This window comes from Budorcas taxicolor, chromosome 18 (genome assembly GCF_023091745.1).
Source record: "Budorcas taxicolor isolate Tak-1 chromosome 18, Takin1.1, whole genome shotgun sequence".
NCBI classification, from domain to species: domain Eukaryota; kingdom Metazoa; phylum Chordata; class Mammalia; order Artiodactyla; family Bovidae; genus Budorcas; species Budorcas taxicolor.
This window is the reverse complement of record NC_068927.1, coordinates 58,710,133-58,782,221: the sequence shown is the minus strand read 5'-3', so window position 1 is coordinate 58,782,221 and position 72,089 is coordinate 58,710,133. Positions and strand designations below refer to the sequence as shown.

The 72,089-nt window shown below is 42.6% G+C and overlaps 1 protein-coding gene across 1 annotated transcript; it reads right to left on the bottom strand.

The window, feature by feature from the left end:
• Window positions 1–15,727: 15,727 nt before the first annotated feature.
• Window positions 15,728–58,094, bottom strand: LOC128064014 (zinc finger protein 883-like; the record flags this gene model as incomplete). The annotated part of the gene is made up of 7 exons (XM_052656835.1): window positions 57,941–58,094; window positions 57,285–57,361; window positions 47,783–47,909; window positions 28,590–28,666; window positions 21,944–22,070; window positions 16,438–17,274; window positions 15,728–16,185 (listed from the first exon to the last, which is right to left on the bottom strand). Coding segments are annotated over exons 1-7 (1,857 nt in total), but the record flags the coding sequence as incomplete, so codon positions are not given.
• Between the last annotated feature and the right edge of the window lie 13,995 nt (window positions 58,095–72,089).

Below are 72,089 nucleotides of genomic sequence, written 5' to 3'. Positions count from 1 at the left end.
GACAGAACTGGTAAGAACCTAACAGAAGCAGAAGATATTAAGAGGAGGTGGCAAAAAAACACAGAAGAACTATCCAACAAAACCTTAATGATCAAGATAACCACCATGGTGTGATCACTCACCTAGAGCCAGATGTCCTGGAATGCGAAGTCAAGAGGGCCTTAGGAAGCATCACCATGAACAAGCTAGGGGAGATGATGCAATTCCAGCTGAGCTATTGCAAATCCTAAAAGATAATGCTGTTAAAGTCCTGCACTCAATATGCAGGGAAATTTGGAAAACTCAGCAGTGGCCACAGGACTGCGAAAGGTCAGTTTTCATTCCAATCTGAAAGAAAGGCAATGCAAAGGATGCTCAGACTACTGCACAATTGCACTCATCTTACACACCAGTAAAGTAATGTTCAAAATTCTCCAAGTGAGGCTTTAACAGTATATGAATTGAGAACTTCCAGATGTTCAAGGTGGATTTAGAAAAGGCAGAGGAACCAGAGATCAAGGAGGGGAACCCTAAAGGAAAAACAAAATAACCCTCAGGATAAAAAAATGTTACAACCAAGGTGAAAATAAGGAATTCATCCCCAAAATATGCAAACAACTCATGCTGTTCAATTAAAAAAGTGGTGGAGGGCAAAGATCTAAATGGATATTTCTCCCCAGAAGACATTTGGTGGCTATAAAGCCCATGAAAAGATGCTCACATTGCTAATTATTAAAGAAATTAAAATCAAAACTACAAGAACATCTCACCTCACCCAGCTCAGAGTGGCCTATGTCCTGAGGTTTACTAACAAAATGGCAGAGAGGACGTGAAGACATGGGAAGTCTCCTACACTGATGCTGGCAATGTAAGCTGTTAACAGTCAGGATGGACAGGGAGGAGCTTCCTTAAACAAGGGGAAAGGGAAAGAATTTACATCTTTCCCTAACTGCTTACAGAAGAAAAAATCCAAATAGCTTGAAGAGTTAAATGGACAGATTACTCTAATCCTCTTGAGGAAAATATAGGCAAGCACACTTTGAACATGAATCACAACAAGTTCTTTTTAAATCTATGCTTAGGATAATTAAAACTAAAACAAAACTTTAAAAAGATACCTCATCACCTGAAAAGCTTTTGCACTGCAAGGGCAACCTAAAGGGAAAAAAAGGCAACCCTCAGAATAGGAAAATAAAGGTTTGCAACAGATGTTTAAAACAATGAATTCATCTCTCAACATGCAAACTGCTCATGCAGCTCATGATAAAGCTGCAAAAATACCCTATCAATCCAATAGAAAAACCACAAAGATCTGAATGGATATGTCTCCAAGGAAGGCATGCAGATGACCATAAAACACATGAAAAGATGCTCAGGATCACTTTTAGAGAAATCTAATCAAAACTGCAATGAGGTATCACCTCACACCTCACAGAATATCCATCTTCCAAAAGGTCAATAAAGGAATCCTCTGTGTCCTACAAAGGTTAATTGCTGCTGAGGGTGAGGGTCACAGAGAATCCTCCTATACTGTGGGCGGGAGTGTAATTGAGTGGGTGCAGCCACAAGGAAAAGAGTATGGAAATTCCTTAAAACACTAAATATAGACATACCACATGATCTGGCAAGCCCACTCCATGCCTTAGACCCGGAGAAAATCATATTTAAAATGATAGTTGCACCTCAATTTTCAGGGCAGTGCTATTGACAATATCTTCCATCTATAGAGAAATGAAGAGTCACATGTCCATCTCAAAACTGGCATACACTCAGCCATCCAAAAGAATGAATGAATGAATGACATTTTCAGGAGCATGGGTGGACTGAGAAGTACCATACTCAGTGAAGTCAGAGATGAAAGAAGAAGTATCACTTAGAGGGGGAACCTATCAATTTATACAGATTAACTAACTATAAACAGAAACAGACTCACAGACTTAGAAACCGAACTTATGACTTAAAAAAAAAATGTAGTGGCAGGGAGACACTGAGAGGTTGCGATGAACAAAAACACTATTTATTACCATATAGATAATGCCAGTGGACCTACCAAACAGCACAGGGAAGTTGCCTGGATACGCAGAATAGATATACATCTGTGTATAACTGAATCATGCTTCTCGTAAACCTAAAACAAACACAGCAGAGATCAACTCTACTCCAGTAGAAAATAAAAATTAACCAAAAAAGAAAAAAGAGAAAGAGCGATACCAAGGGAACATTCCATGCAAAGACGGGCACAATAAAGCACAGAAACAGTATGGACCTAACAAAAGCAGAAGATAGTAAGGAGAGGTGGTGAAAATACACAGACGAGCTATACTGAGTTTCCCCTGTGGCTCAGCTGGTAAAGAATCCGCCTGCAATGCAGGAGACCTAGGTTCGAACCCTGGGTTGGGAAGATCCCATGGAGAAGGGAAAGGCTACACACTCCAGTATTCCGGCCTCGAGAATTCGACAGACTGTATAGTCCATGGGGTCACAAAGAGTTGGACACGACTATTAAGGAGAGGTGGTGAAAATACACAGATGAACTATACTAAAAAGACGTTATCACACCAGATAATCCCGATGGTGTGACCACTCACCTAGAGCCAGAAATCCTGGAGTGAGAAGTCAAGTGGGTCTTAGGAAGCATCACTATAAACAGAGCTAGTAGAGAGGATGGAATGCCAGCTGAGCTATTTTAAATTACAAAGGATGATGCTGTTAAAGTGCTTCATTCAATATGCCAGCAAATTTGGAAAACTCAGCAGTGGCTACAGGTTGGAAAAGGTCAGTTTTCATTCCAGTCCCAAAGAAGATCAATGCCAAAGAATGTTCAAACTTCTGCACAATTGCACCCATTTTACATGCCAGCAAGGTAGTGCTCAAAATCCTTCAAGCTAGGCTTCAACAGTATGTGAACTGAGAACGTCCAGATGTACAAGCTGGATTTAGAAAAGGCAGATAAATGAGAGATCAAATTGCCAACGTCCGCTGGATCACAGAAAAAGTAAGAGAATTCCACAAAACATCTACTTCTGCTTCATTGACTATGTTAAAGGCTTTCTGTGGATCACAACAAACTGTGGGGAATTCTTCAAGAGATGGGAATACCAGACCACATGACCTGCCTCCTGAGAAATCTGTATGCAGGTCAGGAGGCAACAGTTAGAACTGGACATGGAACAATGAACTGGTTCCAAACTGGGAAAGGGGTACATCAAGGCTGTATATTGTCCCCTGCTTATTTAACTTATATGCAGATAACATCATGCAAAATGCCAGATTGGATGAAGCTCAACCTGGAATCAAGATTGCCAGGAGAAATATCAATAATCTCAGATATGCAGATGACATCACCCTGATGGCAGAAAGCAAAGAGGAACTAAAGAGCCTCTTGATGAAAGTGAAAGAGGAGATTGAAAAAGCTGGCTTAATACTCAAAATTCAAAAAACTAAGGTCATGGCATCCAGTCCTGCCGGGAGCCAGCGTGAGGAATCCCACCCGTGATGAGGTCCTGCGGCAGAGGCCTGATGGGCAAGGCGAGTCAGGCCTCAGGTTTTCCCTCTGGTATTTCCTGAGCATGTGCCCCCAAAATAAGAGTCTGTCTGCCTTATTGTATTGTGCTTTTCCACTCTTCTGACACACTCTGGAAAAAGTTAACTCAGGGCTTTAGTCTTCTGCATTTGAAAGGGTGTTTCAATCCAAAACCCCTCTGCTGGCTTTCTAGCCTGCCTGCAGGACTCCTACAGCTGTGCATGTGATTGCAGCCTCCCAACCGAGGGAGGCACAGGAAGCTTAAAACATCCTAGGAATGCAGGGACTTCCAAGGAGTCAAAATCATTAGAATAGGACTGATTAAAGGTTTCATTTGTTGAGCCAATACTTGCTGCCAAATTTTCATATCTTTTAATTGAGAATATAGTCGGTATATAGAAAAAACAGGTAGTAGACCTGGCATTAGCCACATTAGATCTTTGACTTAAGTACTTTCTTTGTTATAACCCACTGCACCTTTGTTCTACAGGAATGTAACTTTATTTAGTACTTTGAGGGTGATGCATTTATCCAGGAAGAGAGACATAAAAATGTTTACAGGCCTCTTGGCCAGAAGATAATGTAACCACCTGAGACCTTTTGTATACGGGAAGGTATGCAAAAAGAAAGCCTGGGCTCAATGAGGGTCAAGACTGCTGCCCCTGCATAACTCTGCATATTCCATTCTTTCTTTATGTACAACTTGGGGTATATAAGCTGATTTTGAAAATAAAGTCTCTGGAGTCTTGCACTGATGCTGAGCTCCCCCATTTCGTTCTTTTCTTCCCTTTTTCGGCTGAATTCCCATCTGGATTGGGGAGGCTCACCATGTCTACTTACTTGCCCTGGCTTCTAAGATCCACGCGAAAGAGAGCCTAAGGCAGGGCACCCTTCGATATTCAAGTGGGCGCCAGTGGCCTAATGTAGATGGTGCAAACCTCTTGTCTCAATGTTTTATTGGTTTTCCCTATAAACCATGTTATTCAGCCTCTTTTTCTCCACCTAATTTTCCTACTATACTATTTCTTCCTAATCTAATCTTATATCTCTAAGTGAATAAGTTTTTCCTCACCAACGCCATCCCCGCTTTGAATTCCCTGGATCCACTGGGGCTGGACCCCAGCACAGTCCCATCTCTTCATGGCAAATAAAAGGGGAAACGATGGTAACAGGGAGAGACTTTATTTCCTTGGACTCCAAAATCAATTCAGAGGGTGACTGCAGCCATGAAATTAAAAGATGCTTGCTCCTTGAAAGAAAAGCAATGACAAACCTAGACAGCATGTTAAAAAGCAGAGACATTACTTTGCAACAAAGGTCCATCTAGTCAAACCTATGGTTGTTCCAGTACTTATGTATGGATGTAAGAGTTGGACAAAAAAGAAGGCTGAGTGCCAAAGAATGATGCTTTTGAACTGTGGTACTGGAGAAGACTCTTCAGAGTCCCTTGAACAGCAAGGAGATCAAACCAGTCCACCCTAAAGGAAATCAGTCCTGAATACTCACTGGGAGGACTAATGCTGAGGCTGGAACTCCAACAATTTGGCCACTTGATGTGAAGAGCCGACTCACTAGAAAAGACCCTGATGCTGGGAAAGATTGAGGAAAGGAGGAGAAGGAGGCGACAGAGGATGAGATGCTTTGTTGGCATCATCAGCTCAATGGACATGAGTTTGAGCAAGCTCTGGGAGTTGGTGATGGACAGGGAAGCCTGACATGCTGCAGTCCATGGGGTCACAAAGAGTCGGACATGACTGAGGGACTGAACAACATTGTGGACTCCTGAGAGAGGAAGGTATTGTAGAATGTGAAAAGGGTCCAGGACGTGACTTCCCAAAAACTTTATAGAAAGCACATTTACTGTAGTAGGCAATAGTTAAAACCCAGATCCTGAGATCTCCATCAGAATAACACTCAGTCAAAAATAAGAGTGGACCTCTGTCTTTATGATGGAGAACTTCCCTGGTGGTTCAGAGGTTAAAGCATCTGCCTCCAATGCGGGAGACCCGGGTTCGATCCCTGGGTCGGGAAGATCCCCTGGAGAAGGAAATGGCAATCCACTCCAGTATTCTTGCTTGGAGAATCCCATGGATGAGAAGCCTAGTAGGTTACAGTCCGTGGGGTCGCAAAGAGTTGGACACAACTGAGCGACTTCACCTTCACCTCTGTCTTTATGAGGAAGGCAGCATGATTTATACCAGTAAACTGAGAGAGTGACCTCTAGTCTAGAGCGAAGGAGGCAGAGAGCTCAAGAAACAGGAAGGTTAGAATCATGTGAGTCATCAGGAAGCTTTCTGTCTATTCTCACCAACTCCCATTTATTCCTCAAAAGCAGAGATCGTAAACTCTATTGTAGGGCACAGACGATTCCAGGAGACATTCTACAAGTGAAGGAACCAAAATCCCGAGGGTAGATAAGGGATTCCGGAAGGCAGTTGTCCTCACCGAGATGGCCAGGTTCCCATAGTTCTCTAACATCACGTACCTGTACAATTTCTGCTGACCGAGGTCCAGGTACTCTCACTCCTCTTGAAAGGTTGTTGGTGAACCACAGAAGATGCCGGGATTCTTGGCCTCTGAAGGAGAAGAATTCGATTTGTGGCCAGAGACGAGGCTCCATCATTCAGAGCTTTTGTGTAATAGAGTTTTATTAAAGTATAAAAGAGATAGAGAAAGCTTCTGATATAGACATCAGAAGGGGGCAGAAAGAATGCCCATGCACTAGTGTTAGCAAGGGAGTTATATACCTTTAATTAGTTATCCTGATGAAACAAACAAATGTCTGGAGATTGTAAAGATCTTACTAGACCCACTCCCATAATTTGCATTTTAAGATAACAGGATTAGCCAGGTTTTCTGGAAGGAGAAACTGTCCTCAAGCAGGACACATTGTTGTTGTATAATCCCTAGTACAGAGTTTAAACTGAGTTGTGTGATTGACTAAGACTAAGGAACGTAGACAAAAAGTTTGTCCTTTCCTTCTCCTTGAGAATTCCAGACCCCTCTCTCCTTGGGGACCCCCGGACTTCTTATCAACCTGCCTAGGAATTGACTCTCACTCTTGAGTGAAGTCTATGGCCACATCCCAGAATGTCACCCGTCCCTGAAATAGAAAGGACAGATGCCATGTGACTGTGGGAAGACTTCCTAATGTGACCCAAGTTGAAAACAGCAAGTACAGAGAACTAGTTTTTCAATGAGAAGAGTGTCTGATGATATACAATAATATACTTTTTTACAGAGTAATATGCTCTAGCGCATTTCTAACCTGAAGAAAACAGGAAGACAGATGATCCACAAAGCCACTTGGGCTTCCCTGGTGGCTCAGATGGTAAAGCATCTGTCTGCAATGTGGGTGACCTGGATTCAATCCCTAGGTTGGGAAGATCCCCTGGAGAAGGGAATGGCAACCCACTCCAGTATTCTTGCCTGGGGAATCTTATGGAGAGAGGGACCTGGCAGGCTATAGTCCATGGGGTCACAAAGAGTGGGACATGACTGAGTGACTAGGATTCATTCATTCATCTGGGAGAAAAATTATTAACTGTGATCAACAGAGGCATATTTAGTTTTGAGGGTTTTCCTTGTGTTGCACAGGATAAATATCAGTCAAAGCAGGAATATTTTTAAAAAGCACATTATGATTCAAGAGTTCTAGAGTGGGGGCAGCTTTTCATCTTGAACAAGCTTCAGTTCAGTTCAGTCGCTCAGTCGTGTCTGACTCTTTGCGACCCCATGAATCGCAGCACGCCAGGCCTCCCTGTCCATCACCAACTCCCGAGTTCACTCAGACTCACGTCCATCGAGTCCGTGATGCCATCCAGCCATCTCATCCTCTGTCGTTCGCTTCTCCTCCTGCCCCCAATCCCTCCTAGCATCAGAGTCTTCTCCAATGAGTCAACTCTTCGCATGAGGTGGCCAAAGTACTGGAGCTTCAGCTTTAGCATCATTCCTTCCAAAGAAATCCCAGGGTTGATCTCCTTCAGAATGGACTGGTTGGATCTCCTTGCAGTCCAAGGGACTCTCAAGAGTCTTCTCCAACACCACAGTTCAAACGCATCAATTCTTCAGCACTCAGCCTTCTTCACAGACCAACTCTCACATCCATACATGACTGCTGGAAAAACCATAGCCTTGACTAGACGGACCTTAGTTGCCAAAGTAATGTCTCTGCTTTTGAATATGCTATCTAGGTTGGTCATAAATTTTCTTCCAAGGAGTAAGCATCTTTTAATTTCATGACTGCAATCACCATGTGCAGTGATTTTGGAGCCCAAAAAATAAAGTCTGACACTGTTTCCACTGTTTCTCCATCTATTTCCCATGGAATGATGGGACCGGATGCCATGATCTTCGTTTTCTGAATGTTGAGCTGTAACCCAACTTTTTCACTCTCCTCTTTTACTTTCATCAAGAGGCCTTTTAGTTCCTCTTCACTTTCTGCCATAAGGGTGGTGTCATCTGCATATCTGAGATTATTGATATTTCTCCCAGCAATCTGGATTCCAGCTTGTGTTTCTTCCAGTCCATCATTTCTCATGATGTACACTGCATATAATTTAAATAAGCATGGTGACAATATACAGCCTTGCCGTACTCCTTTTCCTATTTGGAACCAGTCTGTTGTTCCATGTCCAGTTCTAACTGTTGCTTCTTGACCTGTATACAGATTTCTCAAGAGGCAGGTCAGGTGGTCTGGTATTCCCATCCCTTTCAGAGTTTTCCACAGTTTATTCTGATCCACACAGTCAAAGGCTTTGGCATAGTCAATCAAGCAGAAATAGATGTTTTTCTGGAACTCTCTTGATTTTTCCATGATCCAGTGGATGTTAGCAATTTGATCTCTAGTTCCTCTGCCTTTTCTAAAACCAGCTTGAACATCAGGAATTTCAGAGTTCACATATTTCTGAAGCCTGGCTTGGAGAATTCTGAGCATTACTTTACTAGCATGTGAGATGAGTGCAATTGTGTGGTAGTTTGAGCATTCTTTGGCATTGCCTTTCTTTGGGATTGGAATGAAAACGGACCTTTTCCAGTCCTGTGGCCACTGCTGAGTTTTCCAAATTTGCTGGCATATTGAGTGCAGCACTTTCACAGCATCATCTTTCAGGATTTGAAATAGGTCTACTGGAACTCCATCACCTCCACTAGCTTTGTTCGTAGTGACGCTTTCTAAGGCCCACTTGACTTCACATTCCAAGATGTCTGGCTCTAGATGAGTGGTCACACCATCGTGATTATCTGGGATGTTAAGATCTTTTTTGTACAGTTCTTCTGTGGATTCTTGCCACCTCTTCTTAATATCTTCTGCTTCTGTTAGGTCCATACCATTGCTGTCCTTTATTGAGCCCATCTTTGCATGAAATGTTCCCTTGGTATCTCTAATTTTCTTGAGGAGATCTCTAGTGTTTCCCATTCTGTTCTTTTCCTCTATTTCTTTGCATTGGTCGTTGAAGAAGGCTTTCTTATCTCTTTTTGCTATTCTTTGGAACTCTGCATTCAGATGCTTATATCTTTCCTTTTCTCCTTTGCTTTCCGCTTCTCTTCTTTTCACAGCTATTTGTAAGGCTTCCCCAGACAGTGATTTTGCTTTTTTGTGTTTCTTTTCCATGGGGATGGTCTTGATCCCTGTCTCCTGTACAATGTCACGAACCTCATTCCATAGTTCATCAGGCACTCTATCTATCAAATCTAGGCCCTTAAATCTATTTCTCACTTCCACTGTATAATCATAAGAGATGTGATTTAGGTCATACCTGAATGGTGTAGTGGTTTTCCCTACTTTCTTCAATTTCAGTCTGAATTTGGTAATAAGGTGTTCATGATCTGAGCCACAGTCAGCTCCTGGTCTTGTTTTTGTTGACTGTATAGCGCTTGTCCATTTTTGCTGCAGAGAATATAATCAATCTGATTTTAGTGTTGACCATCTGGTGATGTCCATGTGTAAAGTCTTCTCTTGTGTTGTTGGAAGAGGGTGTTTGCTATGACCAGTGCATTTTCTCGGCAAAACTCGATATTAGTCTTTGCCCTGCTTTTTTCCGTATTCCAAGGCCAAATTTGCCTGTTACTGCAGGTGTTCCTTGACTGTAGGGAACTAGGTATAAAGAAGGTTGAGAAGTGCTTGCAAAGGAGACTCTCAACCAGGGCTGAACATTCTTGCAAACGAGATGTTCAGCTAAAAATCCTGTTTGTTCCTGTGGGAAAAAAACATTTCTTGCACACAAGGATGTTTCTCTGATTCCTCAAAAGTAACAGACCCTGGGACAAAACGGATTCTAAGTTGACAAGGAAGTTCCCCAAAACAAAGTCTTAGCTGCAGTAAATAAGTCAAGGTAAAGGTCATCTTGCCCTGCGCCTGCTTGCTGTATAGTCTCTGAATCACAGTGCTTGGCAGCTTGCCCTGTAGGTTGTTGTGCGAGGGATATAAAATAAAGCAGGTGTAAGAAGCAAGGGTTAAAATACAAAGATTCAAACCAGTCTGCAGTGTTGGTGTTTCATTCCGTCGCCAACACTTGACTTCCTACTTTTGCATTCCAGTCCCCTATAATAACTAAATGGTTGATAAATGGCCATTGTGAGTAGCATGGAGGTAAAAGAGCCATGGCAAACAGCCATGGCATCCAGTCCCATCACTTCAGGGCAAATAGATGGGGGAACAATGGAAACAGTGAGACACTTTATTGTTTTGGGCTCCAAAATCACTGCAGATGCTGACTGCAGCCATGAAATTAAAAGACGCTTGCTCCTTGGAAGAAAAACTATGACAAACTTCGACAGCATATTAAAAAGCGGAGACATTACTTTGCCAACAAAGTTCCATTTGTCAAAGCTATGGTTTTTCCACTAGTCGTGTATGGATGTGAGAGCTGGACTATAAAGAAAACTGAGCACCAAAGCACTGATGGTTTTGAGCTGTGGTGTTGGAGAAAACTGTTGAGAGTGCCTTGAACTGCAAGAAGATCCAACCAGTCCATCCTAAAGGAAATCAGTCCTGAATATTCACTGGGGGGACTGATGCTGAAGCTGAAACTCCAATACTTTGGCCACCTGATGCAAAGAACTGACTCATTGGAAAAGAGCCCAATACTGGGAAAGATTGAAGGCAGGAGGAGAAGGGGACAACAAAGGTTGAGATGGTTGGATGGTGTCACAGACTCAATGGATACATGGTTGAGTAAGCTCTGGGAGTTGGTGATTGTCAGATGTGCTGCAGTCCATGGGGTCGCAAAGAGTTGGACACCACTGAGGGACTGAACTGAAATGAAAAGAGCCAGGTGCGAATTCACAGTTATTGTTAGCTAAAAGATGACCAGGACACCAAGAAGAGTGTCTAAGAGGCTTTAATAGGGAAGTGCTCCTGGCCGAGGTTCCCAGACCCGAACGAGGCAGGTCGAGGAAGTCTGCGCCTGGACTGCGTTGGAGGTGGCTTATCTGTGTTCGTTGTGAGCGATGGTCAGGTTAATGGACGGCGGTTCGGATAGGTCACCAGGCCGAGGTGTCGTGGGCTGATAGGTCCTTCTACGTGGCTGGGGTGGGGCGGCATTTAGCTGGCAAAGTGTGCTGTCATTAGTCCACGGGATCTGGGAGGCTCCTTCCGTTAGTGACTTCCCCCACCGGCCAGGGAGAAAAAGGGCGGCCCATCATGGCCCTGGGTCCGGCCTTACAGTTATGATTGAACTTCATGTGCTTTATAGATTTTACAGGTTTAATCGATTAGCAAGTGGAGAAAACAATCCTTTGGACCATTTCTGAACTATATAACTTTCTAACAGTTTTTTACTTTGTAATCTTGAATGAGCCACATAAATAATTTTAGATTAAAAAATATTGCTGTTCAAAATTGTTTGGAATATTTGATCAAATATTCAGAAAATATAGAGCTTGGGATTTACTTCAACGGATCTGAGCTCGATTTTATGTAAAAAGATTTGTCAACAAAGAGACCTGACTGAGTGACTGAATTGAACTGAACACAGAAACCACTCTAATGGATGTTTTACCAGTGGAGGTAACTGGCAAAAATATCAAAAACAGAAAAAATGTCATATACTGTTAACATTTTCATGCACACAAACATACACTAGTTGGGAGAAAAATGATTCATGTTTATAAAATCAGGAATAGATTTCTGTGCTTAAATCTTATAATTTATTTGTGGCAGTATCTGTATTTTTTAAATACACTAGGGTGCAAAAACACATAATGACAAAAATTAGAGCTCTTGATTCTGAATCTTTTATTCCTTTGAAAATCTCTATCATTTGTGTTGTGTTATATTTTAGACTTAACAGTTAAACATACATAAGTAATAACATTCTTGTTGCTGCTGCTGCGTCACTTCAGTCGTGTCCGACTCTGTGCGACCCCATAGATGGTATCCCATCAGGCACCCCCATCCCTGGGATTCTCCAGGCAAGAACACTGAAGTGGGTTGCCATTTCTTTCTCCAATGCATGAAAGTGAAAAGTGAAAGGCAAGTCGCTCAGTCGTGTCTGACTCTTCGCGACCCCATGGACTGCAGCCCAGCAGGCTCCTCCATCCATGGGATTTTCCAGGCAAGAGTACTGGAGCGGGGTGCCATTGCCTTCTCCCAACATTCTTGTAAATATTGTAGAAAATACAAAGATGTGATAAGAATTCTGTCTGGAAAATGAGTGCGGAGTATATTACTAACGGAAATGATCAGACCTGGGCTTGAGTGATAAAAACCTCCATTCCCAAAATGCAAGAATCTTACTAATCACAGGTGAGTGTTCATTTTCCAAAGCAAACAGAACTAAGAAGGCGAAGTTTGCTACATTAATTTTGGCAGCTTATCCACATCCCTCACTAAATCTTTCAAAAATCCTTATTTAAGTCAAAAAGCAGGAGCATCACACTTCACAATCACAGAAGAACCTGAACCAAGGAACGTGAGGTATAGTGGGATAAATGTTAGCAGTGATCTGAATCCTGAAAAATATCAGTTTTATACAAAATTCACTTCTTATACAACTTCCATGTTCTGTATCCTAAGACTACACATAAGAGTGAGTCCTTCCTACCAATATAGAGAAAGGTCTTTCATACTTGTCTCCTTCTATACCCCAAATTTCTTGTGGAATTCTGGACCACTGAGGTAATTCTATTCATAAGGACAATTTCTTAATCCAGTTCTAAGTGTCTCAAGTTGCATATATATTTAAATTCATCTCTAATGTCCCCTACTTCTCTAAGGTGCCAAGACTGAACCACATGCCAATGAGAATCTCAGAACCTATGCCTCCCCATGTTGATCTCTCACAAAGGGAATATTTTCACCAGTTGAACGTCACTCATTCAGGTTGAGAACTCATCATACTCTATAGAAAGCCAGGATACAGACAAGGAAGACAACGTTCTGGGACACAAGAGAGAAGTGATCGAAAGAGCCGGTCCTCACTATTTTAAGAAAAGGAAAAAATAAGAAGTTGATAACCAACTCCCCAGGCAGAAAAATTAGAAGCAGAGAACGAAAGGTTTGCAAGTTCCCTCCATTCAAGCATTTTAAGGCGGCAAAGCAGACACAGCCACAGACCCAGGACAGAACTGTCATTTCCTCCTCTTCTTCCTCCTGCTCTGTCTTCTCTGAGGATGTTATGCAGCAAATACATCACTGCATATTGAAAAAATACCTTCAAAGGCATCTGCACAGCTCTTTAACCTGCAACTACTTCACCTACAGACAGAAGGACCTTGAAAAGCTGAAAAAACCCACCTCTCCTGTCCTGTCTCAGGAGAGATTCAGGAACAACTACTTCCTACCTGGAGACCAGCCTTTGAACTTATTTCTTGATTGTTCTCTCCTCAGAGAGAGCTCCTAACCCTCTGCTCACACAGATGTGAGCTGACTGATTTCCCTGGTCCAAGTCCAGCTAGACCAACCCTGCAGCGTCTCCTCAGACTGAAGCCAGGCCTCAGCTCTCATAGATGGACCAGAAGTCACGTCCTTAACCCAGGCCTCCCCTTAGAATCCCCTGGAACACTTCCTACACACCTACACACTGATGCTCCCACAGGACCAAGACAGCACTCTGTGGGGAGGATATCGCTTAACACTCGTCAGGTAATCTTGATAGGAAACCAGGTTGAAACCACTTACAAGGTTCTTTCTGAACCATTTCAGTGAATATGAACCCCTTGAGGTCAGGTCCCCACTCTAAGAAGTTATAAATCTGCAGGTCTGAAGAGGGGCCATGAAATGACTCTTCAGGAAGTTCCCTGTTTATTTTGATGCTTCTCCACCAAGACTCACACTCAGGAGCCCTGAGCTTCAGCCCTCACACTCAGCACACCTGAGACCTCCCAGGAGAGGAGGTTCTAGGGCAGGAATTTCTTAGATCAAGGTTAGGACCAAGCAGAGAAAGCTCCAGTACTTGGGGTTCAGGCCTTTATAAGAGACCTTGGGTGAAGTGCTATGGGCTCCCCAGGCTGAGTGTGGATCGGTCCATTCAAAGCAGGAGGAACAGGAATCTGGTGAGCTCTGAGGGTGTCACTGAAGGGAGGCCTGTGCAGTAGACCCTGGGGTTCAGCAAGACTGCTGGTCTCAGGGTGGGTGGTCATCTAGTGCAGGTGTTCCCAGGACTGGCTGGTGTGAGTTCAAGGACCTGCACGCTGCCTCCTCCCCAGACAGACACCGAGGCAGCAACAGCATGGAGCAGTTCAGGTAAACTCTCAACAATACTCTGTATGATCCTTCTTAGAACCATCACAATGTCCCAGCAGTTACAGAGAGGGGGAAAAAGTACAATGGAGAAATGATGGGAAATATCCAATTAGCTGAGGCTTAAAGGCAATATGGAAACTAATTGTTACAGATATCATCCCTCTGTGCTAACAAAGAGTTTATTGTTAGGTATTTTCCCTCCAACCTTAAATCAGTACGTTGACACTTCATTACACACCAACTTCATCACGAGAAACTGTCCAGTTTTATTAACATGTCATAACACACAGTCAGAATAAAATCTTTTCCAACCCACTGTGTAGCTGAATGAAATACAGATTACAAGCATAAACAATGATATTCATTTCTCTGATACAATGATCTGAGAACTGTGATTCCTATGGTTACAAAATGGAGGTTAATTGTTTATGAAACAAGACATACACTAATTACATGACTTTTCTGTGACCGATTTCCATACATTTCTAGGGTATCAGAGATGTCTTTATTTGAAACATGTCAACTAAAATTCATGACTTCTGTTGATATTATAAAGATACATCAAGATTTCAGTGAACTGTCATTGTATTTTACTTAAAAAGCAAGTGAAATAACTATTGAAAATGTACATTTTACTTTAATATGTGGAATTACTCCCTGAACACCTACCTCATGGTGACCTATAGGGATGTTTGTCATGAATGACTAACACCTCCATTTAGATGTACATGCTACATTACCGGGTCCTTAATCTTCTAATGCAGAATAAATATAAATGATTTTTCCCTAAGATAGAAGGCCTTGTCTCATCTTTGAGATAGCAACCATCAAAAACATAACTTAGCCTACACACTAGAAATGAAGCATAACAGCATGGAGTCATTTGAGAGTTGAATCACATTGATTTTGGTTATCAAATAATCACAAATCATGTTAATATAAACAAAGATATATTGCTAATATTTGTACATTTCTAAATACCAACCTTCATCTTGTGATCCATACTAACATATCAACTTTCTATCTATTTTAACTATGGATTACTATCTACAATACTTCTCCTGAAGAGGAACTTCAAAAAACAGGATTGATGAAATGCTTTCTATTGTGTGAGCTTCCCTAATAGCTCAGTTGGTAAAGAGTCAGCCTCCCACTCCACTATTCTGGCCTGGAGAATTCCATGGACACAGTCCATGGGTTTGCAAAGAGTTGGCACCTACTGAGCAACTTTCACTTTTTCTAGTGTGCAATTTCTGATATTTGTTTAGATTTAATTTTTATTAAATACTTTTCTACATTTTCCTTTATGTCATTCCTTATCTTTCTTAAATGAATGGTGTTTTATTTTCTGAAGTGTATGTTTGGGACAATCCTCTTTCATCAGTTATTACTAGGGTTTCTCTCCAGGACGTGCTCTGTGATGTCTAATAAGGTGAGAGCTCTGATTAAAGCCTTTGCCACTTCTCCAGTATGAGTTCTCTAATGTTGAGTAAGACATGAGTGCCTGATGAAGGCTTTCCACATTCTTTACATTTTTAAGGTTTCTCTCCAGTATGAATTCGCTGGTGTCGAATAAGACTTGAGTGGTGACTGAAGGCTTTTCCGCATTCTTTACATTTATAAGATTTCTCTCCAGTATGGATTACTTGATGTTTAGTAAGACATGAGTGCTGTCTAAAAGCTTTGCCACAATCCTTACATTTATAAGGCTTCTCTCCAGTATGGATTAATTGATGTTTAGTAAGACATGAGTGCACTCTAAATGCTTTCCCACAATCCTTACATTTATAAGGTTTCTCTCCAGTATGAATTCTCTGATGGTAAGTAAGAGCTGAGTGCTTGCTAAAGGCTTTGCCACAATGCTTACATTTATAAGGCCTCTCCCCAGTATGAATTCTCTGGTGTTGAGTAAGAGTTGAGTAGTGACTGAAGGCTTTTCCGCATTCTTTACATTTATAAGGCTTCTCTCCAGTATGAATTGTCTGGTGTTGAGTAAGACCTGAGTAGTAACTGAAGGCTTTTCCGCATTCTTTACATTTATAAGATTTCTCTCCAGTATGGATTACTTGATGTTTAGTAAGACATGAGTGCCTGCTAAAGTCTTTGCCACAATCCTTACATTTATAAGGCTTCTCTCCAGTATGGATTACTTTATGTTTAGTAAGACATGAGTGCTGTTTAAAAGCTTTGCCACAATCCTTACATTTATAAGGCTTCTCTCCAGTATGAATTCTCTGATGGTCAGTAAGACCTGAGTGCTTACTAAAGTCTTTGCCACAATCCTGACATTTATAAGGCCTCTCCCCAGTATGAATTCGCTGGTGTTGAGTGAGAATTGAGTTCTGACTAAAAGATTTCCCACATTCTGTACATTTATAAGGCTTTTCTCCAGTATGAATTCTTTGATGGTAAGTAAGATCTGAGCATTTCTTAAATTCTTTGCCACAATCTTTACATTTATAAGGCTTCTCTCCAGTATGAATTCTCTGATGGTAAGTAAGACCTGCACACTGGTGAAATTCTTTGCCACAATCCTGACATATATAAGGCTTCTCTCCAGTATGAATTCGCTGGTGTTGAGTAAGAGTTGAGTTGTGACTAAAGGCTTTCCCGCATTCTTTACATTTATAAGGCTTCTCTCCAGTATGAATTCTCTGGTGTTCAGTAAGATGTGACTTCTGATTAAAGGCTTTGCCACAATTTGTACATTTATAATGCTTCTCCCCAGTGTGAATTTGCTGATGTCGACTAATGTTTGAGGAAGACCTAAATGCTTTTTCACATTCTTTACATTCATAAGGTTTCTTGCCAGTGTGGATTTGCTGATCCTGACTAAGCTCTGAATTCTGATTAGAGGTGTTGCCACACTCTGAACATTTGAAAGGTTTCCATCCTGAATGAATTTTCCTGTGTCTACTTAGACTGGATGAGTTAGTAAAGGCTTTCTCACATTGCTTACACTTGTAACTTTTCTGCGGATTCTGAATACTCTGCTGTTGAGTGAGATTTGAAGACTGATTAGAGACATCACCATATTCACAATTGTAAGTCTTCTCTCCAGTGTGTGTACTCTCATTTAGTGGAAGACCTGATGTTTGATAAAAGATATTCCTACATGTACTATTTTTAGAATCTTTGTCTGAAGATTGAGGTCCCTGATGTTTCATAGTGTTAGAGTCTTGTGTAGTTTTCCACCCAGTTTCATTGCATGAATGGCTTCTCACTCCATCGTAAGTATTCTTGTAATTATTGGGGGTAGAGCTCTTATTAAAGGGCTGACTCACATTATTACACGTGACAAGTTCTTCTGTATTAACCGTATCATGATGTGTATTGAACAATGATGGTGGGATTAACTCTCTTCCATTCTTATCAACATTACACATTTTGGAACAGAGAGAAACTGTCTGTTGGTAGAAGAATAATGACCCCTTGCTTACAGATCCCTCAAACTGATTATATTGTGAATTTTCCCCATCATTTTTAAATTTCTGGTTTTCAGACGTGCATGAATATATGTGTAATCGAAGCCTGTGTTCAAAGTGGTTTGCATGAGTATTTGCAGTAGAGACTGGATGACTTTCCAGGTTTTCCACATATCCCTTCAGAGAACGTGTATGTTTCAAAAACTGATTTAAGCCTTTGCTTGAACAGATACACTTCTCTGCATATGTTGATAATTGAAATGTGTGTGTTCTGCAGTTTGACTCACATTGCTCATTTCTCTGGGCAGTAATGTCTGCATTGTGTGAAACTGTCTTGGTTTCTTTCTGTCCATATAAACATTTTCTAGATCTTTCACATACCTCCGTATATTCCTGGTCTTTCATTAAATGTTCGTTTCCAAGGTGAGCTCTTTCATGTATTCCTAGGTTTGCTTTTTGGATTAAATTTTCTAATCTTGAATTCTTTGACATCAAACCACGGGTGTTGTGAGAAGACACAGCTGAAAGATAACAAATGAAAGTTTTCTTCTACTATTCTTATCTACTGAGACTGGTGTGAGCTCAGCTGGGACAGAAGGGGAGCCTCATTCTCTGTGGGAAGAGAACACGGCAACAGTCTGTGGCAGCAGGACAGAGTGAGACCTGTACACAGGGTACTAATCCCAACCCTGCCCACCCAGCCTGATAGGGTGTCCACTGCGTGGACAAAGGCTGGGTGCTGAAATGTGGGGTCTGGAGAGCATTGCCAGGCAGAGGACTGCTGTGGGCTGTGAGGAGACATCCTGAGGGGACAGGGGTGAGGGAGGAGCTCTATAGGCTAGAATGCTTGTGGGGGAAGCCTGAACCACCAGAGAGCAGAGCACCATTGTTGAGTGATGCCCAAAGGGAAGACCCACCACTGCAGCCCCTCTCCCCCTGTGCTGGCCCCTCCTCCCCCAGCACTAGGAAGGGCCACCACCCGGGTGGGCTCTGTTGAGCTCCAGCCACTGCCTCGCCCCATGCACCTGATCCACAATCAGCAGACTCTGGTGCTCTGGGGCAGCCTCTGGAGCAGACACCTTTGGGTGGCCCACATATATAGAAGGAGCTGAAGGCTCAGCTGAGGCCCAGGGTTAAGGAAGAAAACCTGAAGTCTCTCCTCACGGTTACACAAACCATGCTTTTATACCTGCAACTGGCTTTGTCAACTCAGCCCCTACGGAGCATCTGAATGAACAACAGGGCTCCCTCAGCCATGGGAGGTGTAGCTTTAACAGCTGTAGACTTTGTGGAGATGTATACTAGGGGGTGGGGCCAGGGTAGAGTCTGAGCTGCCCCCATAGCACCACAGCAGGTCCAGCTCCATGAATGCAATTCTGGGACCTGAGTTCACTGGACCTATGCTGGTGTTCCAGTGAAAACAACATCTGAGGAGGCAGACCTCTCTGCTTTCACAAACAGTGGATGTAAATCCCTAAAACCGAAATCTACTGGCACCAGAACAATGTGCCAGCATGCCCATGGTTGAAAGGGGGGCCAAGAGCAGTGCCAACATGGGGTCACATGAGACTCACACAGCGCATGAGCACACCCCAAGGTGAACATCCCCAGAGGAGCAATCCTTAGTGGCTTTTCTCCCAGTGGGTGTCCTCCAATCCTACCTGCCTTGACCACAGATCAGAATCAAAGTGAAGAAACGGATCTGGGGGCTCTTCTCCACCAACCAGGGAACAGACCCCACCCCTGACAGACCAGTGACAACCATAGAGCCAAGGGGAAGCTCTCCTCAATATCCAGGGGAGGCTTGAGTCACAATAACAGCAATCAAAGCCAAGATCAAGGGGGTAAGGGTACAAGCCTGTGGAACAACGTTACCCCCTAGGGGGAAGACAACAGAGCAAGAGGAGCTAGGATCCTGCAGCCTGCAGAACAGACCACAAACCCAGAAAATGTGACAAAATGAGAGGACAAAGAAGTATGATGTAGAGGAAGGAGCAAGACAAAAAGCTACAAGAACCACTAAATAAAGACGAGACAGGCAGTCTAATGATTACTCTTTGACTTCTGCTAGGTGCCCTCTAATTCTTTAACCCACTTTTTATTTTACCATGTTCTATATTATGTTTCAATATAAAAATCATAAATGATACTGACATAGATCTAATCAGAAAGTGAGGACATGTAGGACAAAGTTTGGGAAAGCTGATAACAACATTAATTAAATAAAGAAGCAGTTCTTGAGAAATTAAGAAATGAGACTTTCAAAATATGGTGTGAACACTATCAATGCTCTGTGGACATCTAATTGGGAAAAAATCTTGAAAAGAGTAGATATCTACACGTAAAATGGATTCTCTTTGCTGTACAACATTGTAAACCAGTTATACTCCAATAAGAATATTTTTAAAAGATTCTATTATCTAAACATTGTAATAGTTTGAAACCATTAAAAATATGGTGGAAAATGTTCTCAGCTCTTACGCCAAATTATTTAAAAATTCTTTGAGTTAATTGAATATATTTAAGTCTTTTAGCATTGAGGCATTGGGGCAAATACACTTAACATTTCATATGAGTTCGTATGAAGAAAACAGAAACTTTGAAGTAACCCTGAGATTGGCATTCTTTCTCTTTAGGGAGGTGTTGGTTATGCACTGAAGAAATTACTATAACTTTAAAATTTATAAGATCATATTTGTAGTTTCCAGTGTTTTACAAATTAGAAGTCAGAAAAAAAAAAAAACCCCTCTGTGCCCAGTTTTCCTAGAACTTTTGCAGTATGTCTACAATTCCACTCACACACTGCCATCTAGAGGTAGAAACTTTAATAAGAGCATCTTAGAGCAGCCAGCCAGCAGCAGAGTTTTTCAGAAATGGGCAGTTTTCCTAGTCCATCCCCGGCCCCCAACCCCCCTCCCCACCCCCCTCCCCACCCAAGAAATGCAAAAGTAACCGATTCATGCAGGTTCTCACAGGCCAAGGGAAGGATTTCAGTTCTCACTGTGACTGAGAAAACTAATCACTGGAGATGAATTCAGGAATGATTTAAAGAGACAGAATGGGACAGGTGATATCCACCTATGACAGCAACAGAAAGAAACCCAGACTTCTCTACAATCATTTCCATTGAAGCAGATCTTCCCAAACCACATCACAAAGGGTGAATTCCTCACTAATCCATGGACCTGTCCTTGACTAATCGGCTCCATCCATTCACACCTACCTGTGTATATGGCTGGTATCTCCAGTCTCTTTACATCCCATGGATTCTTCATTTGCTCCAGAAAGGTGACCAGGTCTGGCTTAGAGACCACAAGACCTGCTATCAGGAAAAGGAATATTTGTTTTGCTAGAGATTCATCAGTTTCCAATCTAATATGTATTCAAGTGAGAAGGGAAGGTACATGTGCTAAGTCCCTCCAGTCATGTCTGACTCTTTGTCACCCTATAGACTATAGCCTGCCAGGCTCCTCTGTCCATGGGAACGTCCAGGCAAAAATACTGAGTGGGTTGCCATGTCCTCCTCCAGGAGTTCTTCCCAACCCAGGGATCGAACTCACTTCTTTTACATCTCCTGCATTGGCAAGCAGGTTCTTTATCACTAGTGCCACCTGAGAAGCCCAGAGAAGGCATGGTAGAATGTTAATACAGCCTAGAACTACAGTATTTGGGGACATAATTTCCTAAGCTGTATGAACATTCCCTGGTGGCTCAGCTGGTAAAGAAGCCACCTGCACTGTGGGAGACGTGTGTTTCATGTCTGGGTTGGGAAGATCCTCTGGAAAGGGAACAGCTACCCACTACAGTATTCTGCCCTGGAGAATTCCATGGACTATTCCATAGGGTCACAAAGAGTCAGACATGACTGTAACCTTGCTCATTACATTATTACATTATTAATATTCTAGAGAAGGCATGGTTGAATTTTAATATAGCCTACAAAATTATATCCCCAAATACTTTATTGAAGCACTTTTATAACTAGAAAACACATAAAGAAAAGATCTTGAGATTCTAGTCAAGTACTACTAAGGCCAAAGTAAGTAAGTAGCAGAATTTGATTTATAAAGGAGAGTGGCACCCTTTTATACCACAGAACCTACAGAATTACCACTAACCCAGAAGAAGGAGGCAGATTCCATCAAGGAAAAGTTAGAATCATAATGAATCATCATGAAGTCTTCTTTCTCAACTCATAAATATCCATTTTCCCATAGAAAGCAGGGATCTGAAACTATTATAAGGAGCAAAAGATTCTAGGAGACATTCTAGAAATACAGGAAACAAAACCCAGTGGGTAGAGAAGGGATTCTGGAAGGCAGTTATCCTCACGCAAGCAGGCCAGGTGGCTGTAGTTCTCTAACATCACGTCCCTGTACAATTCTCGCTGACTGAGGTCCAGGCATTCCCACTCCTCTTCAGTGAAGTCTATGGCCACATCCTGGAATGTCAGCCATCCCTGAAATACAAAGTACAGGTGCCATGTGGCCATGGGAAGACTTCCTTATGTGACCCAAGAGGAAACCAGCAAGAGAAATGGTTTTGATTTCGTAGAATGTCCAGTGTTACACAACAATATAATTTTTACACAGTAATGTCTTCTACCACATTTTTAACCCCAAGAAAAGAGGATGAGATACGATCCAGCAACCACTACAGCAATTATTCTGATTTGGAAGAGACATTATATAATCAGATCAACATTGGCATAGTTATTTCTGAGTGTTGTACTCAGTTGACAGAGGATAAACTGTCTATCAAAAGAAATAGGAAATATTTTTACAAAGCACTTCCTGATCCAAATGTTCTGGAGTGGGCTCAGTGTGCCACATTTTTCACAAGTTTATTTGAACGAGTAATACTGAAAATTCTGCTCCATGAGTGACAATGTGTGAACAGCAACGTAGTAGAACAGTAAGGAAGGAATTCACATTTAACTTTGAACTTTAAGTGCTTTACAGATTTTACAGGTCTGATAGGATAGTAACCTCGGCGGCAAGAATCATTTTAACGATCTGGTATATACTACTTTCGGAGAAGGCAATGGCACCCCACTCCAGTACTCTTCCTTGGAAAATCCCATGGATGGAAGAGCATGGTGGGCTGGAGTCCATGCAGTCGCGAAGAGTTGGACACGACTGAGCTACTTCAGTTTCACTTTTCACTTTCATGCATTGGAGGAGGGAATGGCAACCCACTCCAGTTTCTTGCCTGGAGAATCCCAGGGACAGTGGAGCCTGGTGGACTGCCGTCCATGGGGTCACATAGAGTTGGACACGACTAAAGCGACTTAGCAGCAGCAGCAGCATATACTACTTTCTGACAGTTTTCAGAGACTTGAATGTATAACAGAAATAATTTAAAATCAATAATGTTGCTGTAGCATCTTTTGGCAAATATTTTAACAACCATTCTTTAAATGACAACTTAAGGGACGGGGGAGCCTGGTGGGTTGCCATCTATGGGGTCGCACAGAGTCGGACACGACTGGAGCGGCTTAGCAGCAGCAGCAACTTTTACTTCAGTTTGTGACTCTAGACTTTAATCAAACACAGACAAATGCACAGAGCTAACTCTAATGAAAGTTTATAGAAATCTCTGTATTTGTAAATAATACTAAAAACAAGAAAAGTGTTAGTCACTCAGTCGTGTCCTACTCTTTACAACCCCAGGGACTGTCACCTGCCAGGATTCTCTGTCCACGGGATTCTCGAGGCACGAATACTGGAGTGGGTAGCTATTCCCTGTTACAGGGAATCTTCAAAAAAGACAAAGGAAAAATCAGTCAATGATGTTAACATGTTCATGCATGCAGACATACACTAAAATGGGACTGTGTACTTATTAAGAGACAAATTGTTATGTCAATAAAATCAGGATAATTTTTAACTGATTGAAAATGTACATAAATATTTGAGGATGACATTGTTAGGTATTAGAATAGGGAAAAGGAGTCCAAAATGGCAGTGGCTAAAAGACAAGGAACATCAAAGGAAGGTCCGAAGACCAGGAGTGGGATGCCATTGCCTTCTTCTGAACAAACAGAACTCCTGGCTAAACCCAATTTGCATAGGGCAGGCCCAGGTGGAGGGAAAAACATATGAAAGGAGGAGCCAAAGTGCTTTCTATCTCTCTCTCTTTGTCTCCAGCGTGCATGCACTCATTCTCTTTTTCACCCTCCCCCACGCGCTCCTCCAATCTCTTGTCTTTGGGTTGAGTCTTTAGGTTGGCATGCCCTCACGCTTAAGGATGGATTCTCCTGCTAGCATCTAAATAAAATAAAGCTGTAACACTGATTTGCCTAAGAGCTATAACACTGTTTGTCCAACACCCGAGAGCTCTGATGCGCTGAGGGCTTTAATGTCCGTCGCTCCAAATCCCTGTTGTGACGAGACAAAGAACCGAGAAGCATACACTCACGTGACAATATTATTTTAACTTTTTAAAATAGACTAGGGTGCAGACATACAAAGTGATTAAAAAAATAGACAGGTTTGGTTCTGAATTTTTCAATTTCCTGAAAAATCTACCATTTGCAAGGAACTATATTTTAAAATTTAACACAGTTGAACATAGCTAAGCAGTAATATGATTCTTGTACACATTTTGGAAAATACAGAAATGTGATGAGACTCTTATCTGTGATGTGAGCATGGAATGTACTGGAAATGATCAGACCTGGGCTTGAGTGATGAAAATCCCCACTCCCAAATCCCAGCATCTCTACTAAACACACAGGAATGTTGTCAACTACAAATAGGCACTTGCCAAGAGCACTGCCAGCGACTCAACAAGACCTTTTAGAACGAACACTCAAAAAAGATGTCCTCTTCATTATAGAGGACTAGAATGCAAAAGTAGGAAGTCAAGAAACACCTGGAGTAACAGGCAAATTTGGCCTTGGAATGCGGAATGAAGCAGGGCAAAGACTTGTAGAGTTTTGCCAAGAAAATGCACCGGTCATAGCAAACACCCTCTTCCAACAACACAAGAGAAGACTACACATGGACATCATCAGATGGTCAAAACCAAAATCAGACTGATTATATTTTTTGCAGCCAAAGATGGAGAAACTCTAAACAGTGAATAAAAACGAGACCAGGAGCTGACTGTGGCTCAGATCATGGACTCCTTATTACCAAATTCAGACTGAAATTGAAGAAAGTAGGGAAAACCACTACACCATTCAGGTATGACCTAAATCAAATCCATTATGATTTTCCAGTGGAAGTGAGAAATAAATTTAAGAACCTAGATCTGATAGATAGAGTGTCTGATGAACTATGGAATGAGGTTCATGATATTGTACAAGAGACAGGGATCAAGACCATCCCCATGGAAAAGAAATGCAAAAAACCCAAAATGGCTGTCTCGAGAGGCCTTACAAATAGCTGTGAAAAGAAGAGAAGCAAAAAGCAAAGGAGAAGAGGAAAGATATAAGCATCTGAATGCAGAGTTCCAAAGAATAGCAAGAAGAGATGAGAAAGCCTTCTTCAACGATCAAGGCAAAGAAATAGAGGAAAACAACAGAATGGGAAAGACTAGAGATCACTTCAAGAAAATTAGAGATACCAAGGGAACATTTCATGCAAAGATGGGCTTGATAAAGGACAGAAATGGTATGGACCTAACAGAAGCAGAAGATATTAAGAAGAGGTGGCAAGAATACACAGAAGAAGATCTTCATGACCTGGATAATCACAAACGTGTGATCAGTCATCTAGAGCCAGACATCCTGGAATGTGAAGTCAAGTGGGCCTTAGAAAGCATCATTACGAACAAAGCTATTGGAGGTGATAGAATTCCAGTTGGGCTATTTCAAATCCTGAAAGATGATGCTGTGAAAGTGCTGCACTAGGTACGCCAGCAAATTTGGAAAGCTCAGCAGTGGCCACAGGACTGGAAAAAGTCAGTTTTCATTCCAATCCCAAAGAAAGGCAATGCCAAAGAATGCTCAAACTACCGCACAATTGCACTCATCTCACATGCTAGTAAAGTAATGCTCAAAATTCTCCAAGCCAGGCTTCAGCAATACATGAACTGTGAACTCCCTGACATTCAAGATGGTTTTAGAAAAGGCAGAGGAACCAGAGATCAAATTGCCAACATCCGCTGGATCATGGAAAAAGCAAGAGAGTTCCAGAAAAACATCTATTCCTGCTTTATTGAATATGCCAAAACCTTTCAGTGTGGGTCACAATAAACTGTGGAAAATTCTGAGACAGACGGGAATACCAGACCACCTGACCTGCCTCTTGAGAAATCAGTATGCAGGTCAGGAAGCAACAGTTAGAACTGGACATGGACCAACAGACTGGTTCCAAACAGGAAAAGGAGGACGTCAAGGCTGTATATTGTCACCTTGCTTATTTAACTTCTATGCAGAGTACGTCATGAGAAACGCTGGACTTGAAGAAACACAAGCTGGAATCAAGATTGCTGGGAGAAATATGAATAACCTCAGATATGCAGATAACACCACCTTTATGGCAGAAAGTGAAGAGGAGCTAAAAAGCCTCTTGATGAAAGTGAAAGAGGAGAGTGAAAAAGTTGGCTTAAAGCTCAACATTCAGAAAACGAAGATCATGGCATCCGGTCCGATCACTTCACGGGAAACAGTGGAAACTGTGTCAGACTTTATTTTGGAGGACTCTAAAATCACTGCAGATGGTGACTGCAGCCATGAAATTAAAAGGCGCTTACTCCTTGGAAGAAAAGTTATGACCAACCTAGATAGCTTATTCAAAAGCAGAGGCATTATTTTGCCAACAAAGGTCCATCTACTCAGTTCAGTTCAGTTCAGTCACTCAGTCGTGTCCGACTCTTTGCGACCCCATGAATCACAGCCCGCCAGGCCTCCCTGTCCATCACCATCTCCCGGAGTTCACTCAGACTCACGTCCATCAAGTTGGTGATGCCATCCAGCCATCTCATCCTGGGTCCTCCCCTTCTTCTCTTGCCCCCAATCCCTCCCAGCATCACAGTCTTTTCCAATGTGTCAACTCTTCGCATGAGGTGTCCAAAGTACTGGAGCTTCAGCTTTAGCATCATTCCTTCCAAAGAAATCCCAGGGTTGATCTCCTTCAGAATGGACTGGTTGGATCTCCTTGCAGTCCAAGGGACTCTCAAGAGTCTTCCCCAACACCACAGTTCAAACACATGAATTCTTCAGTGCTCAGCCTTCTTCACAGTCCAACTCTCACATTCATAAATGACCACAGTCTAGTCAAGGCTATGGTTTTTCCTGTGGTCACGTATGGATGTGAGTGTTGGACTGTGAAGAAGGCTGAGTGCTGAAGAATTGATGCGTTTGAACTGTGGTGTTGGGAAGACTCTTGAGTGTCTCTTGGACTGCAAGGAGATCCAACCAGTCCATTCTGAAGGAGATCAGCCCTGGGATTTCTTTGAAAGGAATGATGCTAAAGCTAAAACTCCAGTACTTTGGCCACCTCATGCAAAGAGTTGACTCATTGGAAAAGACTCTGATGCTGGGAGGGATTGGCGGCAGGAGGAGAAGGGGACGACAGAGGATGAGATGGCTGGATGGCATCGCTGACTGGATGGCGTGAGTGTAAGTGAACTCCGGGAGTTGGTGATAGACAGGGAGGCCTGGCGGGCTGCGATTCAGGGGTTCACAAAGCGTCAGACACTACTGAGCGACTGAACTGAACTGAACAAGAACAAGGACGTTTGCCATCTGCCTCTGGGGGGAATGAACCCCATGGTGCTGCAACTGACTTCAATCCCCTCGACGGAGTTCAGGGTGAATTGAGGCACTCTGCTCCGGGGAATCTGGTGGAACAGGTCTTTAGAAAGTCAGATATTTTCAGAAACTGCTTTCATGATCCCAATCCTTGCATCTCATCATATCTAGACATACACTAAACCACTGAATGATGACTGCAGTTTCTCATGCCTGGCAGGAAACCTTTTGTAAAGTAAGTGCTTGATTGCACTGATCTCCCCCATCACCAAAGTCACATACTGACCTTCCCCCACTGTCTCTTTGGAGCAGTTTCTCAGAGTTCTCTGAGATGCTGTCTCCTGGGCGGCTGTCCTCATTTTGCCCAAAATAAAACTTAATTCACATCTCTCAAACTGTGCATCTGTTTTACCTGACAGTGTTCATTTCTCAAAGCAAAGAGTAACTAAGAAGACACGGCATTTCCTCATTAACTGTGATAGGCATATCCATCACTTTTTCTTTCCAAGATCCTTGTTCAAGAAAAAAAGAAAATGAATTTCATAGCGTGGAAATCTCACAGAAGTACCTGAATCAGTGAACATCAGAGGTCACGGGGTAAGAGTACAGGGAAAAATGCACTATCCCTGCCAGGCATCTTGGCAATATTAGGAAAACCATGATCTCAATCTATCATGAAAAATGTCAGTTTTCTGCAAATTCCACCTCCTATATACCTCCCATGATCTGTAGCTTAATAGTCCATTTAAATAGTATATTTTTCTTATCGGTATAGAGGATTGTCTCTGCTACTTAAACTTCTGAAAAATTCTGGAATGTTGAGTTCATTCTATTAACAAGGATATTTTCTTACTCCTTTTCTAGAGAGCTGAATTGCATCCACATGTAAATTCATCATGGCATTTCCCTGACTTCCCTAAGATGCTAACACTGAACCACATCCCAATGCGAATCTCAGATACCAGTGCCTCCCCGTATTGATCTCTCACAAAGGGAATGTATTCAACATTGAAAGTCACTATTTCATATTGAGAATTCATCATGCTCTATAGAAAGCCAGGATACACACAATGGAGAAAAGGCTCTGGAATATGAGGGAGACGAAACCTGAAGAGCTGGTTTTCACTATTGAAAAAAAAAGGAAAAAATAAGGTGATTAATAAGCACTCCAGGCAAAAAACTTAGAAGCAGAGAACTAAAGGTTTGCAGATTCTCAGTCCAGGCATTTCAGGAGGAAATGCAGACACCGCCCCACACCCGGGACAGGACAATTACCTGAGAAGCTGCCATTTCCTCCTCTTCTTCCTCCTGCTCTGCGTCTTCTGTGGGGATATGATGTCTCAAACTCACATCTGCATGTTGAGAAAATACCTTCAATGGCATCCATACAGCCGTTTAACCTGCAACTGCTGCAGTGAAAAAAAAGAAAAGGTTTTCTTGTTTCTTTCACCCTTTTCTGAGCTCTTTTCTGACTTCCTGTGTTCCTGATCTGTAGTGGGCAATCAAGACTAACCTGATATGCAAATCACATCCTGGTGCTCCACTCTATTACATATCTTCCTGGCTAGTTCCCCTCCTTCCTTTTTACATTACAGAGAGCAGGCCTCAGAACAATTCACCTGACACAATGGACCCTACTTCTGGGCTACCTGACTCAGCATAGGAGGGTTTTGAAAAAAATGCTAGAGGAAGACCTGCATTCAGGAGCCCTGAGGGAAACCTCACATTTGGCACATCTGAGACCTCAGGAAGGGAGGTTTTAGGCCGGGAACTTCTAGAAGCAACACTCAATCTGATTCCCTGGGGAGGGGCTCTTTCTAGGATGGGTGTGTTGGTCCTTGGCCTGTGCCTGTGAGGGGAGTGTTTGGTGGGAATCAGCTGGGGGTCTTGGGTTCCTGCCAGGCTTTATTTGCAGAATTCTTCCCAAAGATTTCCCATGTCCTTAGTTTCTTTCACCCTCCTCTGCAGCCTGGGTTTTCACAAAATGATTTGCATTGTGACCACCTCTCTGCAGGTGTGGCACCTCCAACTTCAGAGACCAGGAGCCTGGAGGTGTTTCCATCACAGCTTTCTCTGAAAGTAAACCGGAAGCAGCAAGAGGCCTGCCAGCTGCAGTCACAAAGAGTAGGACAGGATTTAGCAGCTGAATTGAACTGAACTGAGCAGGACAAGCAAGGTTAACAGTGTGTGTGGGCAGAGACAAATGGCTTTGAAAATGATGCCCTAAATGCTATCTGATGACCAACCAAGGAAATAATGATCGGTGTTGTAAGTTATATTACACATGAATTAACACGTGAGAGCGTTGTTCTACTTTCTGTGTGTGTTTTTCTAGTTTTTATGAATTAACTGCTACAGTTTGTTGTGTACGCCATTTAGAGAGCGCTATTTTCTCACATCTTTAAAGTATAATGACTAAGGAAAAATTAAAGATAGAAGCATGTCCATCTTTATAATATTATATATTCTAAAAAATATTCAGTGTTCATGCACCAGTACTTACTTTGTAGAAGATTAAGTTTCACAGCAGAATTGAGAATAAGGTATACACATTTCCCATATACCTCTTGTTCCCACACGTGGACAATCTCCCTCCTTATCTTTCCCCACCAGAGTGAGCATTTGTTACCACTGATGAAGCTACAAGGGCAGTAAATACATAAACTCTTTAGTTTACCCTTGTGTTTTTCTTTTAGGAATGTGCACTCCATACCTCTGGATAAATGTATAATAATATGTGTCCATCACAACAGTTTAACACAAATTATTTCACGGTCCTGAAAGTTCTCTAGGTTTAGGATATTCATAGTCCCTCCTTTCAAAACCATGGCAACCACAGACTTTTTAATCTCTTCTACATTTCCTACTGGATTCCCAGGTGACTGGGAAGAAATCTACCTGTTTAGGCAGGACATCCTGGTGATGCAGGTTCGTTCGATCCTTGGGTCAGGAAGATCCCCTGGAGGAAGAAATGGAAACCCACTCCAGTATCCTTTCCTGGGAAATCTATGGACAGAGGAGCCTGGTGGGCTACAGCCCCTGGGGTCACAAAGACTCAGACACAACTGAGCACATATCAACATTTACCTACACCAAAGTGTCATATTGTAAAGTTCCTACTCTCTGTAGCATTTTTGAATGGGCTTCTTTCACTTCATAAAATGCATGGAATGATTGTCCATGTATTTTATGCCTTGAAAGCTTAACATCCCAAAGCTTAAGAATGACCTCTGCGCCTATATTCCTGCTCAGTAAATAGTTCATCAACACCATTTTTTTGGATTCCATATATATCTGTTAAGACAATATTTGCACAAATAAAGAGAACAGATGTGTGTGGCCATGGCAGGAGAAGAAGAGGGGGACAAACTGAAGAGCCCCACTGACACACATATACCACTGTGGCTGAAATGCTGGGGAAGACTCTTGCGAGGCCCTTGGACTGCACAGAGATCCAGCCAGCCCATCCTAAGGGAGATCAGTCCTGGGTGTTCATTGGAAGGACTGATGCTGAAGCTGAAACTCCAGCACTTTGGCCACCTCATGCGAAAAGCTGACTCATTTGAAAAGCCCCTGATGCTGGGAATGATTGAAGTGGCGAGGAGAAGGGGATGACCGAGGATGAGATGGTTGCATGGCATCACCAACTCAATGGACATGAGTTTGAGTAACTCTGCGAGTTGGTGATGGACAGAGAGCCCTGGCATGCTGCAGTCCATGGGGTTGCAAAGACTTGGACATAACTGAGCAAGTGAACTGAACTGAACTGATGGTTAAAACAGGGAGCTAGTGGGAAGCTGCTGGATAGCACAGGGAGCTCAGCTGGTGCTCTGTGCTGACCAGAGGGGTGAAATGGAGATCACGGGAGGGAGGTTCAAGAGGGAGCAGATTCATGTATACTTATGGCTGATTGATGACGTCGTACAGCAGAAACTAACACAACATTGTAAAGCAATTATATTCCAATACAAAATATATATGCATCTCAAAAGGAAAAAAAGCTAAACAGACGGGTCACCCAGTGGTGGAGAATCCATCTGAGAGTGCAGGGGACACAGGCTTGATCCCTGGTCCAGGAATACTCCACATGCTTTGGGGCAACTAAGCCTGTGTGCCACAAGGGCTGAGCCTGGGTGGGGCAACTTGCTCTTTTAGACAGGCAAGAGGCAAATGAAAGATGCTCACCAGCGCTAAACAATAAGAAATGCAAAACAAAGCTACAATGATGCGTCATCTCATGCCAGTCAGAATAACATTCGCAAAGAGCCCACTAATAATATCATAAACTCTGAAGAGGCTTGGAGATCAGGGAACCTCCTACACGGCTGAAGGGAATGAAAACTGGGGCAGTCACGGGGGGAGCACAGTGTGGAAGTTCCTTAAGAAGTGTAACCTCCTGACATTTAAGGAAATGAATTCCAGGAAAAATAGACAAAAGAGATTAATTGACAAATTGACAAGTTTTGCTGTTTTTAGTCAATCATCTGCTAGTCTAAAATGACCAGTTTTGATCTAGCATTTCTATATTCTCTAAGTTAAATGTGTATGAATACACATACACTCACATATTCCTTCTTGGCTTTCTCACTGATAACATGTATACCTTCAGGTATTTATATATTGTATTCAATGTGTGTTATATAATTTATATGATGTATATATCTTCAGATACTTATATATTGCATTCAAAGTATGCCAAGGCCATGAGAAAACAGTTCCTTTAAGCCTAGACAAGAAACTTGTGCTAAGAATTATACAGGGTAAGATTTTATAAATCTTGGTTCGGAACTTTCCCATCATGGCTTTTAATTATGCTTTTTGTGATTGTTAAACTTACATTTGTTTAAATGAGCCCCTGAAAAGTTTTAGCTAACAGAAGAACAAAGGACAATTGAAGCAGGTGAGTTTATGACTCTAGGTCCTGAGAGAATTCACAGGAAGCCTTGAAGGCCCCTAAGGAAGGTCAGACTAGACCCTGCAGGCTACCTAGACAGACTCTGAGGCAGCAACAGCACGGAGCAGTCAGGAAAGCTCTCAACAGTATTCTGTATGATCCTTCTTATTCGAACCATCACAATGTCTGAGTAGTTTCAAAATGGGAGAGGAGATACAACATAGAAATGGTGGGAAATATATGAATTTATGAGAGTTTAACATCAGTAAGGAACTAATTTCTACAGATGCCATCCCCCTGTGCTACAAATAGTTTATTATAACGTTATCTTTCCTGCAACCTTAAACAGGTGGGAGAGGTTAATGCTGGTGGTGCGTTCACCCTTCCTTCATTCCACATCAACGGTAACACTAAAATAACATTCACTTTTATTAATGAACATACATTAATTTTACACAGAGGGAATAAAACTTTTTACAACTGTTGTTTGATCCTTGATTAAAATACAGATTACAAGCTTCTAAAAACTTTCTGGATTCTCTGATGAAATGATCAGTGAATGTGTTTTATGTGGTTTACAAAATGGAGGCTAATGTAGTAAACATGGATGGACACTAATTATATTAATATGACTTTTTCAGAAAGAGTTTTCTACACTTACATCAGGTAGAAGAGAAGGTGTCCTTACTTCAAGCCTGCCAGGTAATATGCATGATTTCTCGATGTTGATGTTATAAAAAGACTTTCGATTTGAATGAACAATCCTTGTTTTATGCTTAAAACGCAATTGCCATAATTATTGAAAACTTAGAGCAAACTTCCGTTTTACTTTGAATTATTTCCTGAACACTTACGTCATGGTGACAACACAGATGTGTGACATCAGTGACAAATACCTCCATCTAGAGGTTTAGTGTGCATGTAACATGACTGTGTTCTTAATCTTGTAAATTGGAGAATAAATATAAATGCTTCCCACCTAGTATAGAAGGGCTTCTCTTACAACTGAGGTAACAACCATCAAAAATAGAGGTTCGTATATACAGTGGAAACAAATCACAGCAGAGTTACTTGAGAGTTGAATGACATGCGTTTTGGTTCCTTAATGATCTCAAATAATGTTAATATAAACAAGGATACATGACTAATAATTATACCTCTGAAAATATCCACCCCTTCATGTTGTAATCCATACCAACCTATCAATTTTGTACATGTTTTAAATATGGAATACTTGCTACAGTGTTTCTGTTTAGAGTAATTCAACAAAAGTGGTACCAATGAAATGCTTTCTAGTATGAATTCTCTGGCATTGATTTACTTCTGATGTTTGATTAAACTCTTGTCTATATTTTTGTATTTCATTCATGTATCTTTCCAAAGTAAACACTCGTTGTTTCAAAATTGTATATTTAGGACCAATCTTTTTATCACTGACTCATTTCTAGGGTTTCTCTGCAGTATGTATTCTCTGACGGGGAGTGAGGTGATGGCTGTGATGAAATCCTTTGCCACATTCCTTACATGTCTAACATTTCTCTGCAGTATGAATTCTCTGATGTTGAGAAAGACCTGAACTCTGGGGAAAGGCTTTGCCACAGTCTGTACATTTATCAAGTCTCTCCCCAGTATGGATTCGTTGATGTTGAGTAAGATGTGAACAATGGATAAAGGCTTTGCCACATTTTTTACATTTGTATGGTTTCTTCCCAGTATGAGTTCGCTGATGTACAGTAAGACTCAGATGCCAGTTAAAGGCTTTGCCACATTCTGTACATTTATAAGGTCTCTCCCCAGTATGAATCTGCTGATGTTGAGTAACATGTGAACAACAGATAAAGGCTTAGCCACATTCTGTACATTTGTATGGTTTCTCCCCTGCATGGATTCACTGATGTTCAGTTAAATATGAACTCTGATTATAGGCTTTGCCATATGCTGTACATTTGAAACGTTTCCTTCCTGTATGAATTTTCCTATGTCTACTTAGATTTGGTGAGTTACTTAAGACTTTTCCACGTGTATTACACTTGTAATGTTTCTGCTTACTCTGAATATTCTGCTGTTGAATAACTTCTGAAGACTGGTTAACAATTCTAAGTCTTCTCTCCAGTATCAATACTCATATGTATTAATTGTAAGATTTGAGCTTTGATAAAATATATTCTTATACTTATTATGTTTAGAATTGTTGTCTGAAAATTGATGTCCCTGTTGTTTCATGAGATATGAGTCTTGGTCAACATTATGCCCAGTGTCATTGCATGAAGAGCTTCTCATTCCATCATGTATACTCGTGTAATTATTGGGGGTAGAGCTCCTGCTTAAGGCATTACTCATTTTGTTACGCTTGTAAAATTGTTCCACACTAATTATACCTCCATATGTATCGAACAATGATGGTTGAATAAGGTCTCTCCCATTATTATCAACATTACAGATTTTGGACCCAGGAGAAAATAGTTGTTGGTTGAAGAACAATAAACCCTTGTTAAAGGATCCCTCAAATTGATTATATCGGGAATTTTCCCCCTCATTTTTAAGTTTCTGGTTTCCAGACATGTTTGATGTATATTTAATAGACATCTATGCTGAGAGTTGTTTGAATGAGTATTTGCAGTAGAGACTAGATGACTTTCCAGATTTTCCACATTTCCCTTCAGAGAACGTGTATGTTTCAAGAGATGATGTGGGTCTTTGCTGACAAATATACACTTATCTGCAGATGGTGATGACAGAAATTGGTCATTTGAAATTGGTTTCTCCCTGTTTGATTCACATCCTTGATTTCTTTTGGCGGTAATGTTTACATTATGGGGAACTGTACCGATTTTATTTTGTCCATCATAACATGCTCTCTGCTCTTTATATGCCCTCATATAGTCCCAGTCTTTGGTTAAATGTAAATTTCCAAGGTGAACTCTTTCATATATTCCTAGCTTTGCTGTTGGGAATAAATCTTCTAAGCCTGCCTTTTGGGTCCTCAAACCCTGGGTGTCATGAGAAGACACAGCTGAAAGATACCAAATAATAAGTTATTCTACTTACTATTCTCGGGGCATATGTTTTACAATTTACATAACATTGGCATACACTGGCTAGATTCAGCCTCAAACCAGATAGAAGGAGTCAAGACGGCAGAGGATTCGGAAGACGTGGAGTTCATCTCTCTCCACAAAAGCATCAAGAATACATCTTGAAGTGGAAAAATTCTCACAGAGCCCTGGGGAACACAGGCAGAGGAACTAGGACTCCTGAAAGGACAGGAAAGATTCCTGCTGAGCCAGGTAGGACAAAAGAATGAGGGATGAATAGCAAGAGGAAAAGAAATGGGATGGGACTCGCAAAACCCTGGGGGGATCTGAAGAGAGGAGACGTCTCCACATCCAGGGAAGCCCCTCACTGGGGGGAGCCCAGTTGGGACAGAAGGAGAGACTCATTCTCTGTGGGAAGAGAACATGGCAACCAGTGTGCAGGACAGAGTGAGACCTGTACACAGGCTGCTGACCCCAGCCTTGCCCATCCAGCCTGAGAGTGTGTCCACTGCTGCACACAAGGGCTGGGTGCTGGAATGTGGGGTTTGGAGAGCAGACCCAGGCAGAAGACTGCGGTTGGCTGTGAGGAGACATCCTGAGGCAACAGGAGGGAGGGAGGAGCTCTGCAAACAGAATGCTTGTGGAGGAAGCCTGAACCACCAGAGAAGCAGAGCAGCATTGTTGAGTGATGCCCAAAGGGAAGAACCCCATTGCAGCCTCCCTGCCCCTGTGCCTGTCCCTGCCTGTCCAGATACTAGAAATGGCTCCCACCTAGGTGGGTGATCTCAGGACCCCCACAGCTGCTTCCTCCTCCCCAGCCCCCTCCCCACCAGGGTAGACCCTTGGGCTCTAGGGGCACCTTCAGAGCACATGCCTGTGGGTGGTCCCAATGTACAGATGGTGCTGAAACCACAGCTGAGCCCCCAGGCCCTGCCACTGACAGGTTGTTATTGAATTACAATGCCGGGATTCTTGGCCCCAGGAGAAGAATTTAATCTGGGGCCAGAGACGAGGCTTGATGGCTAAGAGCTTTTGTCTAACAAAGTTTGATTTAAGTATAAAGGAGACAGAGAAAGCTTTTGACATAGGCATCAGAAGGGGGCAGAAAGAGTATCCCTCTGCTAGTCTTTAGCTGGATGTTATATAGTCACAAGCAGTCTGTTAATGAAAGAAAGGAATGTCTCAAAACTCAGAATGGCACCAGGCCCCTCACCCATAAGATGTATTTTGGGATAATCTTGGCACCAAATGGTTTATCTTGGGCCATAAAATGATTAACTTGAATCTTGAAGAAGGGCAGATCACTATACAAATAGTTTAATTTACATAGAGGAACAATATCGGAGTATAACATACTGGTTTATCAAGTAGGTTCTGAGCCAAAAGGGGGAACCGACTTGAAGACAGAGTTTGGGGTAAATGCATAGTACATTAGCATCGCTTAAGATAAACGTTTCCATAAGAAAAAGACATTAGTTAACTTCAAGTGATACCAGGTGTCACTATGGCAACACAGAATTTCAAGAGAAACCACCTTTTAAATTTGTATAGAGTAGGAAAAAATATCGCTAGTTTGTTTTCTCTCGCTGCTTAAGAGAGAGAAAAATGTCTGCCACTTGCAGGCTATTTCCTCCGTTTGGAGACCCCTGGCCTTCCTGCCTGTTACCCTCTCATTCCCCTCCCCCCCCCCTTTTTTAGGAGAATTGTGTTGTCTCGGGAAAGGGTGTCGTTTTTGTTTTATAACTGTTTTTGAGCTGAGAAGGGGCGTTGTCCCTAAATTGGGGAGGCAACATATTTTCTTAATCTTCATATTGAGGATATTTGATCTAGGGGCCCCAAATAGTAGTTGGAGGCAGCAGTAGCAGTAGCTGGAGTTTGAGCAAGTATTTGTAACGTGAAAGCTTTTATGTGGCTAGAAACAAATCTAGTTATATAGTTAGAGACGTAGGGAGCAAACAGTAGAAACAAAACAATCAGAATTATTGTAATTAAAATAGTTGTCTACCAAGGGGAACTAGTTAATGTCTCCCAGAGTGAGGCAATTGAGGCTTTAGGAGTATTTATGGCCCCAATCATCTTGTTAATGTGTTTAGTAAAATGAGTAACATTTGTGTTCAAATCAGGGATAATGTGCAGCATTGGGTATGAATAATAGCACACATTTTTCTTTGAGCAGCTATCAGAATATCTAAAGCCAATCTGTTTTGTAAAACACCTTTTAAATTTGTGTTTGTTTAGCATTAAGAGCTGAAATAGTCCTTTGAGAATCTTGAAATGTCTGTTGAGTAAAGTTAGTCAAAGCATCCATTCGTAGCATAACATCTGTAATTTCCAAAGAGGGAACAAACACTGTAGCCAAATAATCATATCAGTGAAATATAGACCTTGTCCACCGAGTTTTAAGGTGGGGTAAATTAGCAGACTTTTTTGCGAGCTCTGAAAATATAAAGCCATGAGTAAAGGCTAGACTCAGGGTGTATCTCCCTATCCAACCAGGGGAAAGCCATGTTCATAGGTAAGAGCCAGACATCTAATAAGTCTCGTTTGGAGCAAGCCAGCATGACTGAGATATCTAGTCCCAATTAGTGCCTGGCCACACAAAGGGAGGACCTGAACTGGGGTTGGAAAACACCGGAATGATTATGTTGTATATTTTTTGAGGCAAAAATCTCAATTGTTTTTAATCATTGTAATTAAGTTGTTGGCTAACTTTTGGAGATGGCTCTGCTTGTTTTCAGCATATAGGGGCAGTAGATATTAAACGTCTTTTTTAGGAGTTAGTCATATAACCTCATCTCATATTTGATAAACGTCAGGTAAAAAACCATTAGATCTAGACCTATTTGTCTTATGTGTAGTAAAATAGTCATTGAACCGAGACAATGTATAATCAAAATTAAAAGTCACATTATGTCTATAGTTAAAGTACAAAGTATTGTACCAGTCTATTTTAGGGTTGGTAGATGTCATCAGATGAAGAAGAGGTATCACATGAAATTGTTGTCGAAGGTATTTACACACTTGGAGAAAGTCTTTTTTTCTGAAGTGGAGATGTCTACCATGGGAAGCCTTTTACTGATGAAGAGGGGAGTGTTTCACAGACCCAGCAGTTAGACAGATTGTGGAATGTAGGAGTGAGCCCAGGACAGGAAGGCATTGTCTTGAGGATCAAATGGTAGAGTCAGGATATTTGGAGTTGGCAGAAGTAAGCTCACATAGGTTATCAGGCCATCTGAAAAATACAAAGTCAGAGCATAGAAAATAAAGACATAAAAAGATGTCACTTAGTTTTGGTCAGGGTGTCACCTCTTAACTCGAGTATGATGTATCCACGAATCAATTTTTGGCACTTTGACAGCTGTGGGAGAAGAAAGAATAACCTGGTAAGGGCCTTTCCAGAGGGGCTCGAGGGATGGGCCCCCAGATCTCAAAGTTTTTATGAGGACTTCAGTTCCTGGCTCAAATAGAGGCTTGTTTGACTCAGAGGCAGGGTCAGGAGTCGTCTCTCAGAGTTCTGTTAATGCCTGTTGAAAAGTTGAGAGCTGAGTTACATAACTAGTTTATTTTAAGGCTTCAGGGTCTATAACAATGTCTGTGTGTAAGAAACGCCTCCTATAAATACATTTAAAGGGGGACAGTCTCTCTTTTTGGGGGGCAGTTTGAGCCCTTATTAAAGCTATGGGTAGGACTTTAATTTACTTGTCTTGTGTCTCTTGAGTTAATTTGTGCAGATGTCTATTGATAATGTCATTAGCCTTTTTAACCTTTTGTGAGGATTGGGGTCTCCAGGAACAGTGTAAGTGATATTTTATTTCTAGAGCTTTAGAAACCCCCTGAGTTACAGCAGCTTTAAAGGCGGAGCCATTGTCACTCTGAAGGCTCCGTGGCAACCCAAACCTGGGGATAATTTTACGGATTAAAATCTTTATAACCTCTTTAGCCTGTTTACTATGACAGGGAAAAGGCTCAATCCATCCAGTAAAAGTATCTACCCAAACTTGTAAGCAAGAATATCTATTAGCTTTTGGCATATGAGTAAAATCAATTTTTCAGTCTTCTCTAGGATATTTTTCACTTTGTTGTAATCTAGATTTTGTTAGTTTTTTAGTCTTTGGGTTATTTTTTTTGACAAACCTCACACCTTTTGATAATATTTTTTAAAGTTTTTATTACATTTTTACCTTTAAACAAATGAGAAGCCATTTGGTAAGTACTCTGGGTACCCAAATGAAAACTCTGATGTAAACCCTTAAGAATTGTTTTATTGAGCATTATTAAGAATTATTAATCGTCTATCTTCTGACTGTAACCATCTTTTATCAGTAATTTTTGTTCTTCTTTTTTTATATCTTTTAAATTTTTTCTCAGTATATTGTGGTTTTTCTTGTTTCACAGGACCTGTCTAGAGCAAAGGCGTCTGCAGTGAAGGGGTTTCCTAAAGTGTCGTTTGTCTGGCTTGACAGTCAGCCAGCTGATTACCTTTAGCTACTTTACTCCCATTTCTGCTGTGCCCTTTGCAATGTGTAACAGCTACTTTTATAGGATAATATATAGCAGTTAAAAGTCTGTTGATCTCTCTGAAATGTTGAATAGGTTTTTCTGTTGTTGTTTTAAACTGTCTTTTTTTATATATTGTAGTATGAGCATGTAAAGTCAAATAAGCATACTTAGAATCAGTGTAGATATTTATCCGCTGTCCTTTGTTTAACTCTAGAGCTCGGGTCAGAGCCACAAGCTCCGCTAACTGAGCACTAGTTCTTTGGGGGAGATATTTTGTTTCTAAAGCCTGTTTAGCAGTCACCATGGCATAACCTGTTTTATGTTTTTCATCTCGAACAAAAGAACTGCCATCTGTAAATATTTTCATGTCAGGATTGTCTAATGGGGTATCCAGTAGATCTTTTCGAGCTGTATAGTTTAAAGATAGGAATTGAGAACAATTGTGATCAGGTGTTTTATTTTTTCAGGAAGGAAAGTGGCAGGATTTAAATTTTTACAAACTTTAAGCTTAGTTACTGGTCTTTTTAACAACAATGACTGATACTTGGGAAGCCTACTGTCTGTCATCTAAATATTAACCTTAGAATTTAAGATTTTACTCACATCATGAGAAGTCAGTACAGTAAGGTTTTGTCTATTAATTATTTTTAAAGTTTTAGGTGTTAATAAAGCCTCTGTCCCAATTATTCTTAGGCAGTGGGGCCACCCACATGAAATTACATCTAATTTTTTATTTAGCTAAGCAATGGGTTGTTGGTGAGACCCTCGGGGTTGCGTCAAAATTCCCAAGTCCATACTTTTTCTTTTAGTGAAGAATTAAATTTTGACCTTGTGGGCAAGCTCAGAGCTGGAGCTTGTAGGAGAGCAGTCTGAAGAACCTTAAAAGCCTTTTGAGTTTTTGGAGACCAAACCAGTTTGTCAGTTTTGGCCTGCTGAGTTTCAGCTATAAGTTTACATAAAGGCCGGGAAAGTTCTTCGTAACCCAGAATCTAAATGTGACAGTAACCTATGATTTCCAAAAATCTTTTCAATTGTCTTAAAGTCATAGGTAGGGGATGATTTAATATAGGTTTATTTTTTTTAGGGCCTATGGCCCTAGTCCCTTTTGATATGATTAGGCCCAGATATCTAACTGATTGTTGACAAAGCTGAGCCTTTTTTATTTTTTTGATGTCTTGTAACCATACCTGCCAGAAAGTTTAAGAAATCTTCTGAGGCTCACAAACAAGCTTCTTTTGTCTCAGCACAGAGCAAAATTTCATTTACATATTGTAACACCAGCGCTTCAGAGTTTTTAAAGTTTTGTAGATGTCATGACAAAGTTTGTCTAAATAAGTGAGGACTGTCACGAAATCTCTGGGGCAAAACTGTCTAGGTTAACTGATAAGCTGCCTGCACAGGGTCTTTATAGGCAAATAGAAATTGACTTTCTTCTGCCAAAGGCACTGAATAGAAGGCATCTTTTAAATAAATTACTGAGAAATATTTGGCTCGTTCAGGAATTTCAGACAATAGAGTATAAGGATTAGGCACCACGAGGTGTAAAGGAACTACAGCCTCATTTATTACAGGTAAATCTTGAACTAGTCTCTATTTACCATTTGATTTTTGTATACCCCAAATAGGAGTGCTGTAAGGACTGTTACAGGGAAGTAACAGTTTTTTTTTAAATTTTTGATGATGGGTTTTAACCCTTTTTAAACTTCAGGTTTCAGAGGATACTGTTTTTTATGTGGAAATAAGTGTGGGTCTTTGAGCATGACAACTATAGGAATAGCATTTTGTGTTCGACCCACAGATTTTTCATCAGCCCATACTCTAGGATTTAACTAGAGGGAGAGAAAGGGAGGGCTCTATATTCATAAAAACAGAGGCATGGACATTGCTCAGTATACCCCTCCCCAAAAGGGGTGAGGGAGATTCTGGCAAGATCAGAAACTCATGTGAAAATAGCACAGAATCCCAGTTGTAAGATAATGTATAACTGAAATAATACATTTTGGCTCATCCAGACAGTCTCATTATGGAAGCGGATCGGGAAGAAAGTGGACCAGGGGCTTCAGTAAGCACAGAGTAAGTTGTCCCAGTATCTAAAAGGAAATCGACGGATTGGCCCCCCACAATTATTAATACCTGGGGTTCCTCAGGTATAATTAGGACGGGAGCTTGTGTGGGGACCCCCGGGCACCTTCAGTCTTGATTGTCTCGAGAGTCTGACCCCGGAGACCTATGCCTCTGAGGGCAGTCTCTTTTCTAGTGTGGTCTTTTGTAGACCGGACATGGAGCCGGGTGTGGCTTAGATATCTGAGAGCAATCTTGTTTGAGGTGTCCCTCTTTTCCACAGTAATAGCAAGCCCATCCCTTTTCACCTGGGTCCCTCTGGGCATTTTTTCTGGCTGTTTAAGAATGTTTTTCATAGCCATTGTGAAGGCTTTTGCCTTTTTGTCTTTTTTTTTTTTTTTTTTTCATATTTTCTACCGTAATAAACCGTCTGAGCCAGTTGTAACAGAGTATCTAAAGACTGATTTGGTCTAGACGCCCGTTTTTGTAGCTTACGGCGGATATCTGGAGCCGACTGAGTGATAAATCTATCTTTTAAGATCACTTTTCCTTCTTCACTTTCGGGATCAATCTCAGTGAATCTGCGAAGAGCTTTTCTTAGTCTATCTAGGAATTTACCAGGAGCTTCCTTTTCCTCCTGTTCTATGTCTGCCAATTTGTTATAATTTAAAGGCTTAGAATGTGCCTGCCTGAATCCTTCAAGAATATATCTGGCAAAATGACTCTGATCCCATCTTCTTTTAGCTGAGTTGTAGTCCCAGTCTGGTTTTATAGTTGGGACTGCCTGATTCCCAGTGGGGAGGGCCACTATCTCGTCTTCTCTCTTCCTTCCTGACTTATTACCAAGCCATTTATCTCCATAAGCAACCGCTTTTCTCAAAACTCGAGTCTTTGAGTTGGGAGTCAGCATTTGTCCCAAGATATACATCACATATTTTCAAGTAAAGTCATAAAGCAGAGTAACACCTGTAAAAGTTCTAATATGTATATTTTTTGGTCTTCTAAATAGTCTCGCAGATCCTCTTGATTTTTTGTATTTTTTGATAAGAAAAAGGCTTATTAACTCTCATAGATTGATTATTTTTCCCGGTGGGTATTTCCTAAAGAGGCAACAGCTTGTGTGACTGTTCCTCAGTCTCTCTGGTGGCTCTGTGCATGTGATCCCAGAGATAGACTGGAGAAACCTGTTTTTTTTTTTTTTTTTTCCTTTGTCTCATGTCCTCCATCTCATCTCGTACTTTGATGGTTTAAGTTTTTACTGAAACCAGAATAATCTGAGGTCGTACTGAGACAGGAGTTGTTTGGACTGCTACATGGGAAATTTGAATCTCAGTTTGGATTTTCACTGAGACCAAAGCAGCCATTCTGAGGGGGGTTTTCTGGCTTTCAGTTTGTTCAGCTTGGAGCCCCGGGTACGGGGGCAAAGTAGGACAGGAGGGAGCTGAAGGTTTTACGCCCAAATCTATACCCTTAGGACACAAGTCTGGCATATTTTGCAGAGAGAAAAAGGGCAACACATATGCTACTTTTACCCACTTTTCTTGTTTTTTACAGAACCAGTCTAATTGTAAAACAGTATTATACTTAAGAGACCCTCCAATTGGCCACCGTTCACCGTCCTCCAATGGATACTGTGGCCACGTAATATCGCATAGGAAGACCAGGTGTGTCTTCTTTAAGCCCTGCGGATCTATCCCAGTTTTTCAGGATACAGTTCAAAGGAGTGAGGCTGGAATTGTTAGCTCTCATCTGTAAGAGAGAAAAAAAAGCGACCAGCGCCATTTTTTTTTTTTTTTTAAACCAGAGGCATCTCTCTCTGTTTTAGATGGGGGTGTAGACAGACTTTACACCAAAAGACTTTTTTTTTTTTTTTGGTCGGACTTTGTCTGTCTCTTACTGACGCAGGCGCTGCCTTCGACCCTCTTGGTTTTACCATAGAGATGGGGTATGGATGTACTAGGGGTAAACCTGATAGCATCTCTACCTGACATCTAGTTCTTCACCTTTAACCTTGTTTGTCTCTGATGCCACCCGGGGTGCAATCAGAGTAACCTTCTGGAATGCCCCCCAAGCTAAGACCGCTGGGGGAAGCATTCGTCACCTGAGTGCCTGTGCACGACCCTGAGTATATTCCTGACCACAATAAGACCGATATGAACATAAAGCTGAGATGTTCTTTTCAAGCATCACCACACCAGTATAAAAGCCTCCTCTGGTCCACTAAGAGCCAGTGTTACCAAAGGAAAAACACCCATTGCAGTCCCAATCTGAGTAACCTTTACCCTCTGAGATGTTACTGGGGCTAGAGCTCCATCTAGCTTCTGAACTTTCGATTTCTAGCAAGGCTAGGCGCTTTCTTGACTACCAATCCAAGTTTGGGACCTAAGCCACAGTACACAGTAACAGTATAGATCACAAGTTCCTTGAAAGTCTAAGATCCAATAGATTAGGTTAGTACTTCTAATTCCCAAGGAGTTATGAAATGGTCAAAGAGACTGAAAAGTTTGACCGAGAAAGGAGAGTTCGGTCCACACGCTTTGCCCATTTCTGGTCGGTTCCCAAAGGAGTCATTGGGTGTCTCTTGGCATTGGCAGGTCGGTATAACCCCCTGACAGGTTTCTGCCATAAGCCGTATGAGATCACTGTGGAACCTTAGAGCAGGGCTCTTTATTTGTTTCGTGCAGGGCATGTAATTTATGTACACAAGCACACCGTAGAGTTAGTAAAGCACAGCAGAAAACATGTTCGCTAAGAGAACAAAGAACTAGAGCTCCAAGCATCTTTACCTTGTCCTGAAGGAACACGGACGAGCCCCCAAGATGAAAGGTTGTTGTTGAATCACGCCAAGATGCTGGGATTCTTGGCCCCTAGAGGAGAAGAATTCAATCCGGGGCCAGAGACGAGGCTTGATGGCTCAGAGCTTTTGTGTAACAAAGTTTTATTAAACTATAAAGGAGATAGAGAAAGCTTCTGACATAGGCATCAGAATGGGGCAGAAAGAGTACCCCCCTGCTAGTCTTTAGCTGGATGTTATATAGTCACAAGCAGCCTGTTAATGAAAGAAAGGAATGTCTCAAAACTCAGAATGGCACCAGTCCCCTCAACCATAAGATGTATTTTGGGATAATCTTGGCACCAAATGTTTTATCTTGGGCCATAAAATGGTTAACTTAAATCTTGAAGAAGGGCAGATCACCATACAAATAGTGTCGTTTACATAGATTAGAGTATAACATACTGGTTTATCAAGTAGGTTTTCAGCCAAAAGGCGGAACTGACCTGAAGAGAGAGTTTGGGGTAAATGCATAGTACATTAGCATCGCTTCAGATAAACATTTCCATAAGAAAAAGGCATTGGTTAACTTCAGGTGATACCAGGTGTCACTATGGCAACACAGAATTTTAAGAGAAACCACCTTTTAAATTTGTATAGAGAAGGAAACAATATCCCTAGTTTGTTTTCTCCTGCCACTTAAGAGAAATAAAAATGTCTGACACTTGCCAGCTATTTCCTCCATTTGGAGACCCCTGGCCTTCCTGCCTGTTACCCTCTCACCACGAAGAAAGAAAAGCTGAGATCTCTCCTTGCAGCCGGACAACCATGGTGTTACACCCCACAACTCGCTTTGTAAACTCAGCCCCGACAGAACATCTAGATGGAAACGAGGCTCTGGCAGTCAAGACCAGTCTGGCTTTAGCAACTGTAGACTTTGTAGGCATGCACATGAGGCGGTTGGGCCAGGTCACATTCTAAATTGGTCCCATACCACTGCAGGGGGTCCGGCTCCACAATGAATGTACACCTGGGACATGACTGCAATGGATCTATGCTGGTGACCTGGTGAAAACAACATCTGAGAGACATCAGGGTTAAGTGCCATCGTGCCCATGGTTCAGGTGGGGCCAAGATCAATGCCAACACAGGGTCACATGAGAGCTCACACAACACATGAAAGATGACCCACAGAGCATGCTCCAATGTGCACATCCCCAGAGGAGCAATCCTCAGTGGCTTCTCTCCCAGTTGGTGTGCTCCAGTCCCACTAGATCAGAAGAACCACAGATCAGAAGCACAGCTAAAAAACAGATCTGGGGACTCTACTCCACTAATCAGGGAGCAGACTCCACCCCTGACAGGGCAGTGACAGCCACAGAGGAAAGACAAAGATCCCTTCAGTATTCAGGCAGGCTCTATTCACAGTAATAACAATCCACTCCCTATCAAGGGGATACGGGCATAAGTCTCTGGACCACCTTACCCACCAGTGGGCAAACACCAGAGCAAGAGGAACTGGGATCTGTAGCCTGCAGAACAGAGACCACAAACACAGAACACTGGACAAAATGAGATGACAAAGGAGTACGGTGTTGAGGAGAAGTCAAGATAGAAACCTACAGGAACAACTAAATGAAGAGCAGTTGGGCAATGTAATGATTAATTTTACCTCTAAGTAATCAAATTTACAAACAAAACATTTTCACAAATACTGCTGCCGCTGCTGCGGATAAGTTTCTTCAGTCGTGTCCGACTCTGTGTGACCCCAGAGCCCACAGCCCACCAGGCTTCCCTGTCCCTGGGATTCTCCAGCAAGAACACTGGAGTGGGGTGGCATTTCCTTCTCCACAAATACTAATGCCTACTAATTATTTAACCCACTTTTTACCACTCATGTTGTTATCTGAGCATGTTCTAATAGAATCTAAAGCAAAAGCAAATAGTAGAAATCCGGTTTGCAGAGGAGAGTGCCACTATCTTATACCACAGAACTTATACAATTACCACTCACCTAGAATGAAGGATATGCAGGTCAAGAAGCAATAGTTAGAACCATGCATGGAACAACTGACTTGTTCTGGATTGGGAAAGGAGTACATCAAGGCTGTATATTGCCACCCTGCTTATTTAACTTATATGCAGAGTACACCATGAGAAATGCTGGGCTGGATGAAGCACAAGCTGGAATCAAGATTGCCGGAAGAAATATCAATACCTCAGATATGCAGATGACACCACCCCTATGGCAGAAAGCGAAGAAAAACTAAAGAGCCTTTTGATGAAAGTGAAAGAGGAGAGTAAAAAAGTTAGTTTAACTCAACATTCAGAAAACTAAGATCATGGCATCCAGTTCCATCATTTCATAGCAAGTAGATGGGAAAACAATGGAAACAGTGACAGACTTTATTTTGGGGAGCTCCAAAATCACTGCAGATTGTGACTGCAGCCATGAAATTAAAAGATGCTTGCCCCTTGGAAGAAAAGCCATGACAAACCTAGACAGCATATTAAAAAGCAGAGACATCACTTTGCTAACAAAAGTCCATCTAGTCAAAGCTATGGTTTTTCCAGTAGTCACGTATGGATGTGATATTTGGAACACAGAGAAAGCTGAGCACCAAAGAATTGATGCCTTCGAACTGTGATGCTGGAGAAGGCTCTTGAGAGTCCCTTGGTCAGCAAGGAGATCACACCAGTCAGTCCTAAAGAAATCAACCCTGAATATTCATTGGAAGGACTAATGCTGAAGCTTCAATAATTTGGCCACCTGATGCAAAGAGCCAACTCATTGGAAAAGACCCTGATGCTGGGAAAGACTGAGGGCAGGAGGAGAAGGGGATGTCAGAGGATGAGATGATTGAATAACATTATTGACTCAATGGATATGAATTTGAGCAAACTCTGGGAGTTAACGAAGGATAGGGAAACCTGGTTTGCTGCATTCCATGGGATGGCAAAGAGTTAGACATGACTTAGCGACTGAACAACAGGAAGGCAGATTACATCAAGGAAGAAGAAGATTAGAGTTATAATGACCCATAATGAAGTCTTTCTTTCAAATGTCACAAATACCCTTTTCCACCTAGGAAGTCGGGATCTGAACCTCTATTGGACAAAGCAGAAAACTCCAGGAGACATTCTAGAATGAATGAACCAAAACCCTGAAGGTACTTAAGGGATTCTGGAAGGCAGTTATCCTCACCCAAGGAGGCCAGGTTCCCGTAGTTCTCTAAGATCACGTCCCTGTACAATTCCTGCTGACGGAGGTCCAGGCACTCCCACTCCTCTTGGGTGAAGTCTTTGGCCACATCCTCGAATGTCAGCTGTCCCTGAAATACAAAGGACATGAGCCATGTGGACATGGGAAGACTTCCTAGTGTGACCCAAGAGGAAACCAGCAAGAGAAATGGTTTTGATTTCGGAGAAGGTCTGGTGTTACACAAGAATATAATTTGTATACAGCCGTATTTTCAACTGTATTTCTAACCCAGGAAAAGAGAATGAGATATGATCCACAGATCACTATCGAAACTATTTTGATCTGGAAGAGAAATTATAAAACAGGCACATCAACACTGACTTATCTACTTTGGAGAGTTGTACTCGTGTGACACAGGATAAACTGTCTATCAAGGAAAGTATGTTAGTCACTCAGTCATGTCTGATTCTTTCTGACCCCATGGACTGTAGCACACCAGGCTTCCCTGTCCATGGGGTTTTTCAGGCAAGAATACTGGAGTGAGTTGCCATTTCCTTCTCTAGGGGAATCTTCGCCACCAAGGGATCGGACCCAGGTCTCCCACATTGCAGGCAGACTCTTCACCATCTGAGCCACCAGGGAAGGCCCCTATCAAGGAAACAGGACATATTTTTTAAAAGCATGCTCTGATCTAAGAGTTCTGGAGTGGGGCCAATGTGCCACATATTTAACAGGCTTATTTTAACTAGTAATGTTGAAAATTCTGATGCATGAATGACCATTCTGAATAGCAAAGAGGTCGACTAGTAAAGTAAGAATTTATACTTAACTTTGAATTTTAAGTGTTTTACAAAATTGATGGGTCTGATAGAATAGTACCCATAGCAGCAATAATCCTTTAACTATTTAGTATATACTATATGTCTGTCTAACAGTTTTGACAGAGTCTTGAATGCACCGCATAAATAATATAAAATCAACAACACTGTTGTTCCCCCTTTTGCAAATATTTTGTCAAACATCCATTAAATGACAGATCTTGAATTTTGCTTCAGTTTATATGAACTAAAATTTAACTAGTAAAACACAAATACACAGCGACAACACTAAAGAAAGTTCATGCAAGTTTTTACAGGGTCTTCCCTGGTAGTCCGAGCTCCCCAGTCAGGGGGCTGGCTTCAGCCCCTTGTTAGAGAACTAGATCCCACACAGCACAGCTAAAGTGTGCCTGCTGCAACAAAGCCTCCCACACGGCTCCAAGATTCTGCAGGCTACGACCAAGACACAATTGGCCAAACACAAAAATATGTGTATTTGTTAAGAACTTTATATAACTGGGGAGAATACCTAAACAAGAAAAAATTATAATTTTAACATTTTAATGCCTACAGACATATATTGAAATGAGACTATATACTTATTAAGAGTGTTAAAGAAAAGCTAACAGTCAGAAAACTAAGATCACAGCACCCAGTCCCCTCACTTCATGGCAAATAGATGGGGAAACAGTGGCTGACTTTATTTTGGGGGGCTCCAAAATCACTGCAGATGGTGATTGCAGCCATGAAATTAAAAAAATACTTACTCCTTGGAAGGAAAGTTATGACCACCCTAGACAGCATATATGAAAAAGCAGAGACATTACTTTGTCCACAAAGTCCATCTAGTCAAGGCTATGGTTTTTCCAGTGCCTTGTATCAATGTGAGAGTTGGACTATAAAGAAAGCTGAGCACAGAAGAATGGATACTTTTGAACTGTGGTACTGGAGAAGACTCTTGAGAGTCCCTTGGACTGCAAGGAGATCCAACCAGTCCATCCTAAAGGAGATCAGTCCAGGGTGTTCATTGGAAGGACTGATGCTAAAGCTGAAATTCCAATATTGTGGCCATCTGATGTGAAAAGCTGACTCGTTTGAAAAGACCCTGATGTTGGGAAAGATTGAAGGTAGGAGGAGTAGGGGACAACAGAGGATGAGATGGTTGGATGGCATCACAACTCAATGGACATGAGTTTGGGTAAACTCCAGGAGTTGGTGATGGACAGGGAGACCTGACGTGCTGTGGTTCATGGGGTTGCAAAGAGTTGGACACGACTGAGCGACTGAACTGAACTGATTCATGTCAATAAAATCAAGATTATTTCTAATGGGTTAAAATATACACATCTACTTGTGAATGGTATTTTTTGTATATTTTAAATACACTAGGGTGCAAACATATAAAACGTTATAAGACAAATTAGAGCTCTTGGTTCTGAAACTTTAATTTCCTGACAAACTGTAACATTTTGTTGAGCTGTATCTTAGAAATTAAACACAGGTGAAAACAGATTAGCACCAATATGATTATTGCAAATATTTTGGAAAAAAAATATGTGAATAAGAAGACTATGTGTGATATGAGCGTGGAATGTACTGGAAACATCACACCTGGGCTTGAGTGATGAAAATGCCCATTCCTAAAACCTAGTGTCTATCATCAACACAGTGAGCATCCATTTTCCAAAGCAAAGAGAAACCAAAAAGATACGGAATTTCTCCAAAACTGTGAGGGTTTTCATACGTTCCCCACTACATATTTCCACAGCCTTGTTTAAAGATAGAGGGAAGCAAATGAACTTCATAGCCTGATAATCTCAGAGAAATCACCAGAGCCAGTGGACATCATCTGTCATGGTGTAAATGGATCACATGGAAGATGCACTATCAGAGCCTGGGCATTTAGGAAAAAATAAGGAAATTATAACTTGAACCTAATCACTCACCTAGAGCCAGACATCCTGGAATGTGAAGTCAAGTGGGCCTTACAAAGCATCACTACGAACAAAGCTAGCAGAGGTGATGGAATTCCATTGGAGCTATTTCAAATCCTGAAAGATGATGCTGTGAAAGTGCTGCACTCAATATGCCAGAAAATTTGGAAAACTCAGCAGTGGCCACAGGACTGGAAAAGGTCAGTTTTCATTCCAATCCCAAAGAAAGGCAACGCCAAAGAATGCTCAAACTACTGCACAATTGCATTCATCTCACATGCTAGTAAAGTAATGCTCAAAATTCTCCAAGCCAGGCTTCAGCAATATGTGAACCGTAAACTTCCTGATGTTCAAGCTGGTTTTAGAAAAGGCAGAGGAACCAGAGATCAAATTGCCAACATCTGCTGGATCATGGAAAAATCAAGAGAGTTCCAGAAAAACATCAATTTCTGCTTTCTTGACTATGCCAAAGCCTTTGACTGTGTGGATCACAATAAACTGTGGAAAATTCTGAAAGAGATAGGAATACCAGACCACCTGACCTGCCTCTTGAGAAATCTGTATGCAGGTCAGGAAGCAAGAGTTAGAACTGGACATGGACCAACAGACTGGTTCCAAATAGGAAAAGGAGTGCATCAAGGCTGTATATTGTCACCTTGCTTATTTAACTTCTATGCAGAGTACATCATGAGAAACGCTGGACTGGAAGAAACACAACCTGGAATCAATATTGCCGGGAAAAATATCAATAACCTCAGATATGCAGATGACATCACCCTTATGGCAGAAAGTGAAGAAGAGCTAAAAAGCCTCTTGATGAAAGTGAAAGAGGAGAGTGAAAAAGTTGGCTTAAGGCTCAACATTCAGAAAACGAAGATCATGGCATCCAGTCCCATCACTTCATGGGAAATAGATGGGGAAACAGTAGAAACAGTGTCAGACTTTATTTTTATGGGCTCCAAAATCACTGCAGATGGTGACTGCAGCCATGAAATTAAAAGACGCTTACTCCTTGGAAGAAAAGTTATGACCAACCTAGATAGCATATTCAAAAGCAGAGACATTACTTTGCCAACTAAGGTCCGTCTAGTCAAGGCTATGATTTTTCCAGTAGTCATATATGGATGTGAGAGTCGGACTGTGAAGAAGGCTGAGCGCCGAAGAATTGATGGTTTTGAACTGTGGTGTTGGAGAAGACTCTTGAGAGTCCCTTGGACTGCAAGGAGATCCAACCAGTCCATTCTGAAGGAGATAAGCCCTGGGATTTCTTTGGAAGGAATGATGCTAAAGCTGAAACTCCAGTACTTTGGCCACCTCATGCGAAGAGTAAACTCATTGGAAAAGACTCTGATGCTGGGAGGGATTGTGGGAAGAAGGAGAAGGGGACGACAGAGGATGAGATGGCTGGATGGCATCACTGACTTGATGGACATGAGTCTAAGTGAACTCCAGGAGCTGGTGATGGTCAGGGAGGCCTGGTGTGCAGTGATTCATGGGTTCGCAAAGAGTAAGACACGACTGATTGATTGAAGTGAACTGAACTGAACAGAAAGATATCAGTTTTATGCAAAATTCATTTTATATATACTTCCTCTGTTTTGTATCCTAGCAGTGTGTGTAACTAGTAAGCCTTAGCATTACAGAGGACAGTGTCTCCTAGTTTTCTTTTTATTTCTGTGCATTTTCTGAAAAAATTCTGGATCACTGAGTTGATTCTATATATAAGGGCATTTTCTAACTCCTAAAGAGCTGAATTGTATCCACGTGTGAACTCATCATGGCATTTCCCCTACTTCCCGAAGATCCCAACACTGAACCACATCCCAGTGGGAATCTCGGATACCAGTGCCTCTCCGTGTTGATCTCTCACAAAGGGAATATGTTCACCTGCTGAAAGTCACTCATTCAGGTTGGGAACTCATCACGTTCTATACAAAGCCAGGACAGAGACAATGGAGAACAGGATCTGGGACACAAGGGAGAGGTGGTCTAAAGAGCCGGTCTTCACTATGACAAGAAGAAAAGGGAAAAATAAGAAGTGGATAACGAACACCCCAGACAGAAAAATTAGAACCAGAGAACTAAAGGTTTGCGGATTCTCAGTCTAGGCATTTCAGGAGGAAAACCAGACACAACCTGAGGCGTGGAACAGAACGTGTACCTGAGAAGCTGCCATTTCCTCTTCTTCTTCCTCCTGCTCTGTCTTCTCTGGGGATGTTTTGTAGCAAACACACCTCTGCAATCTTGAGAAAATACCTTCAAAGTCATCCGCAGGGCTCTTTAACCTGCAACTACTTCACCTACAGACAGAAGGACTTGAAAAGCTGAAAAGACCTACCTCTCCTGTCCTGTCCTGTCTCAGGAGAGATTCGGGAACAATCACCTCCTACCTGGAGACCAGCCTGTGAACTTATTTCTTGATTGTTCTCTCCCCATAGAGAGCTCCTAACCCTCTGCTCACACAGATGATGTGAGCTGACTGACTTCCCTTGTCCAAATCCAGCTAGACCAACCCTGCAGCCTCTCAGACTGAAGCTGGGCCTCAGCTCTCACAGATGGACCAGGAGCCACGTCCTTCACCCAGGCCTCCCATTACGAGTCCCCTGGAGGACTTCCTACACACCACACTGATGCCCCCACAGGACCATGAGAGAACTCTGTGGGGAAGGCACCAGGGTGGTCCTTTCCTAACACTGGTCAAGTGACCCTGATGGGAAACAATGGAAATCACTTGGCCAATGGTTCAGATTCTTTCTGAAACATTTCAGTGAATGTGAACCCCTCAAGGTCACGTCCCCACTCTAAGAAGTTATGAATCTGCAGGTCTGAAGTCGGATCATTAAATAAATCTTTAGGACGTTCTCTGTTCTGATGCTTCTTCCCCAAGACCCACACTCAGGAGCCCTGACCTTGAGCCTTCTCACTCAGCACAGCTGAGACACCTCAGAGGGGAGGGTTTAGGGTGGGAATTCCTGAGGGAGGTCAGGCTAGAACCAAGCAGAGAAAGCTCCAGTTCTTGGGGTTCAGGCCTTTCTAAGGGACCCTGGGTGAAGTGCTGTGGGCTCTGCAGGCTGAGCATGGATGGGTCCATTCAAACCAGAGGAGCAGGATTCTGGTGAGCTCTGAGGGTGTCATTGAAGGGGGGCCTGTGCAGTAGACCCTGGGCTTCAGCAAACTGCTGGTCTCAAGGTGGGTGGTCATCTAGTGGAGGTGCTCACAGGACTGGCTGGTGTGAGTTCAAGGACCTGCAGGCTGCCTGCTCCTCAGACGCTGTGGCAGCAACAGGATGGAGATGGAGTAATCCAGGTAAACTCTCAATACTCTGTATGGTCCTTCTTAGAACTATCACAATGTCCCAGCAGTTCCAGAGAGGGGGAAAAAGTACAATGGAGAAATGATGGGAAATATCCAATTAGTTGAGGCTTAAAGGCAGTATGGAAATTAATTGTTGCAGATATCATCCCTCTGTGCTAACAAAGAGTTTATTGTTAGGTATTTTCCATTCAACCTTAAATCGGTAGGTTGATAATTCATTACACACCAACTTCATCACAAGAAACCATCCAGTTTTATTAACATGTCATATCACACAGTCAGAATAAAACCTTTTCCAACCCACTGTGTACCTGAATAAAATACAGATTACAAGCATAAACAACAATATTCACTGCTCTGATACAATGATCTGAGAACTGTGATTCCTATGGTTGCAAAATGGAGGTTAATCATTTATGAAACAAGACATACACTAATTACATGACTTTTCTGTGACCGATTTCCATACATTTCTAGGGGATCAGAGATGTCTTCATTTGAAACATGTCCACTAATATTCATGACGTCTGTTGATGTTATAAACATACATCAAGATTTCAGTGAACTGTCATTGTATTTTTCTTAAAAAGCAAGTGACATAACTATTGAAAATGTACATCTTATATTAATATGTGGAATTACTCCCTGAACACTTACCTCATGGTGACCTATAGGGATGTTTGACATGAATGACTAACACCTCCAGTTAGATGTACATGCTACATTACTAGGTCTTTAATCTTCTAATGGAGAATAAATATAAATGATTTCTCCCTAGGATAGAAGACCTTGTCTCATCTTTGAGACAGCAACCATCAAAAACAGAACTTTGTATACACCCTAGAAATGAAGCATAACAGCATGGAGTAATGTGAGAGTTGAATCACATTTGTTTTGGTTTTCAAATAATCACAAATCATGTCAATATAAACAAAAACATATTGGTAAAAATTGTACATTTCTAAACACCAACCTTCATCTTGTGATCCATACTAACATATCAATTTTTTAATCTGTTTTAACTATGGATTACTATCACCAGATGGTCAACCCCGAAATCAGATTGATTATATGCTTTGCAGCCAAAGATGGAGAAGCTCTATACATTCAACAAAAACAAGACCAGGAGCTGACTGTGGCCAGATCATGAATTCCTTATTACCAAATTCAGACTTAAATTGAAGAAAAGTAGGAAAACCACTAGATCATTCAGGTATGACCTAAATCAAATCCCTTATGATTATACAGTGGAAGTCAGAAATAGATTTAAGGGCCTAGATCTGATAGATAGAGTGACTGATGAACTATGGAATGAGGTTCGTGACATTATACAGGAGACAGGGATCAAGACCATCCCCAAGGAAAAGAAATGCAAAAAAGCAAAATGGCTGTCTGGGGAGGCCTTACAAATAGCTGTGAAAAGAAGAGAAGCAAAAAGCAAAGGGGAAAAGGAAAGATATAAGCATCTGAATGCAGAGTTCCAAAGAATAGCAAGAAGAGATAAGAAAGCCTTCTTCAGCGATCAATGCAAAGGAATAGAGGAAAAGAACAGAATGGGAAAGACTAGAGATCTCTTCAAGAAAATTAAAGATACCAAGAAATATTTCATGCAAAATGGGCTCGACAAAAGACAGAAATAATATGGACCTAAGAGATGCAGAATATATGAAGAAGAGGTGGCAAGAATCCACAAAAGAACTGTACTGAAAAGATCTTTATGACCTGGATAATCACGATGGTGTGATCACTCATCCAGAGCCAGACATCCTGGAATGTGAAGTCAAGTGGGCTTTACAAAGCATCACTACGAACAAAGCTAGTAGAGGTGATGGAATTCCATTGGAGCTATTTCAAATCCTGAAAGATGATGCTGTGAAAGTGCTGCACTCAATATGCCAGCAAATTTGGAAAACTCAGCAGTGGCCACAGGACTGGAAAAGGTCAGTTTTTATTCCAATCCCAAAGAAAGGCAACGCCAAAGAATGCTCAAACTACCGCACAATTGGACTGATCTCATATGCTAGTAAAGTAATGCTCAAAAATCTCCAAGCCAGGCTTCAGAAATATGTAAACCGTGAACTTCCTGATGTTCAAGCTGGTTTTAGAAAAGGCAGAGAAACCAGAGATCTGTACTGAAACTCCAGTACTTTGGCCACCTTATGTGAAGAGTTGACTCATTGGAAAAGACTCTGATGCTGGGAGGGGTTGGGGGCAGGAGGAGAAGGGGACGACAGAGGATGAGATGGCTTGATGGCATCCCTGACTCGATGGACGTGAATCTAAGTGAACTCCAGGAGTTGGTGATGGACAGGGAGGCCTGGCGTGCTGTGATTAATGGGTTCACAAAGAGTCAGACATGACTGAATGACTGAAGTGAGCTGAACTGAATAATAAGGGCATTTGCCATCTGCCTCTGGAGAGAATAAACCCTATGGTGTTGAACCTGACTTCAGTCCCCTCGAGGGAGTTCAGGGTAGGACTGAGGCACTCAGGTCCAGGGAATCTGGTGGAACAGGTTTTTAGAGAGCCGAATATTTTCAGGAACTGCTTTCATGATCCCAATCCTTACATCTCTTCACATCTAGAAAAGCACTAAACCACTAAATGATGACTTCAGTTCCTCACGACTGGCAGGAAACCTTTTGTAAAATAAGTGCTTGATTGCACTGAACTCCCCCTTCACTGAAATCACATACTGACCTTAGCCCACTGTCTCTTTGGAGCAGTTTCTCAGAGTTCTCTGAGATGCTGTCTCCTGGGCTGCTGTCCTCATTTTGCCCCAAATAAAACTTAATTCACATCTCTCAAATTGTGCATCTGTTTTAGCTGACAGTGTTCATTTTTCAAAGCAAAGAGTAACTAAGAAGATACGGCATTTCCTCATTAACTGTGATAGGCATATCCATTGCTTTTTCTTTCCAAGACCCTTGTTCAAGACCAAAAAAAAAAAAAAGAAGAAGAAGAAAGAAAAATGAATTTCATAGTGTGGAAATCTCACAGAAGCACCTGAACCAGTGAACATCAGAGGTCACTGAGTTAGAGAACATTCATCACAGCATTTCCCTGACTTCCCTAAGATCGTAACACTGAACCACATCCTAATGGGAATCTCAGATACCGGTGCCTCCCCGTATTGATCTCTCACAAAGGGAATGTATTCAACATTGAAAGTCACTATTTCATGTTGAGAATTCATCATGCTCTATAGAAAGCCAGGATACACACAATGGAGAAAAGGCTCTGGAATATGAGGGAGACGAAACCTGAAGAGCTGGTTTTCACTATTTTTTTTAAAAAAAAAGGTAAAAATAAGAAGGTGATAATAAACACTCCACGCAGAAAACTTAGAAGCAGAGAACTAAAGGTTTGCAGATTCTCCATCGAGGCATTTCAGGAGGAAAAGCAGACACAGCCCCACACCCGCAACAGGACAATTACCTGAGAAGCTGCCATTTCCTCCTCTTCTTCCTCCTGCTCTGCGTCTTCTATGGGGATATGACGTCTCAAACTCACATCTGCATGTTGAGAAAATACCTTCAAAGACTTCCATATAGCCGTTTAACCTGCAACTGCTGCAGTGAAAAAGAAGAAATGGTTTTCTTGTTTTTCTCACCCTTTTCGGAGCTCTTTGGTGACTTCCTGTGTTCCTGATCTGTAGTGGGTAATCAAGACTAACCTGATATGCTAATCACATCCTGGTGCTCCACTCTATTTGCAGATCTTCCCGGCTAGTTTCGCTCCTACCTTTTTGCATTACAGAGAGCAGGCCTCACTACAATTCACCAGAGAAAATGGACCCTACTTCTGGGCTACCTGACCCAGCCTACCAGGGTTTTGAAAAAATGCAAGAGGAAGACCTAGATTCAGGAGCCCTGAGGAAAACCTCACATTTGGCACATCTGAGACCTCAGGAAGGGAGGATTTAGGGCGGGAACTTCTAGAAGCAAAGGTCAACCTGATTCCCTGGGGAGGGGCTCTTTCTAGGATGGGTGTGGTGGTCCTCGGCATATGTCTGCCCCCCTGGGGTAGGGGAGGGGAGCGGTGAGTGTTTGGTGGGAATCACCTGGAGGTCTTGGGTTCCTGCCAGACTTTACTTGCAGAATTCTTCCCAAAGATGTCCTTAGTTTTTTTCACCTGCCTCTGCAGCCTGGGGACACAGGTTTTCACAAAATGATTCGCATTTTGACCACCTCTCTGCAGCTGTGGCACCTCCAACTTCAGAGACCAAGAGCCTTTAGGTGTTTCCATCACAGCTTTCTTTGACAATAAACCAGAGGCAGCAGGAGGCCTGGTGAGATGCAGTCCATGGGGTCGCAAAGAGTAGGACAGGACTGAGCAGCTGAACTGAACTGAACTGAGCAGGACACGCTAGGTTAACAAGTGTGTGTGGGCAGAGACAAATGCCTTTGAAAATGATGCCCTAAATGCTATCTGATGACCAATAATGATCGGTGGTGTTGTAAGTTACATTTACATGAATTAACACGTGAGAGCGTTGATCTACTTCCTGTGTGTGTCTTTCTAGGTTTTATGAATCAACTGCTGCAGTTTGTTGTCTGTGCCATTTAGAGAGCTCTATTTTCCCACATCTTTAAAGTATAATGACTAAGGAAAAATTAAAGTTAGAAGCATGTCCATCTTTCTAATATTATATATTCTAAGAAATATTCAGTGTGCATGCACCAGTACCTACTTTATAGAAGATTTAGTTTCACAGCAGAATTGAGAATAAGGTATAGACGTTTCCCATATACCTCTTGTTCCCACACGTGGACAATCTCCCTCCTTACCTTTCCCCACCAGAGTGAGCATTTGTTACCGCTGATGAATCTACAAGGACAGTAAATAGACAAACTCTTTAGTTTACCCTTATGTTTCTCTTTTAGGGATGTGCACTCCATACCTCTGGATAAATCTATAATAACATGTGTCCATCACAACAGTTTAACACAAATTATTTCACGGTCCTGAAAGTTCTCTAGATTTAAGATATTCATAGTCCCTCCTTTGAAACCAATGGCAACCATAGAACTTTTTAATCTCTTCTATATTTCTTACTAGATTCCCAGGTGACTGAGTGGGAAGAAATCTACCTGCCGATGCAGCACATTCAGGTGATGTGGGTTCGATCCTTGGGTCAGGAAGATCCCCTGGAGGAAGAAATGGAAACCCACTCCAGTATCCTTTCCTGGGAAATCTATGGACAGAGGAGCCTGGCAGGCTACAGCCCCTGGGCTCACAAAGACTCAGACACAACTGAGCACATATGAACATTTACCTACACCAAAGTGTCATATTGTAAAACTCCTACTTTCTGTAGCATTTTTGAATGGGCTTCTTTCACTCCGTAAAATGCATGGAGTGATTGTCCATGTATTTTATGCCTTGAAACCTTAACATCCCAAAGCTTAAGAACTACCCCTGCGCCTATATTCCTGCTCAGTAAATAAGTTCATTAACACTGTTTTTTTTTAGATTCCATATATATCTGTTAAGACAATATTTGCACAAATATAGAGAACAGATGTGTGGCCACGGCAAGATGAAAGGTTGTTGCTGAATTATGACGCCGGGATTCCTGGCCCCCAGAGGAGAAGAATTCAATCCGGGGCCAGAGACAAGACTTCATCGCACAGAGCTTTTGTGTAATAAAGTTTTATTAAAGTATAGAGGAGATAGAGAAAGCTTCTGACATAGGCATCAGAAGGGGGCAGAAAGAGTACCCCCCTGCTAGTCTTTAGCTGGATGTTATATAGTCACCAGCAGTCTGTTAATGAAAGAAAGGAATGTCTCAAAACTTAGAATGGCACCAGGCCCCTCACCCATAAGATGTTTTTTGGGATAATATTGGCTCCAAATGGCTCATCTTGGGCCATAAAAGGATTAACTTGAATCTTGAAGAAGGGCAGAGCACCATACAAATAGTGTCGTTTACATAGATTAGAGGAACTTTGATATCTGAGTATAACATACTGGTTTATAAAGTAGGTTCTGAGCCCAAAAGGTGGAACCGACTTGAAGACAGAGTTTGGGGTAAATGTATAGTACATTAGCATAGCGTAAGATAAACATTTTCATAAGAAAAAGGCAATGGTTAACTTCAAGTGAAACCAGGTGTCATTATGGCAACACAGAATTTTAAGAGAAACCTTCTTTTAAATTTGTATAGAGAAGGAAAAAAAAAAAAATCACTAGTTCGTTTCTTCCTGCCCTTAAGAGAGATAAAAATGTCTGACACTTGCTGGCTATTTTCTCCATTTGGAGACCCCTGGTCTTTCTGCCTGTTACTCTCTCAGCAGGAGAAGAATAGGGGGACAAACTGAAGAGCCCCACTGACACACATACACCACCATGGCTGAAATGCTGGAGAAGACTTTTGCGAGGCCCTTGGACTGCACAGAGATCCAGCCAGCCCATCCTAAGGGAGATCAGTCCTGGGTGTTCATTGGAAGGACTGAAGCTGAAGCTGAAACTCCAGTCCTTTGGCCACCTCATGTGAAAAGCTGACTCATTTGAAAAGCGCCTGATGCTGGGAATGATTGAAGTGGGGAGGAGAAGGGGACGACAGAAGATGAGATGGTTGGATGGCATCACCGACTCAATGGACATGAGTTCGAATAAACTCTGCGAGTTGGTGATGAACAGGGAGGCCTGGTGTGCTGCAGTCCATGGGATCGCAAAGATTTGGACATGACTGAGCAAGTGAACTGAACTGAACTGATGGTTAAAACAGATAGCTAGTGGGAATCTGCTGGATAGCACAGGGAGCTCAGCTGGTGCTCTGTGCTGACCAGAGGGGTGAAATGGAGATCACGGGAGGGAGGTTCAAGAGGGAGCAGATTCATGTATACTTATGGCTGATTGATGATGTCGTACAGCAGAAACTAACACAACATTGTAAAGCAATTATATTCCAATACAAAATATATATGCATCTCAAAAGGAAAAAAAGCTAAACAGACAGGTCACCCAGTGGTGGAGAATCCATCTGACAGTGCAGGGGACACGGGCTTGATCCCTGGTCCAGGAATACTCCACATGCTTTGGGGCAAAACTAAGCCTGTGTGCCACAACTGCTGAGCCTGGGTGGGGCAACTTGCTCTTTTAGACAGGCAAGAGGCAAATGAAAGATGCTCATCAGCGCTAAACAATAAGAAATGCAAAACAAAGCTACAATGATGCATCAACTCATGCCAGTCAGAATAACAATTAGCAAAGAGCCCATAATAATATCATAAACGCTGAAGAGGCTTGGAGATCAGGGAACCTCCTACACGGCTGGAGGGAATGAAAACTGGGGCAGTCATGTGGGGAGGACAGTGTGGAAGTTCCTTAAAAAATGTAACCTCCTGACATTTAAGGAAATGAATTCCATGAAAAATAGACAAAACAGATTAATTGACAAATTGACAAGTTTTGCAGTTTTTAGTCAATCATCTGCAAGTCTAAAATGACCAGTTTTGAGCTAGCATTTCTACATTCTCTAAGTTAAATGTGTACGAATACGCATCAGTTCAGTTCAGTTCAGTTCAGTCGCTCAGTCGTGTCCAACTCTTCAAGACCCCATGAATCGCAGCATGCCAGGCCTCCCTGTTCATCACCATCTCCTGGAGTTCACTCAGACTCACGTTCATTGAGTCAGTAATGCCATCCAGCCATCTCATCCTCGGTCGTTCCCTTCTCCTCCTGCCCCCAATCTCTCCCAGCATCAGAGTCTTTTCCAATGAGTCAACTCTTCGCATGAGGTGGCCAAAGTACTGGAGCTTCAGCTATAGCATCATTCCTTCCAAAGAAATCCCAGGGCTGATCTCCTTCAGAATGGACTGGTTGGATCTCCTTGCAGTCCAAGGGACTCTCAAGAGTCTTCTCCAACACCACAGTTCAAAAGCATCAATTCACATTGCCAGGATGGCTCAAGTCCCTCCTTGTTCAGGGATCAGAAGATCTATCTCCTGTCTGTTCTGGAGTATAATCTCTGTCAAGCTGTGTTGGCTTTTTAGAGCTATCTTGAGAAATCTTATTCTAGAAACTAGATTTTGGGAGTGTTTATTAGAATGGCACTCATTGGTAGTCCTGAATAGGTATCTGAGATCTCCCAGGGGCTCACAGGTGTATTGAATGTCCTCTTCTGTTTTTTTTTTCCACAGCTTGACTCGTGAGTAGTGAAACCAGGAGTCATGCCCTGGTACCTTGATTGCTGTGGGGGTAGAAAGTATTACAGGGTAGGGGCCCTTCCATGTGGGCTGGAGTTGAGCTTTTGGGGACCCATCTTTTCAGACTTTAATTAGGACTTGAGTCCCTGGAGCATTTCGTGGTGACTCCTTAGAATCTTTGGGTCCTGGTTTATACCCCACAAGCGTATATCCTGTTCGAATTGCCCAATGGCCATGGTATAAGACTGGAGGGTCAGAACCTCTGGATCTAGGAAGAGGTCATTGACATAAACAGAAGGTCTCCCATATAGCATCTCATAAGGGCTAAGACCAACCTGTTCTTTAGGGGCAATGCAGGTGCAGAGGAGAGCTATTGGTAAAGCCCCCTTCCATCCCAGAGAGGTCTCCTGGGTTATTTTTTTATTGCTGATTTTAAGAATTGATTGGCTCTTTCTACTTTTCCTGAAGATTGAGGTCTCCAGGCACAATGGAGAAAATAAGTAATGCCCAATGCTTTCGAGACCCCTTGGGTGACCTTAGAAGTAAATGATGTCCCGTTGTCACTTTGTAATGACCTGGGCAAACCAAATCTTGGAATGATTTCATAGAGCAGTTTTTTTTTTACCACCTCCTCAGCCTTCTCAGTTCGGGTAGGAAAGCCTTCAATCCATCCTATGAATGTATCTATCATGACTAATAGGTATTTATACCCTAGAGAAACTGGCATCTGGGTGAAATCCATCTGCCAGTCTTCTCCTGTGCAGGTCCCACGTCATTGGATGGGCTCAGCCAGCTGGGGTCTTTGAGCTCTTTGGGGGTTGTTTAACTGGCAAGTGGGACAAGAGGACACCACCTGTCTTATAGTTGTTTGGAAGCCTGTTCCTCTGAAGGACCTTTCTAATAATCTTTGGAGGGCCTTTTCTCCTAAATGAGTAGTGGCATGTAAGGAGTTAACCAACTTCCATTGGAGGTTCCCAGGCAGAAAAAAGGAGTCCCTCCTTTTGGAACCTCCCTATATGATCTTTTTGAAAGCCCTTGCTCTTAGCTTTAAGGGTCTCACCTTCAGTATATGAAGGAGTTTCTGGCAAATTAGTCTGTGGAACTAAGGTGGCAACCCCTATTAGGTCATGGTTCTGTAATGCTGCTCTCCTACCTGCCTGATCAGCTACTTGGTTCTCTCGTGCCACTTCTGTGCTCCCTTTTTGGTGTCCTTTACAGTGGGAGACTGAAACCTCAGTGGGCAGTTGGACTGCCTCCAAGAGTTGAAGAATCTGATCACCATATTTGATTGGGGACCCTCGGGTGGTCAAGTGGCCCCTTTCTTTCCAAATAGCAGCATGTGCATGTAGCACCAGAAAGGCATACTTAGAATCAGTATAAATGGCTATTCTTTTTCCTTTTCCCAGCTCTAAAGCTCGAGTCAGGGCTATGAGCTCAGCTAATTGGGCTGAAGTACCTGGTGGCAGAGGCTTAGCCTCTATGGTCTCAAAATTGGAGACTACTGCATACCCGGCTCTTCTTTTTCCATCCAAGACAAAGCTGCTTCCATCAGTGTACCAGATTTCCTCAGGATTGGTCAGAGCATCTTCTGACAATCCCTCTCGAGGTTTTGTCCAGTGGTCCAAGGTTTCTAGACAAGAGTGAAAGGGGAGAGAGCTCTCGGGGGTAAAGCAGGAGGGTGGCTGGGTTAAGAACTTCACAAGGGGATATAGTGAGGCCTGGATTTTCCATCAGCATTACTTGATATCTGAGGATTCTTTGATCAGACATCCATAAAACGCCTCTCCCATTTAGGAGTTGTTTTACTTGGTGGCTGGTAAAAATAGTTTGCCCCCAAAGGAGAGTTTTAAAGCATCTTCTATCATGATTGCAATAGCTGCAAGATTTCGAAGGCAGGGGGGCCAGCCTCAGCTAGTTAGATCGAGCTTTTTGGATAAGTAAGCTACAGGCTGGGGCTCAGATCCCAACCTTTGAGTTAACACTGCCAAAGCTATTCCCTCTCTTTCATGGGCATAAAGTTGGAATGCTTTTTCTGGGTCTGGCAACCTCAAGGCAGGTGCTCGAGTTAAGGCCTGTTTTAGAGTAGCCTCTGCCTTCTTTTGAGGAGTTCCCCGTATCAGTGGGATTGAATCATCCCATCCCTTTAAGCTTTCATATAAGGACTGGGCAATTAGACTATAGTTGGGTATCCAGATTCTACAAATCCAGTTAGCCCCAGGAAAGCTCGCAATTGTTTTCGAGTCGTGGGGGAGGGCAACTGGAGGATTCCTTGTACCCGATCAGAGGACAGTCTCCCGGACCCGTGTGTTATCTGAACTCCCAGGTAAGTGACCTTTGTCTCGACCATCTGTGCCTTAGCATGGGAGACTTTATATCCTCTTTCTGCCAAGAAGTTTAGAACCTGAATTGTGTGTTGTTGGGTACTTTTCTCGTCTGGAAAACAGATTAGTAGGTCATCTACATATTGTAATATTTTCCCATTAGGTCGCAGGTACAGATCTAGGAGATCCTGGCTAAGGGCCTGTGCAAACAGGTGGGGGTTATCTCTGAACCCCTGAGGTAATACTGTCCAAGTCATCTGTTGGTGTTTTTCTCCTGGGGCCTCCCACTCAAGGCAAAAAGTATTGGGATTATTTAGCCAGTGGTATGCAAAAAATTGCATCTTTGAGATCCAAGACTGTAAACCACTTGGCGCTGGGTGGGATTTCTCTCAAGATTACATAAGTATTGGGTACTGTGGGATGGAGGGGGGCTACAGCTTCATTTATGATCAGGAGATCTTGAACCATTCACCAGGTTCTGTCATTTTTCTTTACTGAGAGGATCGGGGTGTTACATGGCGAACGGGTAGTGACCAATAGCCCACAAGCAAGGAATTTATTTATTAAAGGCTGTAGTCCCTCCTGAGCCTCTGTTCTGAGCGGGTATTGTTTCTGGTTAGGAAACCGAGTGGGATCTCGGAGGACAGTGATGACTGGTTCTGCTTGGTGGGCTCGTCCAGCAATCCCCTGGTCCCACACCTGGGGGTTAATTTTGTCTTCCCATGGCTTTTGGTCCCTCTCTATTGATGGTGTTATGGGTTCTTCAGTAGTAACCAGGAGCTGTAAAGCTCTAGGGGCTGAAAAACTTCCCATCACAAGCGTGGTTCCCAGTTTAGTGAGTATATCTCTTCCCAATAAGGGAGTAGGACACTCAGAGACGACCAGAAACTGGTGGGAAAATATTTGTCCATCCCAGTAACAAAGAAGTGCTCGGGTGATTCTTTTAGTAGTTGCTTTTCCTGTAGCACCCAAAATGGTACAGGTTTGGGAGAAAAAGGTCTGGAGTAGGAGATCAAGACAGAGTCGGTAGCCCCTGTATCAACCCAGAAATTTTCGGACCTACCTGCCACATCCAGTTGCACCCTTGACTCCAGCCCCGTGATGGTTATCTGTGACAGGTGGGCTGGCTAGAGTGGGCCGCTTCAGTCCTCTTGAACCATTGTGAGGGTAGGCTTGGCACTTGACCTTGAGGCTCTTGGGTCCCAAGGGCAGAGTGCCACCCAATGTCCCAGTTGATGGCATTTGTGGCAAGCCATTTTAGGAGACTTGTCACGGTTTGGACACTCTTTGGCCCAATGCCCTGCTTGTCTACAGATCAGGCATTTGTCTCGTGCCTTGTCTTTCAAAGACTCGGGGTTTGCCATAGAGCTTCTCTGGAGGGCAGCCAGCATCTGGGCATGCCTTGTCTCTTTCTTTCTCTCTTTCTCCTGGGCCTTGGCCTCCTTCTCCTGTTCTCTGTTATAAAAGGTATTGGTGGCTGTCTGGACTATCTCATCTAAAGAGGCAGCAGGGTCCTGCTGTTGTAGCTGTTGTAACTTAATTCTGATATCTGATGCACATTGGGACAGCAATTGGTCGTTTAAAATCACCTGCCCCTCGTAAGAGTCTAAGTCCAGATTGGTAAACTTTTGGAGAGCCTCTTTTAGCCTTTCCAGAAAGGCAGTGGGGTTCTCATTGGGCTCCTGAGTTATTGCTGAGACCCGGGCATAGCTAATTACTTTTTGTTGGACTGCTTTCAGTCCTGCCTTCACACAGATTAGAAAATGATCTCTTTCCCAGATGTGCCCAGGGTCGTTATAATTCCAATTAGGATCGGAGGAGGGGACTGCAGTTTCTCCTACTGGGTATCTATCACTGGACACATGAAGCCCTGTTGCATACCTCCGGGCCTCCTTTAAGTCCCTAGTATGTTCAGGGTCAGATAAAATTTGACTAATTATGACCATGACGTCTTTCCACATTAAGTCAAAGGCCAAGGTAATATGTTGGAATGTATCTATATATTTGCCTGGGTCATCTGTATAGCTTCCCAGATCTTGTTTGATCTGTCTTAGTTCTAAGAGGGAGAAGGGCTTATGGACCCGGGTTGGTCCGAGTTCTCCTCCAGTTTCAACTAAGGGACATACTCAAGCTGGCTTTTGTGGAGGGGATGCTCCCAAATATGGGGGCACGTTTGGATATAAGGAAGGAGCACCAGGTGACTTGGGAGCTGTGGGAGGAGAGCCTTCACGAGGGGGTTCCTTTTTTTGGTTGCCTGTGCCTAACACCATTTGCCTAGTGGGCTCACTTTTAGGGCATACCACAATCCCATACTTAAGACAGAGTTCTTTCATAACTCTTAGTCAGAAGAAAATTTGGACATAGGAGATCTCTGTCCTTTTCCTTTGTCTTTTACAGAATAATTCTAATTGCAGGATGGTATTGCAATTTAAAGTCCCATCCTCAGGCCAGTGTTCCTCGACCCCTAGTGGATACTGTGGCCATGCAGTGGCACAAAAGAATTTCAAGTGACTTCTCCTTAGATTTAGAGGGTCAAACAGCTTCCAGTTATCAAGGATGCACCTCAAGGACGTCTGCCGGGAAGTGGATTGGTTATTTCCCATCTGAAAGACAGTCATGACAGGGAGAAAAAGACCCCTTTCGATTTTCATGGGTGGATTTCCTTAGGGGTCAGTCTTTCCGAAGCTTATCCTACCCAGAACTGTTGCAACCTGAGAGCCAGGCGTCCACGGGTCAGGGTGCAGATCCCCAGGCAGGCTGAGGTGTGACAGCCTCCTAGAGATCAAATTCCTGGGCAGGCTGAGGCGTGACGGCCTCCCAAGAATTGGGTCCCTGGGCAGGTCGAGGCTTGATGACCTCCTGGGACCCCCTAGGACTAGCGGATCCCCAAGTGGGTTGAGGCATGACAACCTTTCGAGGGCCAGATCCCTAGGCAGGTCAAGGAGTGATGACCTCCTGGGACCCCCGGAACTAGCAGATTCTTGAGCATGTTGAGGTGTGACAACCTTTCCAGAACCAGATCCCTAGGCATGTCAAGGCGTGATGACCTCCTGGGACCCCCGGACTGAAGTTGGGCATCCCCAAGATCTCCAGTGTGACCAGTACTGGGTAGGATTAGAGGGTTGGATATTATAGATTTTTTCCCTCCCAAGGCCAGCTATTTTCTGGTTGTCTCTCCAGAAGATTGTAGAGGCAACCTTGTGGGTCTGGATGGGGTCAGGCAAAGGGCATGGAACAGGAGGGAAGGGGGCAGAGCACAACCTTTGAAAGAATGACATAGCACAAGGGGATAATGTAAACCAATTAAAACCAAGATGACAAGTCAAAAGTACTTAATCCCCAATCTATAAACCAACAGACACACCCAGAGGTGGCAGGACAGCTCCAAGGCAGTGTCAAAAGAGGGAGGAGTGGGTGGTTCCCCAATGCTAGGGATGATCCTCCCACTCATTAGCATATGAATTCCACCCCCTCACAAAACCTAGCCAGGCCTAATGCTATGGCCCCAGCCCTTGCCCTTGGCAATGGTTCACACCCTGAAGAGTGGCTTCTCCCTGGATCCTAACAAATCCACCTCTTTGTCTCTCAATGAATTTTTGCAATGAGACATCAGAGCCTGAGTTTCATTAGTTTTGGCTGAGCTTGAGTTCCAGGAGAGAGCTGAAGGACAGGAGGAAAAAGCAGTGGGAAAAACGTGCCAAGGAATCCCCTTCATACCCTGCCAGAAAATTTGCTAAATATCTGACCAGTGCTCACAATTTCATTGGTCTGATCCTTGGCACAGAGAAGAGAAAGGACAGAAGAACCCCCACCAGCTTGTGTAACAGCTACTGGGGCTCAGCAGATAGAGCATTTGGGACATGCTGAGGAGTAGCCTCTCCAGAGTCCATCAATTGTGCCCCCTGCCACCCGCCTGTTTGCAGGAGGTTTGAGGAAACAAGAAGTGAGAGATTGTAAAGGAATAAAGATTTCGTTAGGCATGTCTCTCCAGCGAGGACCTCTTACCTTAATCAGAGGTCTTCTGGGATCTGAGACTGGGCTTCGTGCCTTTCTGCTGAGTTTGTTTTTCGCTGTCCCGGTTTCCTCCACGATGGGCCTTCCCCTGTGCTGGGTTTCTTCGCTTCTGCTTCTAGTGAGGGAGCTTCGCTGAGTTGGGCTCCTGCTGTGCTTGGCCTCTTCCCCGCGGAGATTGTTTCAGCCAGGTTATCTCCGAGTCACGGCACCATAGATGTCACGCGAGTGTATGTTCCTTGGTTGTTTGTCTCGTCACAACAAAGATTTGGAGCAACGGACATTAAAGCCCTCAGCACATCACAGCTCTCAGATCTTGGACAAACCGTGTTATAGCTCTTAGGCAAATGAGTGTTACAGCTCTATTTTATTTAGAAGATAGCAGGAGAATCCATCCTCAAAGTGTGAGGGCATGCCAACCCAAAGATTTGAAGTGAAGAGAGTGGAGGAGCACATGGGGGAGGAGGAGAGAGAGAGAAAGAGAGAGAGAGAGAGCGCTTTGGCTCCTCCTTTCATATGTTTTCCTCCACCTGGGCCTGCCCTCTGCAAACTAGGCTTAGCCAGGAGTGCTGTTTGTTCTACCTGAAGTCTTCACTCTGGTCCTCAGACCTTCTTTTGTTCTATTTTTACGAGCTTTTCCCTTCCTTGTCTTTCAGCCACTGCCATTTTGGACTTCTTTTCCCTATTCTACCTACCTAACAATCTCCTTCAGAATGGACTGGTTGGATCTCCTTGCAGTCCAAGGGACTCTCAAGAGTCTTCTCCAACACCACAGTTCAAAAACATCAGTTCTTCGGTGCTCAGCCTTCTTCACAGTCCAACTCTCACATCCATACATGACTACTGGAGAGACAGGTCCTGGAAAAAGAATTCAAAACAGGGCAGATGGTCAAGAGGCCAACGTAACTTGTTTTTAGCCAGGACAGAGGACAGGGAGGAGGGTCCTTAAACAAGCAAAAAGAGAATGAAATTACAACACTCCGTACCCATTTAAAGAAAAACTCCAAATTAGTTAAAGAACTAAATGGAGAGACAATTTCTCCCTACCATTAGAGGAAAGCATAGGAAAAACAGGCTTTGACATAAATCACAGCAAATTCCCTCTGGATCCACCTCTTAGAATAATGAAAAATAGAAATAAGAAAAACTCAGCAAGGGACCTCATTAAACTTAAAAGCACTTACACAGCAAGGGAAACCATAATGAAAGAAAAGGACAAACTCAGAGTGGAAAAATAGTTTGCAAGCAAATATATCAAGAAGTAATTCATCTGCAAAACAAGCAAACAGCGCATGCAGCTCAAAAACAAAAACACACACACACACACACACACAACAGAAATGGGCCAAAGATCTAAATGGATATTTTCCCAAAGAATGTATCCAGATCTCTATAAGGTGCATGAAAAGATGCTCAGCATCCCTAATGATTGGAGAAATGCAAATCAGAACTACAATGAGGTGTCAGCTAAAATCACTGAGAGTGACTATCCTCCAAAAGATCTACAAAGATTAAACTCTGCCAGGAGTAGGGGGAAAAGGAATCCTTCTACCCTGGGGGCAGGGATGTAAATGGGTGGGTGTGGCCAAGAAGGAAAACGTGGAGATTCCTTAAAACATTAAACATGGAGTTACTCTTGCCTTGGAAGCCAACTCCTTGCCTTAATTCTGGAAAAAACAAACAATTTAAATGATATGTGCATGTACCCTTATTTTTAGGACAGCACTATTGACTATATTGAAGACAGAGGGTCGAACAAAATGTCTATTGATACAGAAATGAAGGTAACTGGTCCATCTAGACACCAGAATACATTCAACCAGCAACAGGAGGAGAAAGTGGCATTGGCAGCAGCAGGATGGACCGAGGGGACGTAAGGAAAACACACCTCTCCTCAACTCGCGTCCTCGGGTGGGTCTGGGGAAAAGAATTCAAAACAGGGCAGACGGTCAAGAGGCCAATCTTGAGAGGCCGGTTTTAATCACACTGTTTTTTTGTTGTTTTCAAATCAAATGGAAACCTTTCAACCTGAAGTTATTTTAGAGAAATTCAAATGAAAACTACAACTAGGAATGAGCTAGTCCCAGTCAGAATGGCTAGTGTCAAAAACTCTACAAACAGTAAATGCTGGAGAGGTTTTGGACAAAAAGAAATTCTCCTGCATTGATGCTAGTAATGTCAATTGTTAACAGCCAGAGCAAAGGATCCCGTGGAGGCTCCTGAAACAAGTGAAAAGTAAATGAAATTTCATCCCTCCCTAACCTCATCCAGAAAAGAAACTCCAAATCGATTAAAGAACTAAATGGAGGGATGGATACTCTAAACTTCTTGAGGAAAATATGGGCAAGACAGGTTTTGAAATAAATCACAGCAAGTTCTTGGTTTCCCTCTTAGGACAACAACAACAACAACAAAACCTCAACAAAAGTAACCTCATTAACCTCAAAGCTTTAGCACAGCAAGGGCAACTCTAAATGAAAGAAAAAGACAACACTTAAATTGGGAAAAATGGTTACACTTGATTTGGAACACGTGTACACCCGTGGCAGATTTATTTTGATGTATGGCAAAACCAATACAATATTGTAATTAGCCGCCAATTAAAATAAATAAATTTATATTAAAAATAAAAATAAAAACAATTTATTCATCTCCAAAAACATGCAGAGAGCTCATTCAGCTCAACATCAAAAATCAATCAATAGAAAAAAAGGCCAAAGGTTTAAATAGGCCTTTGTCTTCCGCTGGCATCCAGATGGCCATAAAGCACATGAAAAGATGATTCGCATCAGTGTTGGAGAAATGCCCATCAAAGCTGCAGCGTGGTATCAATGCACACCTCTCAGAATGGCCATCTTCCAAAAGCTCTCCAAAGTTGAAATGATGTAGAAGGCGAGGCAAACAAGAAGTCTTCCTACACTGTGGGCGGGGATGTAAATGGGCGGGGGCGGCAATGAAAGAAGGCAATGTGAAGATTGCTGCTGCTGCTAGGTCACTTCAGTCGTGTCCGACTCTGTGCGACCCCATCAACGGCAGCCCACCAGGCTCCCCTGTCCTTGGGATTCTCCAGGCAAGAACACTGGAGTGGGTTGCCATTTGCTCCTCCAATGCATGAAAGTGAAAAGTGAAAGTGAAGTCGCTCAGTCATGTCTGACTCTTAGTGACCCCATGGACTGCAGCCTACCAGGCTCCTCCATCCATGGGATTTTCCAGGCAAGAGTACTGGAGTGGGTTGCCATTGCCTTCTCCAGTGAAGATTGCTGAAACTCATTAAACATAGTTATTTCATGATCAGGCAAGCCCACCCCATTGCCTTAGGTCCGCAGAAAACCTAATTTAAGATGATACTTGCATCCCTATTTTCAAGGCAGCAATATTGACAATAATTAATAGAGGGCTTCCCCAGTGGCTCAGCTGATAAAGAATCGGCCTGCAATGCGGGAGACCTGGGTTCGATCCCTGTTGGGAAGATCCCTTGGAGGAGGGCGTGAGAACCGACTGCAGTATTTTTGCCTGGAGAATCTCCAAGAACAGCAGAGCCTGGCGCGTTACAGTCCATGGGGTCGCAGAGAGTCAGACATGACTGAGCGACTAAGCCCAGCACAATAAAGAGCATCAGTCGAAATGTCCATCGATAGAGGAACAAAAATCACTGACCCATCTACACACGGGAATCACTCAGCTGTCAAAAAGAGCGAAAAAATATCATTGTCAGCAGCATGGATGGACCGAGGTTTATCATAGTGAGGGAAGTCAGT